Genomic DNA, 72,089 nt, shown 5'->3' on the forward strand with positions numbered 1-72,089 from the left:
GTTTGTGTTTGTACTTGGACTTTTGTTTCCAGCTTTGAATGAATGTGTTGTATTGAATCAGGATTATTTGAAGTTGTTTGTTTTTTTTTTCTTTTCCCCTGATGACTGTTGTACTGATTGGTATGTGGATAGTAATGCAGAAGTTCCTGTGAGGAATTTTCTAAGGGACCTGATAGTTGGATATGAACTAAGTGGCCAGATTTTCTTAGTGAAGAATAGGTATAGGTGCAATTATTTAATCATTAATAATTTGTTATACCATGTGGTGTTTGATTTTGCTGTTGTTTGAAGAGGAGGAGGTGTATATGATCTTTAAAGGTGCCTTCTTACCTAAACAGTTCTATGGTTCTGTGTATCTATGGGGTTATTTTGTTAGGATTAGCCTGTCTAAAACAAGATTTTAAAGAAGTACTTACTGGAAGGGCAGTTGTATTCAGTGCCTCAGAGATCATAGCCCTCTGAAGTACAGTAATGTATTTTTATTGGAAGGATGGAGAAGATGATGAATTACTTCATTAGGCATGAAATAAGTTGATCAGGCTTTCTCATTAGAGGTAAAGGGGTCATTAGCATTATTCTTTATTCCTGGTTAGGAAGCAGATGGGTTGCTTAGAAAAGAGTATCATGTTAGTGTGGGAAGAAATCACAAGATGAGCTAAGAAAGAAAAGATGAGAATAGCTGAATGTGGATAAAATGCAAGGAAATATATGAGAAGCTATTAAAGAGTGAAATGTGCAGTAAAGACCTTGCTGGGGAAAATAATTATTGTATTTGAATCTATAAAGTGGGGAGAGATGAAAAAGCTGTTAGATGAAAGCTTGTCTTACTCCCCTGGATGTGAAGATAGTGGGTTAAAATGAAGTGTAGGTACATATGAGTAAGACTTGAGGGGGCTCATGGCCAACATTTACATTGGTTCTGGAAAAGCTGGGCCAGTGGCTGCTTATTACACAACTTAGTACACAGTCTCGTGATGAAGAGCTTTAAGACAAAGCACAACTTCCAAGTCAGGGTAAAATCACAGAACTAACTGTTTTGTATTATCCAATACATGAACGCTTCAGGAGTTATTTTTCTCCTCATTCTTTCAGGTAATTAACTTTTAGAGTTGGAAATGTTTCAAATGTGAACTCAAAAATTGATCTTTCTGTCTATGACTTAGCAATAGAAGAAAGTTAACAACAAGAATAAAAAAAAAAATTAAAAGTACTGAAACTTCTGTCTCTGTCCTTTACCCTTGCTTTTTCCAAGTGTTGGAAAAGGTAGGTCAAATTTATTGAGAAGGTCACTTTTAGTTCAAGTAGTGAAAAGTAGTAACAACCTTCCAGACAATCCTATTTTATCACTACTGCATTCTTCTGTTTAATATTTTTACTGCTTTTCAGTTGTTTATCAAGTAGTGTACAGAAGTAAAAACATTCTTAGTTTTGCAGTAACTCAGAATAGCATGTTTTCTTATTCTTAAGCTACACTTGACCAGCCTTCATTCTGTCTGGAGTTGACTGTTGTACCAGGATTATTTACAGCAGTAGAGGCTCTTGCCAATTTTTCCTCCTACCCCCCCATGTCAGACTTTCATTATCTGACATTTAAGATAACTTTCTATGTCTACAGGGATTCATTGTTTTCTCCTTTTCTATTAGTCAAGGCTGGTATAACATGATAGTTTTTAAACTAGTCCTGGGATTAGTTTGTACAGAACAGAATGTTTTCTTAAGTGACTTTTTTAAATACTTAGCAGGTGCTAGTGCTGTCCCTGGAGTGCAGTGGCATGTACAAAATTTGGAGGCATTGAAATGGCAATCTTCTGCTGAAGGTGAGTAAAGACTAGTCAAACAGGTCTCCATAGTTGATGTGTGTAAAGAGGAGTGGGGAAAAAACCACCTGAGCTAGCTTGATGAATTTATTAGTTACTTTTGGATTTGTTACTTTCATTAGCCCTTGAGTCAGAAGATTACAAGTGAGTGTTAGACTTACATTTTTCTTAATCCTGTTCTGTGTGGGCATTCTTTGCCCACTTCTGTTGCTTTTTTTACTTGAAATAGCACCCATGGTGCAGGTGGTTAAGCTGAAAACTAATTACTGCTGGGACAAGCACACTGAAAAACAACCTTAAAAACAGGATGAGTGGATGCTGGAGAAAGAATATGGACAAGTTGAGATCATGTTCAAGTTGGATAACTGGCTTTACTTAATTTCAGTGCACATAATTTGGTAGAAGAATAATCACTTGAGTCAAGCATAAGTTAAATTACATCAAATGCAAGTAACTGAAAGGGCAAGACTTCTGATTTGGGGTAATTTTTTTCCCCAAGTTCCTTTAATTTCTCCAGCGTCATCTGTTGGCCCTTGCCACAACAAAACAGCTACTTAGCTCTGGTAAAAATCATTACTAGAGGTTGGAGAAGCGATGTCAAGAGCTGTTAAGCTTAATACATTTTTGAATATATTTGTAAAGATTGATAATTGCATTATAAAAACCCACTTCTCAGCCCTTCACTGGTGATGCTATTTCTGTGTTTTAAACACTTCAATGCACTTTTGACTTCAAAAGGTAAACTTTCTTGAAACAGAAGTAATGTTGTTATGACTTCATTAAGGTACTTTAACATTTAAAGAGACTCTATAGTTCTAAAGAAGTCAACCATGAGAATGTGATGGTTGTGACCATACCATTAATGACTTGGGAAATTTAAATGCATCCTGTTGAAGGTTTCAATGTATTATTGGTAACTGAGGTAGCATAAAATAGTCTACCTCTGGTAACTAGCAAGTGCAATATTCCCATTTATCCAGGATATCCTCTATAGGAAGAAGCATGCTAAGTTCTGTGTAGCTATATTTCATCAGTTTGTGGTATCAGAAGTAGTTCAGGCTTCTGCACGCAGCTTATATGGCAGGACACTGGAACAAGACAAGCTTTAAGGTCCCTTCCAACCCAAACCATTCTGTGATTCTATATGTATAACACAACTGTTAGGTACAGTGGCTGTAATATAGTAAGGCTTTTTACTATAACCAGATTAATTATTACAGGTGATGCATCAGTGCTGTCACATGAACATTTAATAACTTATGTTACCTTTTGACAAATCGGCATGTGCTCTCTTATTGAGAAACAGTTTTGTGTAAGCTTCATTTAATATCGTTGAAAGATTCTGCAGAGTGTTCTGCCTTACAGAAAGAGGCGAGGTCTGTGGGACTCTGTGGAACTGTTAGTGAAAATTCTTTTGGTAATGGATTTCCAGAGCTGCTCTGCAGCTGTGTTATTTGAGACTCAAGAGGCATGGCTTAGGTTTGATAAATTGATGTGGCTACAAACAAGGTGAAAACTGAAGTGAAGGGAGGAAAAGCAGTTATGGTGATGTCTCCACAACTTGAGACTGCTGTGAAAAGAGGTCCTGAATTTATTGCTCTAAGTACCCAGGACAAGACTATGGACAAAGGAAGAACAGTGAGTGTTATTAACCTTAATAAGCTTATAATAAGATTTCCTAAAATGTGCTTGTAGCCGAACTGGTGAGATATGGTTTGGGAAGTGGATTATTAAGTGGGTGAAAAGTTGTGTGTAGTGCTGAACTTGAAAGGTTCTGATCAGCTGAAGTCCACCTGGAGGCTTGTTACTGGTGGCACCAGTGCAGGGGCAGTTTGTCTGCATTCCAGCCACTCTTCCAGGTCACTGATGTACTTAGAGCAAATTTGTGGATGCTGCCAGACTGTGAGGGTCAATTGACTTGCTGGAGGCTAGGGCTAATTGAGTGGGATGTTTGCAGGTTGGAGAAATACCTGTTGGAAAGTTTATGAAGTTCAAAAGCAAATGCCAAGCCAAATCTCTTTGGGGCAGAATGACCCCATGCAGCAGCATAAATGTGGTGCCAACTGGTGAAAAGTACCTTTAACAGTAAAGAACATAAGGGTCCTTGTGGGTCAGTGTGTGTCTTTGTGGTGCAAAAGGTGAAGAGCACACAGGGCATGGTCAGCCAGTTGAAAGAAGCAATTATTCTCCACTATTTGGAGCTTGTGAGACTGCATCAGAAGTACCATGGACAGTTTTGTATTCCCAAATACAAGGAAGATGCTGAGGTGCCTGTGAAAGGCCACTAAGATAAGGAGTCAACAGCACATGATGTATGAAGAGGGCTTGAGGAGTGAGTTTGTTCAGCTTTGAGAAAGATCTGGAGTGGGGGATCCTAACTGCTGGCTCTGACTGTTTAATAGGTAGTGAGGAGGAAAATGAAGACAGACTCTCCTTAGCTATGCTAAGGATAAGAGGGAAAGGATAAGAGGCAGCAGACACAAGCTACAGCAAGGCAGATCTTTATAATGTGTTAGCAGTATGTTTTCCCACACAGAGAATGAAGCACTGAAACAGGTTGTGGGATCTCTCCCTGAAAATATTCAGAACCTGACTATGGTATGACCCTGAGCAACTTGATCTGACTTCAAAGTTGGCCCTGCTTTCAGTTGGGGGTCGGATTGGATAACCTCCAGAAGTCCCTTTCAGTCTAAATGAGCCTCATATTGTGCATGGGTAAGCAGGAGCTAGTATACTATAGTTAGTCCTGGAAGAAAAGTAGTAGTTGGAAATCTATCCAGATTAAAATGTCCAAGTCAAGTCTGAAGCAAGTTTTTCGTATAAAGCAATTTGGTTGCTAAAAGCTTACTTTAAAATTGGATCCCATTGTTAACTCCTAATGGAAGTCATAACTGTTAGAGGATTTGTTAAAGATCTGCCTACATTTCTTCTGTTACTTCAGTAAGGAGCCAGTAAGACCAGTCTCTTACAGCACGAGCTGGCTGACAGTGTGACACATATAGAAAATATAGTTTGGCAGTAAATCCAGCAGCTATTAAAGAGCATTCCCTAAGCTTAGTGTCATGATGCAGTTCCTGGACAAAAAAGGGTTAACTTTCTGAAGTAGCTTGCAGTGGAAGGCGGCCTTAAGAGCTAAAAAAAAGTCAGCAGTGTCAGCAGTGCAGGGGGCAGCAGGCATCCGCATAACTTTGTAATGTAACTGTTAACTCATCAGATCTTCTCATGGACAGCTGAGATTTGCTGGTCCTGACAAAATGCGTTTATTTTATGTCATTTTGTGGCTGCAGTTGTTCAATATTGGCAGACAACATTCAAACTTTACAGGTAGTTGAAAATGTGAAGTTAATGTTTAGCTGTCTTTCCGAACTTATTTGAGACTTTGCTACTTAGTGCAAAGTACAACCTTCCTTCTCCTCCCCCAGACCTCAGTCCTCTGGAGAGTAGGTGGTATGTGGAATGACAGCATATAAAAAGGGAAGGAATGGTCTGCTTAAGGGAGTCGGGACTTTCCTACGGATTAAAGGTCTTGTTGCTTCATCTAGAAGGACATCACACACATCAGTGCTCCTGACCACTTTTTAATGACTTTCTAGTTTCAATGTAGGAGGTAGAGTGCTGGCGGCAGGGAATGCTGAATGCTTACAACTGTTGCTGTACACTTAGCAGAATTTCAGGTCCTTCCTTATTAATTTCACAGAAAAACCAAAGCAAAAATCAAACCCCCCAGAGCCCCCAGAATCCTGATAACTTGGTATTTATGTCAAGCAATTGCTTGTACAGAATTTCTTGGTAGCTTGTCCTTGAGCTTTCTGTAAGGACTGTGTGTGCTCACACCACTAAATGCAGTGGGCAGTCTCTCTCATTATGCTGTGTTCCTTTCTCCACTGAAAGTTGGAGTGATGTCCATTTCCACATTACTTGAATTTTTGCTTTATTGTTCCTGTGTAAAAGTAATATCCTACCAAAGACACAGGTGTTAACACAACAGTATTTTTTTCATTTATGTTGTTCTCCCCAAAATGGCTAAAGTGCACTACATAGTTGGGGTTTTTTAAGTTATTTGTACTTAAAACTTCATTCTTGGTTAAGTTAGGAATTTCATAGCCCTGCTGGAGTGTGGGAAATCTTGAACCAATTTAAGGAAGAAATACTTCTCTCTGAGGGAGCACGTGCCAAAGTGATTGAGGAATAAATACTGTTCTGTGGTGATATTGAAGACTCAGCTGGCTGAGTCTCCAAGCAGTCTTATATAACTGGACCTACTTTAAGCAGGACTAAGTAGCCTCTAGAGATCCCTTGCCTCTTACCTATGTGAAATCATTATTCTCTACATCAATATTAGAGCTTGTTTGTCTTTGCCACTGATAAGTGTGTTATGAAGAGACTTGTACCTAGGACTTCACTTGTGTTTGTGGTAATTACTAGGTGGAAATGATCACTATAGCTTTTATGTTTGTTGGATATGACTTGTTGAGCACTTTAGAGATGTCACAGGCTTTCTGTGAAAGCTACCTTTTTTTGGTGTTTTTTTTTTTTCCCCTCTACAAAGTGGTACTGATGATGAATAGTGATTCCTGGAACTTGAGTCTGAATATTTCAGTCTGACAAATGAAGTCAGTGTGATTAAGTCAAGAATGTCTTGCTGCTCATAACTTAGACTGTGGGATAGACTTGAGCTTTCCGGGTAATTAGCAAGATGCACGTTGTAGTTACCCTCATGGCTGGGATGGAAGTGTATGTATTGACTGCTGTGTATTAGAAAAGGGAGTTGTTACTTTATAATGAAAGAGAACAAACAGCAGTGACAAAAAATCCTATACTGACACTTGGTGTTTGTATTTTTTGATTCTGGTTGCAGTTGCCTTGTTTTATTTCTGTTAGTATGTGTAATGGTAAGTTAATTATATGGTAGTGTTGAAACAACAATGGTATAACTTGGAAGGGAAATTGTTTGTTGGACTTTTGTGACATCTGGAATAGCAACCCACGTTTTTGCAAGTTTGTGGCTAGGTGGAGGAGACTATGCTTCTGTGTCATTGGTAACTTCCAGGTTTTGAAATGAAGCAGAAGTGATGGGCAGTAACTGCTCAGACTTCTGTGATACCTAGTGCCCAGTCCCTCATCCCCAATTTTTGTCTTCCTCTCAAAGAATAAGAAAGTGGATATTGTGATAGCATTCAATAGCATTAAATTGCTTTTCCAAATTCGAGTGGAGAGGTCTGGAGCCTGGAAGGAAGTGGGAGGGTATTTATCTGACCAGATCTTCAGCTAGCAGTCTCTGTGGTCTTCCTAGGACCTTTTTCTGGAGAGAATTCTTATGGTGGAATCTATAGTTAGTTATAGGTGATGCTGGAGGATAGTAGGATCTTGTCTATTCCATTGTCTGGAGTATGAGGTGCCCTAATTATGCATAAATACTAATTGATAATAAGTTGGAGTAAAGGTGAGTTACACAGGGCTTTAGAGGACCTTGTGAAACGGAGTGATTGAAGAGTTAAAGAAGCTGAAGTGTAGGTGGATGTTCAGCGATGCTCCTGAAGTGTCCTTTGTGGAGGAGAGTATTAAACTTCATATGTATTATTTATAATATATTTATAATATTTCTATAATTGGAAACATGACCTTGGGTTTGTGATGGTCTGCTCTGTGAACTTTGCCAAAGGTCTTGCTTGCAGGCAGCTGCCTGTACAAGGTATGAACTATGTAATGCACTGTTTTGAAGCATGTTCTCTGTCATGATGTTATGTTGACATCTACTTTCAACTTAAATTGGAATTTCTAGAGTTAGCTCTGAAGAGTGTACTAGGTTTGAAACCTCTTCAGAATAAATTGGTGTCTAGAAAGCGTTGATTTTTATGTAATTTGTTTAGTTGCCTGTATTAATGAAAGGCAGTTGGTAGTAGGTGATGGAGCTGACTTAAAGGCCAGTGAAGTTCTGTGTACTTGATTAATAGAAGTCAGAAAAGCTGAAGCACTAGCTGACTAAAACTGTATATCTTCTGAATGGAATTTGTCATCACCTTGAACTCCCAGCCCTGCAAATAAATGAAGAAATCGAGCTTTTAAAGTAAATTTTAAGCAAACAAGGCTGAAGTTATGTCTAAACATCAGGTTATAACACAGCTTATTATTGAACGAGTTACTTTGCTCAAAGCTGAAGGCTGTCATTTCTCCCAAGTCTTATTTTTTGCTGAGAATGAGAAGACTGGTCTCTAAGGAATGATTTGAGTATGCCCTGGTGTCTCAGTTGAGGACAGACTGATGCTGATAGAGATTCCATGTGCGTTCATATATACAACTTTGAAGAGCTAAAAGCTTTTTGCAAATCACATGACAAAAGATGAATATCTGCTTATGGATCAGAATATGAAAAATAAGTGATAGAGAAGACTGGTCGCCTGCTGTGAGCTGGCTGTCCCCCTGATGAAGAGGAGAACCTTTAGTGAAAAGAGTAACTGTAAAGAATACAAATAGATGCAAATAAAAGGAGATGAGGAATACATTTGGTAAGGAAGTATCTATTTGAACAGGTTGTAATATTCATGTTAAACCCAAAAGCAGTAGACCTGAGGATGAAAAAAGTAACTGAAAGTGCTCTGTCTTAAGTAAATATGTGTTAGCTGAAAGCACTGGTGTTCTTGAGCACAGAACTCCTGGGCTTTGTTGGTTTTCTTTGTGGGTTTGTTTTTTGCAAGTTTTTTGTGGGTTTTTTGTTTGATTTTTTTGTTTGTTTGTTTGTTTGGTGTTGTTTTTTGCTTTGGTCTATCTTCTTCCTAACCTTCGCAGGCATGCTTAGTATTGCAGTCATTCTCTTTTTGCAGTGTAAGTACTTCAGGACCTTTATTGGGTTACCTTCTTGGAGAATAACAGTCAGTTATTCCATCCTTTCTTGTAGGTCATGTTTTCTAGGCTTTTGAGCACACATTGCTTTCAGACTCTGGATGGCTGATATATAAGATGTTCAAGCTGAACAACTCCAGATGGAGCCTCAGTGCTGCTGGCTGGAGAAGAGAGTTTACTTCTGTATTAGCATACTCTAGAGTGTCACTTCCAAACATAATCACCATATACTTGCTGTAGCTTTCAGGAGAGTCTTTGCTCTCTAACCAGTTATTTGTCATCCTGCCTGTGTTACTTAAACTTGTTTATGTTGACTGCTCTTCTAATTTGGACCCACTACAACTTGAAAGGTTTTTTCCTGCCTGCCTGGGAAAGGTTTGTGTGTCTAACTTCATTTGGTTTTCCGTATACAATGCAGTTACTTGGCAACACCACCAAGACTCAGAAGTACAATGCTTCTTTTGACCTTCTGCCATATCTGTTAGATGTTTTGGTGATGTGCTTGTAGGAGGACTTTAACATTTTGCACCACATCAGTTTGTCAGAACTATTAACTCATCTTTTGTGTTTCAAAAGATTAAGATCATCTGGAACTCTTTAACAAACTTTCCAATCAGAGGTTTCAGTTACATTAAGGACTGCTTGTTTCAGTCTCTTCTTTTAGCATATTTATACCTATTGCTCTGATACTCAGGGATTTGAACTTATTTAAATGTGGATGTGAAGCATTTTGTGTTGGTTAGGAAGAGTATTGTGTTGGTTAGTGGTGTGTATTTTTATGGATAACTTTGGAACTACTTGTTTACTCTTACTACTAGTTTTTTAAGGGAGTGGGACTAAGAATGAGATGTTCTCCTCCAGTCCTGCTTTTGTGCCTGGCCTGTTGGAAAAAGAGTACCTCGTTGTCTTGCATATTTCCTTTTAAAGGAGGTGGGATTGGAAGATTTGGTTGAACAGAGTTGGAAATATTCATTGCGGAAGAACGTCCAGCTGCCTCATAGCATGCCTCACTTATTAGTTCAGCATGTCTTTGTAAACATCTGAAAGCTTAGTATCAGGATAAACATGAATGTCTTAATTCACTGTGTGTTAATATATATCTAAGTTTATAATGTAAGAACATATAAAATGGACATTGATGTTAATATGGTTTAAATTGAAATGCCAAATGAAGTTTTAAAGTTCACAGAACTTTGTAAACATTCTTGGTGAGTAGTTAGATTTAAAACTTTAACCTTATAAAATTGGTTTTCTAAGAGTGTCCCTCCCAACTGAATTTGAAAAATGAGCTTAATATTCCTTTTTAAATTCCTCTAGTGTCTGAGATTGTATTTCATTTCCTGCTGCTTGATACTAAAGGTCTGTGCAGCATGGTAGGAAGCAGAGTATGCAGGGGCACAGTCACTGTCTTCTGTGGAGTTACTGAAACTAGAACAGAGGCATCAGTTAACATGTGAAAATGACATTGTGAAATAAGAATAGTGGGTAACAGCCAGCCTGACTTCAAAGGCAGAGCTGCTTCGAAGCTCCAACTCATGAGTTGGGCCCAAGCTGTGTTAGTGTTAAACCCCGAGTTGTAACTACTTGTTACAACTTTGTGTTGCACTGGAGTAAAATACCTTTTTTACTTCTGTTTTGTTGTTTTACATGGTGAAAATGTGAGTCTTGCTGATAATTGTTCATTGTGGTGCTGTAGAGGTTTGCATACTTTGTCATCTTGACTCATTTGTGTTAGGATGAGAGTTATTTGTCCAGTGTTGCCTTGTGTTGCCTTCTAACAGGCAGTGTGAATCCTCTCTGTGGGCTCTGGATGATGTCTTATGAATGGCAACTGTAGCCTTCCTCACAAATATTACTACTGCTTGGTGTCTCTCTGTAGATTAACATGTTGATTCAACAACTGGAAGATAACTGACCATCCCTTCCATCAGCTGTGGGGAATGAAGGAGCAGAGTAACACAAGCCTCTTGTTAGAATGGTGTGAATGGTCATCATCTGTACCCTTAGGAGCAGCAGGTGGAGGTTCAGAGTACTTAAAAATTGTGCAGAACATCCAGTGACAACACTTAACTGAGAATTTGTCTGTCTTGAGCTTGGGGTTTTGAGTAAAAGCCCTGTTTCAGCAACAGTTAACTTTTGATTGAGAGAAAGCCCGAGGATTTCAATAGTCTCGGCTTCAGACTATTGAATTGCTGCGCCTCATTTCACCAAAACTTTTTGCATTCTGGCAGGCTTTTGCATGCCTGTTATATTACTATGATAAACACTGAATAAGGTTTTAAGAATTGCTCTCTGAGATGGACATAATATACCTCCAGTTTTCTTCTTTAAAAAAATAATGCAAGTATTGTACAAAAAAAAAGTACAAAAAAATGTTTTTTTAGAAGCTCACTTTCCCCCAAAAAATTGATTGATGAACTAGAACTCCAAGTAAGGATTGTGATAAATCAGATCCTTAGGCAGGAGGAATGCTAGGTTATAATACTATCTCTTTGATGTAAGTGCTAAGTGCTTGCTTAACAGTTCTAATTGAAAGCTAGTGTTGAGGCATTTTGTACTACTTAATCTTGAATTTCTTCTATTCCTTGGTTCTGATCTTTTTTTGACACAGGAATTTGACCATGCCCTGGTACTCAAAAGACACACACACTGACTTCTTCCCAGTCATTTAACCATATATTTTTATAAAGCCTCAAGTTCAGGCTTGTTTTCTGCAGTGTCCTTAAGTGCTTTGCTTTTCCAGCTAAATACATCTGAAAATACCACTGGACTGTGTGACTGTGCTCGTTCCTCTGTTGCATTGCTGCTTGTGATCGACAGAGCTCATTCAGAAGGTTAAATGGGGAAGAGAACAAGTGAGTTTTTGTAGGTTGGGGTCTCTTGGGTGCCTGGTGAGTGCTGACACAGGAGGAGGAGGACTGGAAGAATAAGTCTAAGCTTTCTGATGTAATTTGAAATTAGACTGACCTAACAGTAATGTTTAACCTGACCTTAAGGGTTTTTCATGGGAAGTTCTGCTGACGTAGCAACTTGCTGTCACCAAAATGGGATGTTCTTGTTGTTCTGCTCCATTCTTGATTGGAACTCTTCTTAGTTCCCTGCCATTAGTGTGTGCTAAGGCCAGATGTGAACTGAATAACTTGCTGATAGAGGGGAAAACTTCAGTTTTCTGCTCTTCTGCAGTTTGGCTTTATTGTCTTGTGGAAATAGCCTGTGGGAAGTCAGTGGATAGAAAGCATCAGTGTGGTCTCCCTAAAACTCAAAACATTTTGGAGTCTATGTACTGTTATATACACTATATGTAAGTTCAGTTTAAATGATTTGCATAGATAAGTTTGATTTATTTTTTTTTTTGTGTCTTCAGAGTCTGAACATCTGTCAGAAGATAAATGCATAAAATTTGGAGTAGTGATCTATTGGCTTTACTTCCTTTGCTGTTGAAGGTGAATGAAAAAGATGTAACTGATCTACATTCTATAGCTGCAAGTGTGTTTATGTATATAAATGTGTATTTATGTTGCTCGTTTCAATCTGTAAATCTTGAAAGTAGGAGCAGCAACAAAAAAGTTTGACTTCTGAAAATATTCATGCAATTTGTGTGAGAATACAATGTTCTCATAGCACAAACGAGCTGTTAGAAGAATTCCTTGGTGGAAAAATTGTTGAGTATTGACTTTTTAAATGTACCCTGGTCATCTTTTTATGTAGCTAAAGCCTCCAATTACTGTGAGTAGAATTGTCCAAAAAAAAAAAAAAAGGAAACAAAAGAGCTTGTGTGGTCAGCTAACTGGGATGTCTTTCCAGTTTGCTTTGTTACCTTCCCAGAAGTCTGAGCAGTTTTTGTAAATCCACTTGTAGGGCTTTTCTATGCTAAGTTTGTTGGAGTTACATACTCCAACATCGTTGTGCTGAAGTTTAGTACAGGTTCAGATTGACTAGATTTAAATATTGCAAAATGCTGATTTCTGAACGCAAATGTGTTTTTCTTTACATAAATGACATGACAGAATAGATATATCCTGTACATTCTGGAATACATTGCTGAAATGTAACTTGTGAACCTTATAAATAATGTAGAAAACAATAGTCAAATACTTTTAAAGAACCACTTCACCTTATGCTTAACTGTAGCAGTGGCAAGTGGAGACAAAATTTGGGCAGATTTCTGTGCATTTCACTTAGTGTGCAAATAGTTGCCCTCTCTTCAGTGTCTGACACAACAATGTTAGTTAAGAGGCATGAGAAGACTAGACAAAATATGCTTGCATTACTTGTGAATTAGTCATGGCAGATACTCTCTATGTGAAATGCATTCAGATTTTTTTTGGGTTTTCGAGCTAATTTTTGTCCCATCACCAGCCCTTAGTGACTGGCATGTCAACAATCTTGGTCTAAAGTTTTGGCTTAGTTTTTTATTTGTGCAGATTAAGGTGTTCATCCTGTTGATGTTAGTCAGTAGTTTTATACTGAAGGAATTGGTAGCTGACTCTTGAAGTCACTTTTTTGGGTGTCTTCGTGGACTCAGTTATGGTTTGAACAATGAAAAATCAATTGATGGGAAATGGAAATCTTTTAACAATGGACTTGTACATAAAGGCACATAGAGACTTCTGTCCTGAACACATGGCTTGTCTTTTGTGTGAACTTGGTGGATGAAAAGGTGGTTCATATCTCAGGTTGAATGACTCCTTCATGCCTATGAAAATGAGACTACTAAAATTTAGACTTAAATCCTGTTCCATGGGTGAACATCCTCAGTAACAGCCTGAGTACTGATTCGGTAACTGGAGAGAGAATTGGAGCATCTGCAATGGCTCTATTAAAACTTAAGCACAGGAAAAAGAAGTAGTGTGGACCAAGACTTTGGTTCTTTTTCATCATGTTAGTTTGCTTCAGGAGAACTAGGGTGAAGTTTCTGGAGCGTCTGTTTGGCAAAAGAAATTGCGACCCAGTGATTGATTGAACTGTTTTGTCCTGATGGATTTCCCTTTTTGAAAGGAGCGTGGTGTAAAGTGCTGAGCTCAGAACATAGTTGCTTCTGTGGAAGGTATTTTAGGTATTAAGTGGAAATGCATTGAATCTCACGCAAACACTTGACTGTGCCCACTCTTGCGTATTTGCTGTGTGAGGGAAGATCTAGTGTGAAGACACCACACTGCAGGATAGCAGAAAGATTGCATATGTATGGTGGTACATGTCTTTGTTAGGAAGTAGGATAGGGAAGTTAAAATTGAGTTCTTAGACTGGTGATCACGTGGAGTAGTTTGTGGGGGTTTGACAGGGGTTCTCTTGTTCTCTCATTTTTCTTGAATTAATCTTTATTAAGAGTTCTATCTTTTGAAAACAGAAACAAGTGCAGTCATTTAACTTCAGTTTTTACCTGATGCTCTGGATCAGTAAGCAGACTGCTACAGTACCATTGTTTGGTTATTGCTTTTTTCAGTGAATCTGAATACACACAATGCTCATATCTAGTGAAATTTCCACAAGACTCTTACACCAGTTACACAATTGTCAGGTTGTTTTTATAGGAAGTTGTGTACTGGTGATAGTATTCTCTAGTATTCTCTAAAAAATGGTCAGTCTATGCCTAGCTTTGATGTTTTTGCTTGAAGCATGCTTCTGTGGTGTTTCTACACTGCTGTGAATCAGTTATTCAGAAGAAAGTGGGAATTGTCTTTTAAAAAGCCAAGCTAATTACTAAAGGAAGTTTTAATGTGAAGGCTCAGAGACATAATCTTCTTGTGTCCCAACTAACAATTGCTTTGTTTTTAGGTGCCTTAGCTGGACCAGTTGTTGATCCACATGTGACAGCAGTTTGGGGGAAGAAGGTTGCACTGAAATGCATAATTGATGTAAATGAAACAATAACACAAGTTTCTTGGGAGAAGATATATGGTAAAAGTTCACAGACTATTGCTGTTCATCATCCTGAATATGGAATATCTATTCAAGGAGAATACCAAGGAAGAGTGACATTTAAAAACTACTCGCTTACTGATGCAACAATCATTTTAAAAAATGTAAGCTTTTCTGATGAAGGAGAATATATTTGCAAAGCAGTTACATTCCCACTTGGAAATACACAGTCATCAACAACTGTAACAGTACTGGGTAAGTCAACTTCTTTATGAAAGAAGGTGAAGTTGTGCAGACTTACTAATAAGTTGTATTTTACCTTTTAACACAAAGAATATGCAAAATATGTATTTGCTGGTCTTTTATTACAGGTATCTTCTTGTTCTTACTAATGTCATTGAGAAACCTTCTTTTAGGTCTTGCTTGTTTAGAACTTGCTCGTTGATTGTCTAGATATTGAAAATAAAATAACCAGTTCCTATTTAAGTGTTGTACCAATACAAACATTTAATGGCTTTACAACTTTGACTGGGCAGTGCTGATACCATGGGCTTGTGTGTGTGTGCTGAGAAGCTGCTGAATGCTGCTTTAGCTACCACAGTGGGTAAATTCCCTCATAAATTCCCTCAGATAGTACTGTGAGTAGTCACCAGTTTTCAGGAAAAAAAAAGGTATTGTTTATAACCTGCTGATGACCAATTGTCTCAGTGAAATAATCCATCATCTGTAATGAGGTCAGTGTTCTAAGAGAGGTGGCAGATGCTCCATGCCTGGAAACATTCAAGGTCGAGTTGGATGTGACTCTTAGCAACCTGATATAAGTAAAGGGGGATTGGATTAGATGGCCTTTAAAAGGTCCCCTCCAGCTCAAATTATTCTATAAATGTGTTGCTAACATGGTAACTTAATGTAGCTGCTTGGGGCTGGTGATGTAAACTGTTCTTTGCATAGTATAAACGTAAAGCAAAACTGTCTAGTTGACTGCTGGGAGCTGTGGGACGAAAGAGGCAACTTGAGCTCTTGACTGGTTGTGGGTGGTCATAATGCAAAGCTTTCATAAACTTGGGTTTTCACTTAGGCTAATTTAGTCCCTGTTGTTGAGGGTTGAGTATTGCTGTCATAAGGAATTACTACTGAAGCACAGGGAGACTTAGGTGGTAGAGCAGTGCGAGGTAAAATGATTACCCTGAAACTTGAAAACCTACTACTGACTTGCCCTCTCCTTTTAGTAGTATTCCTTCTTGTAGTAGAGAAAGGTACTTCTGTATCTACTGCAAGTAGTCAGTGGTACTTTCTACAGCTGAGGTGGTCCTCAGTGACTGGTTTTGTAAACAGATAGTAGAGTACTCAATGAGATTAATCAGATGGCTGTTGCACAGTATGTAAACTGGTTTTCACCACAAGGTGGGGCAAAATAAACACATCAAAGCAACTGGCTTAACCCAATTTGAAACAAGTAACTTGACCAAAATTCTATGTGATGTACAAAGCATGTAGTTTTATGGCTCTCTTTTCCATGTACTGCAGGTGGCCATGACTGTGGTTATTGTAGCAGTCTTTTGACTTCAGGTTTCAGCTATTGTACTTTACCAATATGCCTGGGAGGTTCTTACTGTTCTGCCTCATCTTTTCTAGTCAGTTCCCAAGATTTTTTTTTTCAGATCACATTACTAGTTGTGTCCATTTTGTCCTTGAAATTTCAGGTTTATGGAGAACCTGAGGACACACTTGGAAAGCAAATGTATGTCCTATGTATTTATTATTCTGCATTTGAAAATGTGGAAGGACCACAATTTGCTTGATTAGATATATATTATAAAAAAATGCAGTTGTAATGGTGTAGGAAAAGTATTTGTCAGGCATACAATGCTTCTGATCATAGGTTGTTTTTCACAGTTGGTGCAGGTGGTTACCATTGCTGTTAAGGCTCTCAGTGACTCGAAATCAACCTCTGAATTGCAAAACCCAGCTATTATTTGCAAACATGCCTTTCCATCCTAGTTAGCAGCAGCTTGGTTTGCACGTACAGCTTGGAAGCCCACCCTTGGTTGGGCTTACACTGGCCACAGAACTTACATATTTTCTGTCCTTCTGGAAACCTTTTACTACACTGAAATGTAGACTTAAAGAGTAAGAATACTGGGGAAGTAATGATTTTTAGAATATACATGTAAATGAATAAATTGTGAGCTTTGCTGGCCTGAACTCTGCAATTCCAAGCTCAGCAGAGTCGTGAGGCATGGAATGGCTGTAATCGGAATTTAAAAGTTGATGTAACTTTAAAATCCAGCTTTAGTCTGACTGCATTTTCCCACTGGTCTAAAAAACTCTCCCTTAAGTGTGGAGAGAAAAGTTCCTTTCCTAGGGCCGAAACTGTTTCCAATCCAAGCAGCACTGCCTTTTTTCCTAGTCCCTAATCTGCTCCTCTTTAGCAAAGAATTAGTTTCCTTCCCATATGTAGTGGACATACTTCATCATGTAGTAGGTGCTTCTACACTGTAAGACAGAGACACTGAAGACAAACAGAAGAAAAAAATAACTACAAGATAAAATGCCCTTTGTTTTGCCACAGTGTACTGATCACCATATTTAGAACTTCTCTTATGCTTCTTAAGTGTAACAAACTTTCCACGTTTGGTGACCTTGCTTGCACCCAGTTTTCTTTGTTTAGTGCCCCATGCTGTCTTAAAGAAAATGCATTTTAAAACAAGAGGTTAAGACAGTAAAAATATGAAAATGCTCTTAGGGTCAAACAGGTATATTGAACTTGTTTACAGTGTTGTTTCTTCAAACTTAACTGCATTAAACTAGAGTAAAAAATCATGAATAGTTTTGTGGCATGCTGTTTTTTAAAAGACACTGACCAAATGGGCCAAACTGGTGTCTTGAGGCAGAAGAGATTGATTGTGACAGGTCAGCTTGCACAGCTGACATAATTTTTATGTTGCCAACTTGAGTGCTGTACATGACTGTTTTAAATACTTGGTTTGGCTTGACTCTGCTGTCTTGCCAAGTTAGATTTCTCAGCATAGATATCGATAAATGAGGTCTTGTTCTTCTGCAGCCTGGCTCTTACCAATGCTGCAAGTGAACAATGAGCTGTGCAGGTGAGTGTCTGTCACCATGAATAGATCCCAGACACTCTCATGTAGAAATTCTTACAATTAGCAATCAGAAGAAGGTGCGTGTCAGACAGGATAGAAACTGGATCCTCTCAGATACTTCTAATAAAGTAATGATGTTTAAAAAGTGCCTGAGATATACACATTAAGTACCACACGATATTCTGGGTGAAGAAAAAGTATCAAGTAGATAACAAAGTTATCTGGTCTGACTGGTCTTAAAATGAACGAACAAAAAAAAACCCAAAACCACAAAAACAAAACAACCTAAAAGTCAATAATTAAGGATTAATTATCCAATAGGATAAGGTACACAGAAATATAAAGCTGCTGGTTTTGAGGGGAGAGAAAATAAAGGCTAGAAATACTGTTTTGGAAAGAAGTTATTCAAGTAAATGTCAGTTGCAATGAAGAAGGAACATTCCCAGTGTCGTGCTGTTGCCAAGGAATTAGTGAATTTAATGGCAAGAGGAAATAATTTTGTTTGTGTTGTAATCATTCCAATTTTGTCCAGACCTCCTGTGCACAGTGGCAGAAGAAAAGTTTTAAAACTAACAGAAACAGGCTGAAAAAGGCTTATGAAATATTTAAAATCAAGAAGAAACTTTGAGGCCTGGAAACTTAATGCAATAGGATTTAAGGCTCTTTCTTGTTTGAATGCTTTATTATCTTGGTTTTCTATGAAGTGGAAGGACTTGAGCAGTGAGAGGTCCATGTTGAACATAAGGTGAAGGTAGAGTAAGTAGAGTTGAATCAGGTAATGGTCATGAGTCAGTATGTGCAATTTAGGTGAGACTTTAAATATCTTTATAGCACAAATGTAATTCATGCCATAATGTTGCTTTAGATTTGTGTGACTATTCTTCTAATTTACATGAATGAAATGATCGGTGGGCAGTGACCTCTGTCCATTCAATCAGTGTATCTACTCAGCTGATGATTTAAAGTCAGGGAGGAAACCACCACTGCCCTTGAACTCTTACACTGTGGAAGCAGGACTGTTCTGATTTTGGATCTCTGTGGGATTGGTGGCTTCCTTTCCCAAACAAAGCATTTCACCATCTTTTTCATTTGACCTCAATAGAGCATAATGTTTCTACTGAATGGGTGAAGCAGCTTCTCTAATGCTCCCCAGCTGCCTTCATGTGTCCACCACCACCACTGTGAGCAATGAAAGTCTGTAGGACATGTTTCAGTATGATTCAGGTGGCACACTGAATGCTCCTGGGATAAAAGGGGACTGCTGCAAGAGTTGGTGCATGTAGAAGTTACACTTTCCAAAAAAAAGGTAAGAAAAAGACTACCACAAAAAACCCTTCCAACCCCCTTCTTTTGGGTAATCCTTTATCCAAATGGAAAGTGGTATAACTGTTTCCCATTGAGAGAGGTGAGGTGCCAATGGCCCCTTGTATGAATCCCTTATATGGATTCATTTGCTGGATACTTCTCTAAATCCATGAGTGAAGCATCTAGAGAGGCTGTAGAATATATATATATATGAGATATGTATACATGTAGAATATATGTAACGTGTGAAATAACTAGCTGGGTTTCTGCTGGTTTTGCTTCAGTTGCTGGGACAAATGATAATTCTGAACAATAAACTATAGAAATAAGGATCCTAGCTGCAGTTGCTTTCTGCTTTTTAGTATGTGGCTATTTAGTTATCTTGTAGTTGGTGTGTAGTCCAAGAATCATAATTTATGGGAAGATGTGACAGTAGAAGCCTAAACATTTGTGAAATATAGAAAAAAAACTAAAGCACTGGAACACATTGGATTGGGAATAAGTATTTTACAGAGTTGAGTAGTTTTGAGTAGGTCAAGTTTGTGTCTTGTTGACAAGTGTAAAACTAAGTATTACACAATGGACACAAACTGGCTTATGTCACAAATTTCTGGTACCACTTGAGAAAATAGTCTTTTTTCCTAATAATGATAATCTTAGCAGAAAGTGGGCTTTTTTAATTAGTGTATCCTGCTCTCTGGCTACTGTCACTTAATACTTGTAGACTTCTTTTTCTAAAAGAAGAGAACTGACTAGTCTGCTTTAAATCTGGAGATCTCTGCTACCTTAGTTAAGAGTTCTTGTTTACTTATATGTCCCTTTACAAAGAGGTGGAAGAAAAATTCTGCAGGTAGGTACTTTTTTTTTTTTAGTCACAAGAATAGAATATATGAAACTTTATTTCCAGCTGAAATTCTTTGACTCTATATTGCTGGCATGAAACGCTACTGATAGTTGCTTATTTAATTGATTTCACTGTACAGAGATCTCAGGCAGGGAGTGATACAGCAAAAATTAAAATCTTTATGCTTATAAAATTCTAAATGTAAATTTGAGTGTTTACATCTGCCTTTATTAATACTACAGAAGCTACTGAAAAAGTTACAGCTAGTGATTTGGGGAGAACAAGCATGGAAACCAAACTGTGGGTGAAATAACAAAGCTGTGTAGTGTCAGGTCCTCCATATTAGGTTTTAAAGGGTTGTTTTTTTTTCCAGATGATAGAATGCTCCAGGCTTATTGCAGAAAGCTCTAGTTATTGCTAGTGTTGGAGAGCAGGGAATCAGATTTGAAAGAAGTTCCATTAGAGATGCTTCAGATATAGGAGAGTGAGTGTAGAACTTGGCATAAAACCCCTGCTGTTGGTTTATTTACAGTAAGGTCACTAACAAATCACAGAGGGTAAGCATTCAGAGAAACAAAGTAGAAAATAATTTGCTCTCAGTGTTGGCCCAAAAAACCTTCAATTTCACGGTGATTTATGTTCTTTAAGTTCTTCCAATCATAGAACAGAAAAGACATTTTTATAAGGTTATCCGTTTAGTAGCTGCCTTTCCCTTTAGTGTAATTGAGCAAATAATAAACTACTTTCTTCAGACATGAGCAGTGTTAGATTGAGCAGAAAACAGTCACAGACTGATCCTGGCACTGAATTCACTCCAGATGAAAGAAAATATTTGATACCCAGTTATCTTTGGAAGGTATAGGTAGTTGGAGAAGTATCTTGCCAGATATGGTGATCTCTGCTCTATTTCATTTCAAGTTGTGTGTGTGGCTCAGCTTCAACTTCTGGGAAAGAAATTCCATGACCTAAATTTTTCCTTCTTGTCCTGAAAGGCATAGAAGTTGCAAGACTTGTCTTTGCTTTGTGATTAGTGAGTGCTGGTCCACTGAGGTGGATTCTGAAGAATTATGGTGTGTAGGAATGACCTGCCCTAGAGGACTCCCAGCAGCCTGATAAGAGCAAGAGACGAGCATTATGTAATAGCCTGCTACTCTACTGCAAAACCTGTATCTTACAATGTTGGTGACACAAATGGGCTATTCTAAAAAAGCACAACCTTGGTTTGTGTCTGAAGGACCAGATAGTATTTCTGCCTTAGACTGCAACTGGTGGATGGCTTGTACAGGGCTGACAAAAAACCCTGTTAAAAGAAAAAGGAAATTTTTCAAAACTTTTCAGTCTGTGGCCCTCGGCAGTAGACTTGTACATAAGGAACTAAACTTCCTGTTATAGTGAAGTGTGTTGCCTAAATCTGCAAAATTTTGGGGTGGGCAGTGGTTTTACAAGGAGGTAACATCCTCCCATGTGTCTTGGGTGTAGTACTGAGTTCAAATTTTTTACTTTTATAGGGATTCATTCACAAAAATATATTCATAGGCAGAATTTTATCAATAATTAAAAACAATTTCTTTGTGTATCAAAACCATATAAATTTTATATAAAATTACATGTATTTGCACATACACATTAGATTCTATATTCAGTGTGTGGTGTGTGTATACAGAATAATGCTTTTTTGGAGGTTGAATGTCCTTTGCAGCATGGAAGTCATTTATATTGTCCTGATGAACAAAAGCTTAAACTCTTAATGTTGGGTGTTAAAACACTGAGGTAGCTTTGAAATGACATAAACTGGCAGTATAGATTAATACTTGAATGCTTGAAAAGGCAGCAGAATCTAAGCTTTTTGAAAAAAAAAAATGCACTGTAGTTTCAACTTAATATTTTAAGCTGTCTGTTGTCAGACACTACAACTGGAGCACTGTAGTTGGCGTTTTGGACCTATCCACACTGGAATTCCCTGTCAGTGCATTAAATGTAGTGAATGAACAGCTCCGAACTTGGATGAGCGGACAAAGGTGAATAGTGTCAGCAGGCAAAATCTTCATGAAGCTGTCACCTCTGAGCTTATTTCTGGGATATCTGATTAGCCTAGGCTTTTGCAAATGGATTAGATTTTGTTTAAATCTTACACAGTGACAGTTTCAAAGATGTGGAGTCTTTCTTGTCTAAATTTACTTTTTCTCCCCTCCCTAGTTGAACCTGTTGTGAGCTTAACGAAAGGACCAAACCCTCTAATAGATGGTGCAAACTTGACAATAGCAGCCACTTGTACAGCAGCCACTGGAAAACCTGCTGCACAGATTGACTGGGAAGGAGACTTTGGTGATAAGAACCCCCCCATCTCTACTCCGTTTCCAAATGAAACAGTGACAGTTGTAAGCCAGTACGTGATTATGCCCACGCGGTTTGCAAGAGGAAGACACATAACTTGTGTTGTGAGGCACCCTGCTTTGGAAAAGGAGATCCGATACCCTTATGTGTTGGACATACAGTGTAAGTATTCTGTAAGGTAGATGCTGCTTGGTATATCTCTTACAACCACCCTCTTAATCGGTGTATACCTTCCACAGGAAGGAGATGAGCACTTTCTGCTTCAGGAAAATGAAGGAAATGAAAACTCTACAGAAATCTAAGCTGTGATTGAGGCAGGTCAGGCAGGAGTAGAAACCTGGGGTCTCTGTTTTGCCAATAAGGTCATGAAGCTAAAACACTGTTATGTTTGTTTGTGTTGTTTGTTTTGGATATTGAATCACGGGTCAACATTATTATTCATGTTTAAAAATAAAATTCAAAAATTACTGACAAAATAACAAACTCAGTTGATCTGTAAGCTCTTTATAGTGTCTTAATTTCAGCAATAGTAAAGAGAATTGTAATAAAGATTCATGTTTGAGATGACAAGTTGAAAGTAGACCTTATGGTCAGTAAGTTATTTTCAGATTAATCACTAAGCTTTGTCCACTCTAATTAACATAAGGAAACAAGAACATAATACATACATTCTTAACATTTGATATTCAGCTTCAAGTTGCTCATATAATTCAAATGTGTACCAGGCTTGTTTAACAAATGTGTGGCTTTAAAACACGTGAAAATATGTGGTGAGATGGCTTACAATGCTGCTTACTTAAAACCAGTTAAGATGAACTTTAGTTATGTGACCCTTTTTTTTTTTTTTTTTTTTTTTTGGTTAGACAATGCATATGTGACCAAACCCAACTATTTTCAAGTTGTTCCTTTATTATCCTGTCTCAGCTGTGTGCTGGTTTAAAGTTCCTAAATCACAGAAGTCTGTCAGTTCAATTAGAAGAAATGTAGTGGCTGGAAAAAGTAGACTTGCTATTTGGGTTTGGCTAGAATCTAATTTGGGTTTGTTTTTATTCTGTTTGGTAAAGAATCACTTATTTTGGCATAAAATAGTGATTAGTGTGGCTTTATTTTACCAGTCTTGAAGTTTTAGATTGAAGGGCCATTGATACAGAAATAGAACTAAAAGGTGGTTTTTTTCCCATCATTGTCTCAAACACTGAAGAAGAGAATAAAGTTTCATATTTAAAGTGAAATGAGGATGCAAATTGATCTTAAATATTTTTATCTGAAATTAGTGTTAAGGCATGTTTAAGACTTTCTAACAAAATTGTATAGTAACACAGCAGCAAGTGAGCAGCAGTGTGTGTTCCTCAGTCTTCCCTGACACAGCTTTTACCACTGCTTCTCCCTCACTGCTGTAGGAGTTTATACTAAATCATACTGTCTGTTCTGTGGCTTCTGAATATTTCAGCTGGGTGTCTCTGGCTTATCTGACATCACCGCCTTGCTTTTTAGAGCCTTAAAAACATAATTTTATGTATTGGTGCCAGTGGATAACTTAATCTTTATAGCTGGCATCTGTGAACTTTTTGGTGATTTCCTAATTACCTGGTTTTTCCAAAGGCTGTTTCTGACCCTTTGCTGTATCTTTTTAGTGAGAAGTAGCTCTAAATTACCGTTCCTCACTTCCCAAAAGAATGAAATAACTTCTTTTCTTCTGAAGTCCTCTCACTTCCCCAAGGTGTTGTACGGTTGCTGAAAACACGGGGAAAGTTGCACTGATTAAAACAACTTGTTCATTGCTACATATTATGCTGTAGCTTGGAACTGCATTGTGTTCTCTGTATTTTGGTGGTGCTGGTGGTCTTTAAATTAAAAACAGACAAACAACAATGAAAGCACACATCCCACTTCCTCCCTCCCCTCCAAAAAAAGAAAAAAAAAACCAAAAAAGCCCCCTTCTGCTCCACTGATCTGACCATTAGACATAATTCACTCTTAACAAAAAAATTGTGATTGATAGATGGAATCTTTTTTTGTCAGATGCCCCAGAAGTTTCAGTAACTGGCTATGATGGAAACTGGTTCATTGGAAGAGGGAACGTTCAACTCAAATGTAATGCTGATGCAAATCCATTACCTATGGAATTTATGTGGACCAGGTAAATATTTATGTAAAGGGACTTGGCACATGATTCAAGTGGTATAATTGCTTAGCTTACAGTAAATGCATGTTTTGAAAACAAAGAGTATATGACTTATATTGGGTTGTAATGATTTTATCCAGCCTTTTAAAAGGAGGATACAAGATATGTGTATGTATGAATATGGGTGGGTGGATATCTTGTAAATTTATATGCCTGAACAGTTTGTCATTACTCTCAGGGTAAAGTCTCTTTAGTTACTCAAAGTAGATTAAACTGTGTATGCTGCAACATGTAGAACAAAGACCAGTAAGTCTAGTAGGGATCCAACTATTTTTTAGTTCAGTTTTATCATCACTGAGAGTAGATTGTAAACACTGGAACAGACTTTTCTGTATCTGCATTTTAAAATCTGAAAATTACGGTTGAGATGGCTTACTGAATTACAGAATTTGTCATGTTTTTCAAAGTGCTCAAGTAGTTGCCAAGTCAGATGAATCCATCGTGATGGAAACTAGGTCTTGAACAGGTGTCTAGTAAAATAAAAAATTGAACATAGCAGCCACACTTCATGAATATGTGAATTAGTTGGGCCCTACTCTGAAGTGTACTGCTTGGCTTTTGCAGCCATGGCTGTACTTTGTGCAAGAGACAAAGGAGGACAATAAAAGCAAGCACAGATAAGTCTTTCCTGTGAAGAAAAAAAAAATAAACTCAGCCCTTTTAGTTTTACTTGCTGCCTGTAGAAAAGGAAATAACTTTCCCAAGGATAGTGTGAATTTTTGTGTAACTGTTATAGTGGCTTCTCTTGGTAAATATTTGGGAATATTTATTTATTTGAAGCTGTAATCAATTTCCCTACCTTCTCAATGGTGGATATAACTTAATGGAGAGGAAGAGTAGTCATGACGTGGATTGAAGATGTTGTATTGATAAGTTTGGAGTTGCTTGATGTCAGTATTGCAGGAAAAGAAAACATTACTGTAACTGACTCGATCTTAAAACCAGCCACTGAAATTTTCAGGGTGGCATGGCTATGCTAAACTAACTATAGTAAAATGTGTACTTTACCTACTGCTACAGTGGGCTGCCATCCCCATCCCAGGCTTAGCTCAAAATCAGTGTGATGAGAAATTTCAACACATAAAAATTCCTATGTTCAGAAAAGCTTGCCAGGATTGCAACTAAACAGCAGTACCACTTGTTTCTTCAGATGCACTGGGTTCTCAGTTCTCTCATTTGATTTTGAGACATATGTAAAAACTAATCAATACTGCCTCTGTCTGAAATTCCAGAAGAAATAAACATATTTAAATACATTTAAAGCACTTCAAACTTCAGAGGTGACTTTTATATCTCCTAAGGTTAAAATGGAACCAACTCTTACAAAAAAGCTGATTTTTCTGGAGCAAAACTAGGGTACCTTTTTGAGCAGAAACAAAACCTATCAAAGAGGCTGCAATATTGGTGCATGAGGAGCTTCAAGTGTGTGTGTGTGTGGGGAATCCATGTAAGAAAAGGGTAGCTTGAGTATTTAAGGAACCAAAAAGTAGCTGTGTTCAATTGTGTGCTGTCTTACTGGTGTCAAATTATAGTAGCTTCTAGAACTACCATACCAAAAAATGGTATCTCTTGGAATCAAAGATGACACTGTACTTGCTGGCATACTGATATTTTCATTGTCAATAATTTTAAAATGTTGAATGTATGAGAATTTTATTAGCATGGACCTGGCAAACAAATTGGCTGTTTTATAATGTTTCTGGAAATAAATACTTCTGGTACTAATGAATTATGGAATATGTGCTTGATCACTTTTATCAGCTTTAATATGGCTGAGGCAGTTCTGGGCAATAATCACAGCAAAGTAGTAGGAATGTTGTCTTCAACCTACATATGTTGGAGATCATTTTTGCTGTTAACTGTGGGGTGTTTAGTTTTTTTTAATTGAGTACTTATTTTAAGGTGTTGGGTGACTTTTTTTCAATGCTGTTTATAAAAGCACACTTTCTAAATGCTTTCAAGGTACTGTGATCTGGTGAGCACATGCTTGCATATTGATTTAGGCCTGGTTAGCTGTTAATAGATACTTAGATAAAACATGGGATGCAACAGCATGAAATTATACACAGGTGTTTAATGGGCAGTTGGCAGCTCTGTTAAAATAGTTTCAGTGCTTTTGCCCTTTCCCCTTTCTCATCGTGTTTACTCAGTTGTTACTGCAATCTCAGGCAGAGTGGTACAGGGAAATGATAGAGTTGGAAAGGCCAGTTGACCAGAAACAATTTTTTTTTTTAACCAGTTGTTTCTCCAAATGTTCTCCACATTCTGTTTCAGTGCTGTAATTTGGATGGAAAAGTGATGGGGGATGAGAAAAAGCAGGTCAAGAGAGGGGGAAACTGCTTGAACTCTTGCTCAGAAATTCTAGTCAAAATGCCCTGTAAATTAAGCATGTATGGACAGAAATATTTATTGTGATAGCTCAACTGGATGCAAAAGAACAGGCAGACAATCCTGACAGCAGTATAAGTGCTTCTTAGTTAGACTGTTAGTTTTTAGAGCTTGAGTTGGCTTGTTCCTTCAAGTTCTTTTGAGATGATGTTTTTTAGCTGTAGTAGTCTTCATTTTTAGACAGCTTGCTAGTGCCAGCAGACTTGACATTTAAAGGATTTGGCACAGAAATTAAAAACTAAATAAATGTTCAGGTGTACACTGAGAAAGTCCAAGAAAAGCCCACTGACAATGTCAGAGCACAGTGAAAAGTTCACTTTACCGACTATTACAAATATTGTTTTAAAGTGTTCTATTTAAACTAGTTGTAAGATTCACATTTGAAATATAACTGTTTTTCTAGGTTGGATGGACAGTGGCCTGAAGGATTGCTGTCTGTCAACAATACTCTGCAGTTCAGCAGCCCATTGACTTATAACTACACTGGGACTTACATCTGTAAGGTGACTAATTCACTTGGTCAGAGGAGCGATCAGAAGACTGTCTACATATTAGGTAAGTCATCTCAGCAAAGACAGTGTGTTAACTGTGTTTTGGTCAGTGATTGAATTAACAAACTGAAGAGCCAGTTGATGCATGAAATATTTACACATTTTGTGTGAAAACCTATTTGAAGTATGGATTTAAGAGCTATAATACAATTTGGGATAATTAATAATTAAAAACATGTAGTAGAAATTCTTAAACTTCAGGTGCTTCTGAAATTATTACTTTCTCTTGGTAGGTGAACTGAGATTTGTTTCTTACAGTGTTAACCTGTGTTTGACAAGATATATTGATGGCAATAAACAGCACCTTGTCTGTAATAAATTGAAAAAACAGATGTTGTTGGGAGGTGATGAACTACATTTAGGAAAGCCAAAGGTGCTCTTCTTTAAGGAAGTTAGGGTTATGTTCTGAATGTGTTTCACATCAGTTACTCATCTCATTTTCTCAGGATGCAGATATCCAGTAATCATGAAGTTAAGTATCTCATGCAGAACTTGCTGATCTACTTAGTGTAATATAGCAGAGGTGTGTGACTGTTTAGCATTACTGCTGTTGGAGCCCACAACCTTGTATCTGTTAACACAGTGTAATTAATGTTTTACTATGGCACCTTCTTTGTGAAAAAACAGCATGACTTATGGTATATGTGAATGGTGCCCTACAAGGGTGAAAAAGCTCTCCAGGTTTCCATAATGGATTAGGAAAATTAGCTAATACGTAGCTTGATCAATAAATGTTAATGTCATTTTTATAAGAAAGATAATACAAACATGAAAATTAAAATCTTTTCAATAAGTTATTGACATTTGCTGTTTCGATAAGGGAATTAAGTGTCAGAGTGCACGCTGGCATGGATACAAACATAGATGACTCCTTAGTAAGAACTTAAAACTCAATATGAACACTTAAGAGTGGAGGTGAGAATGAGAACTTGCAACTAAAACTGAAGGTCCAGGATGTTTGAAGCCACGTCTGTCAGAATTCATTTTTGATAGTTGTCTGCATCTTTAAAACAAATGATGGAGTTGCAGTCACACTGACATACTAGCTTCCACAATGGCCTACATTGTAGTTAAGTTCTAATTAACTGCCTAGTTAATGACCTAGTTTCCCCTTAACTTCTAAGTAGTTTGAGACAGTGGAATTATTTGTAAACAACTTAATAGCTAGAATTTTATACACCTTTTATATATAACTTTTTTATATAAGTTAAAAGATTTCAAGTTGGGAAAGTTACTTTGGTGAGAAGTTACTTTTGGATGCTTGGTTCTAATTCTGCTTCTATGAAGAAGAATTCATTGCTACATAGAAGTCTCAAAACAGTAACAAAGACTGGCATGTTTTAAGAAGTATCAAGTAAAAAAATTCAAATGTCATCATTAAATAGGGTGAAATATTTGCCTGCATTGTAACATTGAAATACACTTACTCAGAAAATAACAGTACAGTTCATAGCTGTTTTCAGCCCTATTCTAATTCTCAGGAATGGGGGAAGTTTTTTCAAGTGCACCACTTTTCAAGTTGTCAGTTCTGTGAATATCATCTGCTATAAGTACAACTCATGCTTTTTACCATGATTGTCATGCATGAGGATATAAGGCCATCATTCAAATTATGTTTGCAATTAACAGACCAAAATAGGCCAACCAGGAAGTCGTGTATGGCGTTTCCTAAAATGAATCAAGTTTTTGAAAAGCAGAAGCATTATACAGGCCAGTTGGGCTGTGGTGGCAGCTTGTGTTCTAGCCCATGGCAAATGTAACAGAGCTTAATAAGCTTGCTGCAGAGATAGTTAAGCTGCAGCAGTTGATCTGTGGTGTGAACTGATGGATACTGTTTACCATGAGTGCTGCTTTTCAGCTTTGTTCAGCAACTTTGTTTTGCTGCAGTGATTTACTTGCAATTAGCAAACCTTAGCTGGTTTTAGGGAGCACCAAAACTGAACCTCAGCTAGCTAGAAATCATAGTCGTGATTCTCCTGGTTAAGTGCAGCAGTAACAACAAATACTTTAGTTGACATTAAATTAATTTCAGTTTTTTGAAACCTCATGTTGATCATGCTACCAAACTGATTAAAACCACTGTGTATTAACCTTGCATATATAGGAGAGTTGATAAAAATGAGAGGTGGGGCAATTGTAAGTGTAACACCTGTGTTGTTTTCAGAAAGTAATATAAAGCACATTTTATTGTAACTCTTAAGAATAACTTTTCATTGTGATTGGCTCTTTAAATAACTGAAATGCCCTTAATGGTGCAGAATGGACAAGTAACTATGAAATAATGTTACCACCTTTAATATTTGACTTAACTGACGAGGTATCTAGTAATGGCAAACATGGCACTGCTGCACTATGAAGCAATCAGCAATAACATGAAATAAACCATTAGCTTATTTTTCTATCTTTGCTTTTATCCAATGTATGAAACTTGGTATAAAACAAAGGGAAAGCTTGAAGCTAGTGGACAAAGCTGTATCATCACACCATCTTTGAAATTTTAATTGTAAAGCTGTCAAAAAGGATTTATGATGTTAATGCTTCTGAACAGTCACAATGCTGGTAGTTAAGTTTTTTTTTTAACTGCTGGCAAAAAAATATCTCGAGTTGAAATGTGTTCTAGGATTATAATGTAAGCTGAGCAAAAAAGTTGCCTTTGGTCCTGATATTCATTGTTAAAAAAATAAAGCTGTATTTTTAATAAGTTTTGTTGTGCTCCTAGACTTTGTTAGTACTCTTAAAGTGGAATAGGGAAATAAAAGAGAAGTTGATACCAACTAAATGGTAAAATCACCAGTTTTTATTTACAGGAGATAATACATCTTTATAGGGATAGAGAAATACTCAAATGTTATTTGAAGACAGACTTTTTTTATATTGCTTTTAAGGCACTGATATCTTTGCTATTTTTTACTCATTCAGTGGTGTAAAGTTAAACTTCTTGTGTGGTTTTCAAGCAAAAGTAAGTCATGCTTCTCATGGGGTTCAGGTGTTGAAGTTCTGGATGTAGTCCTGTAGGTTTTTCAAAGCAAACCGTCAGCTTGATATGTAAAGCACTTCCTCTTGCAATATTGATTTACTCCGTTTTCTTATGCAAGGAATTGTATCTTGTTTTCTTGGCTCTGTGTTCCTTCACCTTCATACTGTTTACTGAGGCCTTTCCTTTCTCCACTTGCAAGGGAGAAGTGACCTGTGAGACTTGCATTCAGATAGGAACGTGCTTACTTCCTCTGTCATGACTGCCTTTGAGAGACACTACTTTTGTTAAAAGTAAAGCCAGCCTTTGTTAGCCAGCAATCCTGGGAAGGTGTGATTTGTAAGTACAGGGTCACCCTCTTGTAGAGTGGGCATTGTCAGGATTAACATAGGAGAGGCTGATCCTCGGTTTTACTTTTGTTTCTTCATAAATAAATCTCTGTTCTGAGAGAGCATTGTGAATTCAGGCACTCGTTTATTTTCTAATGTACAAACTGCTTTTTTTTTTTCTGTTGTGTAGCAAAGGACTTCCCAGGATATTCTGACTGTTAACTTTCTTGCTCCCTGGTATGGCATGCTTTGAAACTTTAATGGTCTTCCTGAACATTCCTTTGTACTCCAGCTTATGTTAATGATAAGTTTCTCCTGTATCCCAAAGAAATACCAAAGTCTTCTATTTGGTGTGTGGAAATCCCAGCTAGAACCTACAAAAGTACTCTGAACTTTGAAAGGGGATGATTGACTCTGATGAAAGAAATTGATGGTACCTGTCTGCATATCATGCTGCCAAAATAGACGTGGGGGCACATACACTGAAAAATAATCTAAAGGGAAATGTTCTACTCCAGTGTGGAGCCTTCATAGACAAGAAACTGTGGGGAGAGGGTTACACAGTGTCCTCATCTATTTCTTGACTTTTAGAGTCAAAGTGGTTGGAGAAGAACTGATGTGGAAACATCATTCTTTCTCAGACATTTCTGAAAGCCTCCTTTGATGGAAAGGCAGCTTTCCCTGCTCTTACAGAGGAGTTGCTATGTAAGCTTTTCAGCAGTTGAGAGAAAGGGTTGTTTTTATAACACCCAGCTACATTGAATTATTATTCAGTTTTTAAGTACTTGCCATGTAAGTGAAATTTAGCAACAACAGCATGTTAAGAAGCAAAGGTAAATATGTCTCTGTGCAAACATACATGTAATACAGGTACAGACAGATACTTATCACTTAGGAAAATTACAAGTTCAAAGAGATCTTGTAATTTGTGCAAAGCCAACTCAGTTTTGGATTATAAGTAATAGATAGGAGGTCCTTGGCAAAGAAAGGGATGTTTGCACCTTGAATCGTGTGGGGTTTGTGTTTTGTTTTGTTTTGTTTTTGTTTTTTTTTTTCAAATAAGGAGAACTACTTTTAACCACTTTATTGTGACTTTTGGATCTAGGCAGACTTTGTCTATATTAATTTACAACAACTATCCAAGAAATCTTTCCTTCCTAAACTACTTCTGTAATGTTTAACTGACATTTTAACCAAAGGAGATGTGTACCAGTATTGAATTATCTTACCTATTATAGAGCTGGTCACCTTACCTCTGAATTATTTCATAGTGGGCTAAATCCAAAATTACTTATAGTTTAAAAATACTGTGTTATCTAGTTGATTTTCTTAAAATGATGTGCTTGTTGATATTGATACCAAGACAGGCCTTAACCTAAGATTTTTAAGCTAATAATCTGGTTCAAAGGATGCTCCATCCATTTCTTTTCACATTCATCTTTCTGACACTTGGCTTGTTGTTGGCTTTGACTTACTACAGAAGCAAAGGTGGGTCCTCATTGTTCAAGTGTCTGGGTACTTCAGGGGGATTGAAGTGGGAAGATGTGGTGTTTGGGCCATGACACATGTCATGTTAATTGGATGTCTTTACTAAAATTAACTGTAGAAACTCACCTTCCCAGGCAAAGTTGTTTGTATTGTAAGAGTTGAGAAAATGATCAAGAATAGTCATTTAAGGAAAGAATAAAATTATCAGACTCATGCTGTTGAAAGTTGGTACTGTCTTTTATTGGAAACATCTGGAAAAATAATTAATAGAGGAAAAACTAAGCAGTATACAAGGACCATGGTGCTTTAGTTTGAGGTGGTATTAGAGTTTCATTTGAAGTGAACAGCAAGTCTTGCTTTACTTGGCAGAAATCTGTGTCAAAGGCTTTGAAGCAAAAACTTCTTTATGTACATGGAGTGAGTCGATTGACTTATTATATTGATACTAGAAAACTGGTTTTTGCTTTCCTCGATTGTGTCTCTTGTTTTAATGGGATGATAGCTATGGAAAAGGAGAAGAAATTTTGTGGGGGTCTTTGCTGGTCCTCATTACTGCAGGGCACATGTAATAAGGATGTGAACAGAGCCCAGAACAATAAGAAACAAAAACTGAAATCAAGATGCATTTAACTTAAGCCCAGATATTTTTCAGAATTTATGCCACTTTTAGCTCCCTGACCTGCATGGACATTTTAGTATGTTGTTGTAGTTTGTCCAGCAGCACAAGCCTGCATCAGTGAAAGCTGTTAAACATTGGGTCCTAAGTAAAATGTGGGAAATTGTTGCTTTTGAATCAAGTGCCATATGAAACAATTAAAATGAAAATTTTGTGCTCAATGTTCTGTAAAAAGCATTCAGAATTCAAACATGTATTGGTGATTATGTGAAGTATTATAATTAAACAGCTTTCTGATATGAAAGAGTATTGTCTTTCATACCAAAGGACAAGAGTGGCATTTTCTTGATTTGGAGATAGCACTTGAGATATGATTTCCAAGCAAGATATTATGGAGTAGACATAAAAACTTTGTCATTGCTGATCTTAGTGTTGTTCTCTGTTTGGGAAACCTGCTTGGTACAGGAAGTGGAAAAAAAAAACGACTTAAGTTTTACATTTAAAAAGCTTTGGGTGACATCAGAAAACTTCACTTGTTCTTAGTTGTAATTGGCCTTTTAAACAAGAAGGGACAACTTTATTTTGTCATTCTTCAAACAGTAACAGGTATGGACACAGGCAGTACAGGTGTCATGGTTATATACATTCTAGGAATGCAAAAAAACAAATGCTTAATTTAGCATACATTTGCAATTAATTTAAGATTAACGTGCTAATTAGTGATTTTAGATAATGCAACTGGACAACCTGAAAACTGGTGGATGAATCAGAAGTTAAGGAAAAGCTTTTGTAAAACACTTTGTTTGTCGCATTTTTTTTAATATATTCAGTGTAATTACCACTGTGCTTACTTCACATATGTGATGATTAAATTTGCCAGGATGCAAGTACTACATACTTGTGCATGTGGAAGATGGGACTTAAAACCTCACTATCAGAGGGAAATAAATGAGCAATTGCAAAGACAATTTAAAAAAAAAAGGCATAAATAGAGCTAAAAAATCTTGTGTCTAAAACAAATACCTTTTCAAGGAAGTGGAGTTTGAGCTTATCTTCTGGATTTATGGATGTGTGGGACATGGAAGCCTGGTAAACTTGGATTCCTTAATCTCTACTTCTTTGTTAAATTATCAATCTTACTTTAAATCAGTTTTTACTAAAATCATAATCTGGATTCCTCTTGTTCATTTTGATAGTGCATCCTTCTTGTTCGGTTTTCTGTCTTCTGTCAAATTAATTTCATTTACGTATAGCTCCCTAACAAATCATCACTTTTACATAGCAAATAATATAATTATGCATTTTGAAAACCTGTATAAAACTTTACTTATTGTGTTAAGCTTAAAATATTGCATTAAGCAGTGAGATGCAGTCTGAAGATGTGTAGTGATCATTGCAAATGTGACGATTCTGTCTGCTATGAGAGAATTGTATGTCTGTCTCTGAGTAGTAAGATGAAAAATCATATTTATGGCTATTTGTGATTTGTCAAATAATTGGAAGCCTGACAGATCTCTAGTTCTATCTGTTTTACTTCTTGTGGTGTTAAATCTAAGGTACCTCTAATATGGTGGTGGTAGTAGTTCCATGAATCTTGCTTATGGGCATTTAAATAAATAACATGGTATAATGAGCTACTTGGCTGTCCATGTAATATTCTCTCTAAAAGGTTCAAGCTATAATAACATGTTTAGTGTTGCTTTATTGATTTTTAAAATAGTTAGCTTGCATTGGGCAAGGCAGAAAGTAGGTTTTTTTCAGTGTGGCACAGAAATAAGAACTGGAGTTGCATAAAACATTGTGATTGACCGGTATAATCTCAGGAGGCTTTCTTGGTGTCATCAGCCCATCACTTGGAACCTTGTCAGCAATACAGATCTGTAAATACAGATGCATACATTTCCAGTAGACCTAAAGAACAAAGGAAAAAGCCATGTGCTGGACAAGTGTGGTAGCTGGCAGTCTCTTGTTTACATACATAACCTGACATGAAATCAATTGGTATTTTATATTGAGGAATGAATATGGAAATTTCTTTGTGTATGAGGCATCAAATTGCTTTCAAAAAGAATGCATGGAAATAATTTTTACTTGAAATGTTCTGGTTTTTTATTGTTATTTTTAAAAACCTCAAGGCTCCTTGCTCAACATAAGTGTTACTTTGAGATTAATACGTGCCATTTTTAACTATGCTTCTTTCACTAATCCCAAGGTGAGGCTGAGTAAGTTGTATTAATGAAATAAATGTTTTTGGAGAGATTAGCTTAAAATCAGTAGTTCATGCGTTGCTGACTGAACACACAACTCATAGTTTTTCATTCTTATACTTAATGCCCTGAACAATTTCTGAAGTGGGAATTTAATGTGGAATAATTGACTCTGTGGCATAATCAGTTGATTTGATCCAGTATTCCTAACTGCTGGATGGAAAGTTAGAGGACTGCTTGGGTTTTTCCTCCATGAAGGAGGTAAATAATGAATGAACAGTCAACATCTGAGCAGAAAACCTGCATCTCCTTACTCTGAGGAGGGCAAAGTGTCTACTTGAAGATGATTTTTATTTTGTTTACTCCCTATACTTTCTATCCTTCTGCAGCATAGCTCAAAACCACATTTAATGAAGCTAGTTCAAAGCCTGTGGAAAATGTTAGACTTTTTGTAGTGCCATGAACTTGAGAATGAAAAACTATTCTTGTAGAACATACCCATCAACTTTGCTTTCTTATAAACCCTTAACTGATTTAGCTTGCATTGACATTCTGTGCCTTTTCTGTGTCTTGTCTACTTCTTTGCTCTTTCCATTAGATCCTCCTACTACTACCACTCGGCTGCCCACGGTTCCCTGGCATCCTTCGACTGATGGCATCACAGGTTTAGCAACACAGCCTAGAATAATAGATTTCCCAACATCAACCTTGCCAACAATGCAGGACGACTCTTGGGGTACCATCATCGGTTCTGTGGTGGGTGGGCTTCTTTTACTCTCACTTCTCAGTATTGTGGGTGGAATTCTCTGCTGTAGGAGAAGAAAGACGTTCCGTGGTGACTACTTTGCTAAGAGCTACATTCCACCGTCAGATATGCAAAAAGAGTCTCAAATAGATGTTCTTCAGTCAGATGATGTGGATTCTTACCCTGACAGTATAAAAAAAGAAATAAATCATCCAATGAACATAATATCTAAAGATTATTTAGAAGACCCTGAAAAACCTGAGTTGAACAATATAGACAATACTAACAGGTACCAGGAACGTTATGAAAGACGAATGGATTACTATGAAGGTGGAACATATGGATTGAATTTTATGGCTGGTGAATTATACGATGATGAGGACTTTGTTTCTCACTTAGATGGCGCGGTAATATCTCGGAGGGAGTGGTATGTGTAGTAACCACTGCAAACTAAACGTGTATCTGCAGTTCATTTCATTGGCTGGTCACTTTCAGATTGTTTATACTTACACAAGAGAGGAGGAATAAACTTTTTGAAACTGAATTTTTTTTTTTTGGAAGGTTTTTATATTGTAACTTGACACAATGAAATACTGAATCTGGGGAAAATGTATTTGAGCTGCTTTTTTTCCCAATGCTGTACTACTGTTTAAAATTGGAGTTTTAATGCAGAGTGCTTATATTGCTCTATGTCAGAGGTAAAAAAAAGGCTAAATTAAAGTTCCCATTCAATATTGTTTAAGAATAAAAAGTAGCTGTCTTGGTTCTCTGATTTAAAAAGAAGTTTACCTAAGTCAATGATCAGATATAATCTTTTGGGGCTTTGAATTATTCCAGTGTAGGTACTATCCATGGTAAACTTAATGTTTCTATATAGCAAATACTTTACCAATTAAAATGAGTTACAGCAGAATTAAAGCTTTATTTTTTAGGTTTTTTTTCTGAATAAAAACGAATACCTCTTAGCATTTCAATGAGCCTTCTTGTAACTATATACTTAAAAGTTAAGTCGTTGCACTGAAACTAACTTATGAACAAAATTTTGAGGAGTAACTGTAAACAGGTCAAAGGCTTGTATTTGAATAAGATGAAAAGTTATTTTTTTATAGTCATTGATTTCTAAAGCTTATTCTAGTGTCTGTATATACATACAGTAAGGTATTTTGTTAGGCCTGTAATTGGCAGGATGTCAAAACTCATTAACGCATACAAGGTGCTCTTTGCAAGTACACAGGGTGCAATTTTTGAGACCTGTTTCGGAGGCTATGTGGGAATCTTACTGTTGAATTTGAAAGCTGGAGAATTGGACACAACTAAGGAGAATAATAGAGATTCCAAAGCTGGAGGCTAATGTGAATTTTCTTATTTTCCCAGGTGCCAAAAAAGTTAAGAGTTTTTATGACCAGAGGTTAAAACAGCGGTTTTACGCTGCTTTCGAATAAGTTACAATGCTTGCTTTGAAGAGGGTAGTTTCAGATTATTAGTAGGGAAGTGGACACTTGCACTGCTACTTCATTTGTTGAAAACACACTCTCCAGTGATGCAACTACAGAATCTATGAAACAGGAATTCTGATGACTTGTGCAGTCTCTGTACTGCAGTGGATTTGTTTTCCCTGCAAATAATCAATACTGATTTAACAACATGTTCTTGTTCTTTCCAATGACATTGTATCCATTATATGTAGGACATCTTGTTTGACATCTGAAATAGTTCTACTTTGTCATGAGCAGATTCACCAGACTAAATCTGCTGATTATTTAGGGAGGAATGAAAAAACTTTAGAGGAATTAGAGAACAATGATAAATTCATACTTAGAATAGTAGATCTTTTGAAGTGCCATTTTTAAGTGTTTAGCTTAAGGAAATTGAAGCTGATAAGGCTATTAGTATTTGGAACCTGAAAAGGGAAAAGTCTCTGCTACCTTTGAGGTGAAATAGGCTGCATTATTACAGCTGCTTCATGAGCATTCATGTTGGAAGTTCTTTTCTAGCCTCACGATGTTTGGTAGCTTTACAGCATTTAGAGCTTCATGAACATAGTTGTATTGAGCGTTGTAGACAATACACTGTGATTGCATATGACTGCATGTCTTCAAAAAAGATTAGGACAACAGCTTTATTTGAAATTCCAATGGAAAAGCATCCCTAAACAACTTCAGTTTGTGTTTGGATTAATGGAGTACTAATACACGATTGACCAAAGTCTCAAGAACAATAGCAAGTGGTTATCTGTAGTTTGAGTGCAAACACAAGGAAAGGAGTTAAATTTCTAGCAGAAGGTTCTGATCCAAATTATTTCTGGAATAAAGAGATTATACCTCTCTTCAAATAAAAATACTTGATATATCATCTTTAAAAGATGGTGTTACTTTGAAATAAACATAACCATAAACCAGTTTTCCACATGGGATATCTTGCTTTTGTCTCTGTGGATTTTTTTTGCTTTGACTTTTAAAATATATATATATGTTTAATTCCTATGGGTTAAGAAGTTGAAATGTTCTGGAATTGAAGTTGATAATACAGGTAGGGCTTACGCGTGTTGCAATGTTTTGTACATTATGTCTGCTGTAAAAAGAATTGATTGTAAGTACAAATGGCTGTTGTGTGAATAAACTTTTTGTTACATTCTGGAACATAGGTAGTGTTCACAAATGTTTCAAAGGTATGTTCTTAAAAATTGAAGACAGAAAAGCACAACAAACCCAGAAGCTGGATAGAATGAACTGAAGTGTTTAAACTGTTTAAGATGGGGTTTTTTTAGCACTTCCCCTTGTAGACCCTAAGCTTATAAAACAAGTGCCTTCAGGAACTATTTTAAGAAGATAAGAGAGTGATAAATGGGGATAGTTGCTGCCAAACAATTTCACTTAAAGCATAGCTGATCCACTATCTAGGAATTGCCTGCTTTAAAAAAAAAAAAAAAAAAAAAAACCAACATTTTTTTCATTCTTTTGTTTTTGGTTGCTGTAGCTCTGCTTTAACTGTATTTCTTGGAGTGAATCAATTCTCATCTATTTCTGACCAACTGGTAGTTAAAATGCTGCACCATGGATCTTAGGTGCTCTCTAGCTTCTTCACCTTGGCATGGTAGTCTGGGTTTCTGATCGTTTTGCTGGTTGGGCTGATGAAGTTTTTGTGCCTCCGTTTTTGCCAAAGCAAAATAAGAAAGTAAATTCAGTGTGCCCTGTGGTAATTACACTTCAGTTCCTGTGTGTTGTTACTCTTGCTGTGGGATATCACTATTTTTACTGGTGTTCAGAAGCAAATGGGTGGTTGTTGTCTCACGCAAAATGAGATTCAATTTCTGGAGTTTGATTGAAAGTATAATGCTCTGTGGTGTTTCAACATTAGAACAGAATTTACCGGAAAAAAAGGCACTGTGAAGTTAGTATGAAACAGTCAAGAAACTCTTCTGCTGTAATCACGAGATCAAAGCCTCTTCGTGAATTCTGGACCTAACAGCGTATATTAGTTACTTGTGATTTTTCTCACTTAAAGAAGTGGGTACCCAGTATAAACTAAACCTAAGCCAATTAAAAGGCAGTGCTTAGGTGGGTCTTCCACTAATTCATATGCCCATTCTTCAGAAGAAACTAGGATTTATGTTTCTGTTGTGGTTTAAACCCAGCTGGCAACTAAGCACCACCCCAGTGCTCACTCACCTCCCCTCTCTCCTGACCACCCTGGTCAAATGGAGAGAAGAATCAAAAGTAGAACTTATATGTTGAGATAAGAACAATTTGCTATTTGAAAACAAGGTAAAATATTAAAATTATAATAGGAAATAATTATGATAATCAAAAAGGGGAAAGAAACCCAAACGAACAAGTCATGTGCAATACTGTTACTCCCCACCTACTGACCAATGCCAGATCCCCTCCCTTCTGGGTAACTTCACTTGTTTACATACTGGGCATGATATTCTGTGGTTTGGAGTATTCCTTTGGCCAGTTTGGGTCACTGGTCCTAGCTATGCTCCCTCCTAGTTTTCTTTTGTGTACCTCCTCTGAAACACACACACACAAAAAAAAAAGTCCAGCACAAACCAAAACATGAGTGCGTTATCAACGTTATTGTCATGCCGAATCCAAAACACAGCACTGTACCAGCTGCTGAGAAGAAATTGAGTCTCTCCCAGCAAAACCAGGATTGTTTCATGGTGTTCAGCCTGGTATCTGACACAAATGGAGCTTATGGCAAGAAAGCCATTATGTAAACTAGAACAATGATCACTGAAGGCGGTATGTTAATTAATCTTGTGGAGTGAATTAGCTTCTGCAAGTTGTTACTCCATGACTTTATTCCGCAACTTTACGGGAGTCACAAAAAAAATCTTAGTTTTATTCAAGCTTAATAAATACTCAAACATACCTTTGTGAGTGTGATCCCAGAGTACTATTCTTATCACATCTTTCATATGCAGTGAGAGGACAGGAATCTCTTTTTTAGATTCCAAGTTAAATGTTTTGGGTTTTGTTTTTTTAATGAGAGATTATTCTGTCCAGCTTTTCAGTGTACAGGCAGAACAACATTAGAATTTTGAGTTATTGATAGAACATATTGAATATTTCAAGGGGTTTTTTTTTACCTGTGAATAGAACATACAGCTGAAGAGGCTCTCAAAATTTCCTCTGGTAAGAGATTAAATAGAGGATGGTCATATCTTGTTTGGAAAATAGCTGAAGTAAATTGCTTTAGAAATATGTTGAGGTATAGAACTGTGTTAATTTTCAAATTCTTTGCTGCTACCCTTTCTGATTCAGTATTCAATGTAGATCAGAGCATTATTTAATGTATGCTACCTATATTTTACAGGTAAGAGTTTTAGTGCATCTAATATGAGCTATTCCAATTGTGCAGCTTTTTGATGAGCCTGTTGATCCAAGTTTGAAATAACTGGGCTTGATGATTTTAAATCCAAGTGCTAGCGGGTTTTTCGGTTTTGAGACTTAAAACATTCAATTCCAAGCACAGTGAAAGGAGTGACCTTTAAAGACTGACAAGTGTGTTAATTCAGTATGAGAGTTGTTAAACGTCGGATTTGACAATGCTAAGGTCAAACAAAAATGCTTTAGAAGGAAAAAGACACTTTTTTTTACCTTCCCTCCTTATTAAAATTTATTTATGAAAATTACTTTCTTGTAGCTTGAAGTGTGAAGTCCTGGAGATGATAGGTGGTCTTAGTGGTTGGTTTTATAAGTACAAACCAAGTAGTTAGTAAGTTTGCATGTTCATTGCTCCTAATAATATACCTTTTTTTTTCTCCTGATTTTATATTTTCCTTTTTGCTTTCTGCAGACTTCAATGTCTTTAAAGAAAGATTCCCAATAAAGCCATAGTTGTCTAGGTTTTTGAATTAAAACCTTGTTAGCTCATGCAAGTGCAAAAGCATGTGTTCTGTAACATCATCTTGCCTTGAAATGGAAAATAAAAGCATGCAGCTACTATTTATTAAAAGTAGTCAATGACACTTTCAAAATCAGGTTATGATTTCATTAACTGTCTTAATTCAACCAGTTTTTTAACTTAGTGAGTGGAGCCAGAACTGCAAGAGTGCTAGTGCAGGGCAAGGCTTTCTGTCTGGTGGTAGAAGGAAGAAACATTTCTCAGAGCAACTGAACAAGCTGAAGTAGCTTATCTGAGTATTGAAAGTGTGTGAACTTCTTAAAGGTGTAATCTGTGCTATCACATTGCAGATGTGCCATTTAAGCAGACATCTTCTGTTGCTGTAGCAGGGGCTGTGATTGGGGCAGTCCTTGCTCTTTTTATCATTACCATCTTTGTGACAGTGCTGCTGACCCCGAGGAAAAAAAGGCCATCCTATCTTGACAAAGTGTGAGTATGTGTTGGAATTTTTTTTTTTTTGTTCAATGGAAAATAATGCATAGAAAGCATTTGTTCTATATAGGAATGTAAATGTCTGAGTTTACTTAAAAGCTATTCAGCTGTCATGATTTCAGGGCTGTATTTTCAGAGTAGAAAATATGAAATCATTTGTATTTTTGTAAAAGAAATGAGATCATAAGAGTGACTTCAGAGGTAATATAATGCTTTATCTCTTCAGAAGGGTTTTTTTTTTTGAAAGAAAATGTATAGATTTAACTGGAGGGCAGGGGAGAGTTCCCTCTTGACTGATGCCACAGACTACTAGTTTGCTGTACCTGTGGGTCTAATTTGAAAGCAGATTGACCATGCTTTGCAGAAGTGAAGGCCTGCTAAGATTTATTCTAATATATGTGTAAAATTAAGCAAGCACCCACAGACATGTACTTAGAAATGAGTGACTTAATGTGCTTTCTAGTTGTTTCTTCAAGTCTCTGGTGCAGACAGGTGATTTACTTTTTTGAGCATCCAAATGGTCAAACAAAAAAGAAGCAAACAAAAAAAAGTCTGAAAAGATTTTATCAGTTAAAGTGGATGATGTTTAGACCCTGTTTGGAACATGCATAAAAAGTGAGGATGGCTTTAAATATCTATCTTTAAATATCTTTAAATATCTTTAAATAGAAGTATTTTTGTACATGCAATATACAGTGAACTCTTAATGAGAAATGAAAATGTCTGTCATGTCTGTATATATACTTAATGGGGAATAGAATTAAATAACTTAGAGCCTTTAGCATAAAATAAGTTTCCTTGTTTGCATTGAGCTAGCAAGATGAGTCAAGTGTTTACTTCTGAGTAATTTCTAACATGGTTAGAAAATCTGTTTTCTTGTTTGTTTGTCTTAGATTCTGTAGCTGAAACATATTTATATGAACAGTCTTAAACATTTAAATTCTTTTAGAATCATTTGCTTTCACTGAGAAGGTTACAATGGAAAAAGTCTTGCATGCAATAATGGATAGTAAGGCTTTCTCAAAGGCTTTTTAAAGAAAGGCTGTAGTTAAAAATGTTGCTCAAGCTGTATCTCATAACCTAGAAAACATGATAGATAACAGTAGTTCCTAACCCTACTTAGTTGGAGTGTATGGGGAGAGGTTCAGTCTACTTAACCTCTTATAGGGTAAAGAGTGAATTATAGGTGCTGCTTTTCTACAGAAAGTGTGTGGCTGAATGATTGCCAGTGGTGGATGTGTTACATTACAATATTTCACGTGTGTCATTGGTGACTGAAAGGTGTGTGTCCCTGAATACTGAGTGTTGGGTGATTTGGCAGTTAAATAATATCTGACCATTCAATTGGACTTCACAAACATGACATGTCATATTTGATTTCTTTACTACAGGATCGATCTTCCACCCACTCACAAACCATCTTCGTGTGAGGAGCGAGCATTCTCAGCCCCACAGAAAGAAGCTATGCTTCAGGTGAGTAAGTGGTTATATACAGCTTAAACCGAGGTAGGGAAAGTGTTAACTTTGTTTTGTTATGTTTAATTTAATCTGAATCTGCTTTCTGGGTAATGTATGGATCCTTTTAGTTGTTTTGCAGCCAAGCTGTTTCTCCACATGTATGATATCTGAATCTCTTATTCTTGGTGTCAAAGTCATCCTTAAAGGTCAGGAAGCAAGTAGACAGATCATTTTTGTATCCCTAACAACATTTGACAGACACATCTCCTTTTGAAGTAGAAAAATCTATAGTTGAAATTCCACCGGGATTAAGAGAATATACATAGAATATAAAACAGTCTTCATGGGGGGGGAATATATTTGGTAAACTTAAAAAGTGACTTCATCATCACCTTCCTTGCTTGTAACAACTGACATTCTTTCAAGCTGTTAATATTTGAGTGGTAGGGTTATATTGGAATTTGGGCTTTGGCATAGCTAATTTACCAAAGTATGGGTTTGATTCTCGGTGAAGATCACTAAGTCACTTTGAAATGCTTGCAATTATGTAAATTCTATTTTTATCCTTTTTTTTTTCTTGCATTTATCAGCAGCAAAAGATCCTGTACAAAATCTGAGACAAGTACTTGAATTTTTAATATGCTTTCAGGGATAATTTCATGTCATCTAAAGTAACGCTGTCCAAGCAAGACAGCAATAGGCAAAATAGTTCCTTACCAATGTCTAGTGTTTGTGTGGGTGTAGTCTGATCAAACAGGATCATAGAGGTGATACACTGGAAAGCTAATTCTAACATATGAGACAGTTAAACCAAGTGGGGGACAAGGAAGGATAGGACTGCCCTTCTTTGTTCCAGCATGGCTTTGAGCTGGACTGGACTGTGAAGCTCCAGGTGAATGTGGAAGGCATTTCTTGCACTAGGCAGCATAGAAGAGATCTGTTCATGGGAGATGGCTTCAGCTAACATCATTGATTATTATATTTCATAAAATAAATCAGTCTGTTCATGAAAACTCGTGAATCCTGACCGCAGCCTTCAAAGTGTCTTTCTCTCTCTCTCTCTCTCTCTCTCTCTCTCTCTCTCTCTCTCTCTCTCTCTCTCTCTCTCTAAATCAGTCAGTCTGATTTTTTAGATTTCTGCTTACACTGAAGAAAACTTCCATCACCTATTAGTACCTCTAAGAAATAAATTGTAACTGTTTTTAGTGCGATTTTTGTTCCATCCTCAGTACATTGTATAAATAACGTAATTCCAACCACTGTTGTGCTGAATTATAAGACTGAGGTAGTTCAGACAATCATTTGTTTATAACAAATACCATTTTTCCAATACTCTGGTGTAGCTTTGCAGTTGTAAGGACCCATAAAACTCTTTTTTGATAGAAGGAAAAAATCATCCCCTACCTTCAAGAAGGATTTTGATGGCATTCTTAATGTTGAAAATATTCCTGCACATTTTCTTTGTGTGATTGATGGTTACTGAAGCTCACAAATATCAGTTGCTGATAAAAGACTTCCTCTTTCTCATGAAAGGAATGCATGAAATCAATACCATGTGTTGCAAATATTACAGTAATACTTGTGTATATTATTGCTGAGTGAAGCAAGAAACTCTTCAAAGGTCCATTGCTACTTTTAGTAGCAGCCCAATGATTATAACATTATGAAGGTAGAAAACATTTTGTTGCCATAAAGTGTAGTAGGTTTTTGTCATCTTGCTTAGGAGGTGGTACAACACCTAAGATGACACAAGAGAACCAGTGCTTTTCTGTGCTCGGGTTGGGCATCTTGTGCTAACTATGTAGTAGCTATTTCTTCTGTCACTACAGTATGCAACAAGTGCAATTTTTGATGAATCATGCCTCTGCTAATACAATCCTATGCTTTAAGTATTTGTAAAAGATTGTCTTATAGAACGAAAAGATATGGACTGTTGTGTTATTTGTGCATCAGTAGTGCTGCTAGGTGGGAAAATGGCAACAAAATGCAATTATTTATCCTTTACAGAGCTACTCATAAAGTGTGTACTTTATTGTTTTCCTCTTTGGAACTCTGCAGCCTTTGAATTCTTTCTTGGTTGTGCTTACTGTAGCTTCTGTAAGTGAATACTTAAAAACTAAGAAATAGTAAAATGTTTTATGTAACTGTATTTTGTAAATAGAGGAAAAAATCCTAAACAGACTGAATTGAATATTCATTTTCCTCAAACTATAAATAAATACAGTTTTAAGTTGTTTTGGAAGAGGAAGAAGAAAGATCTAGTTCTTCAGGCCAGATGTTAACTATACTTTATTTAAAAATAATGGATGTTGGCATAACATTGTTAGTGTACCTTTCTTTCTCTCTCTGTGGAACTCCAAAAGTGAAAAGAACTGGAGCTGAAGGCTGGGTCTTCCCAGCTGATACTACCTATGATCACATGTACTCTGTTAGCTTGAAGCAAAAGCTTCTGCTTTATCTAACAGAAATGAATGTTAAAATACTGGCTTTAGCTAAGAAGTGATTGGTTGCCTTGTTTTGGTGTACCAAGCCAACACTTGGATAGCTGTGAAGAGGTTCAAGAAACAAATTAATTAGCAGCCTGTCTTGTCCTGTGTGATTGAATGTATGTACTAACCACAGAACTCATGTTCCAAATGCTGCTGAAACTGCATTATCTACCATATATGAGAAGCATTCTGGTGAACCTCTCACTGGGGAGTTCAGGTGTAAGCTTCTGGTTACACTGAAAACACCTGTAGGGAGAGTGTCACTGCGTTGTCAGCAGCAATAGATGATGGGTTCAGTCTGAGTGGAAATAATAGGCTGCACAAAGGTGCAAAAGTACTGTGAAACTGAGTACTCATAGTTTCTCTGTACTGGTATTTGCAAGTACCAATTCATATGTTCGTGTGAATCACTTCAGAACTGAGAAGAACTGGTTCACTGAGGCTATAAAAGAGGGAGGCAAAAGTCCAAAACACAGGAATATTAAGTAGAACACAGGAAAAATAGCATTATAGTTTAATTTACTGTGAAGACTGTTGGTTCATCTTTTATCACCTTTTTTAGCAACAAAGCTACTGCTTTTGTCTGGGTGTTCTTTTAATAATCATTGTCATGGAAATGCCACTCTGTTACTCAGAACCATTTATTACATGTAATGTGAAAGAGTAGTGAGCAGCCTGAAGGTTACGTCCTTAGTGAGAGAGGAATCTCTGCTTGGCAACCGAATTTTTGAGGCAAATCAAGAAGTTGAGCAATGGAAGAATTCCAGTGGCTTGAAGAGGATTTTTTTCTGTTGCGTAATATTTAAAAAAGCAGTGGGAGAGGGTGTACTAATTCAGGCAGTCCTTGGAATCATTAGATTCACTGTTTCGAAGGATATATTGCTAAGAAGCAGAACTTCTTTGCTTGCCTTGAAACGTGACTGAGATGGGTAGTCTTTGACAATGGGAAAGAACTGAAGCTATTACTAGCTTGACAGGTGCTTCTGAAGGAAAAAGGAAAAAAACATTGTTTTGCATAATGCAATGCAACATTCAGAGTTCTTGAAGGATTCAGAATTTAACAGGGCTCTTGTGTAGCAACAGAAAATAAGAGTGGATGAAGGGAAGTACAGCCCAGTAGGTAGTTCTGGCCATGAGAAGACTGATTTTAGACTTGCAGCTTGGAAGAATGCCTCACTTATTTAACCACACAAACAAGTCAAATGCTAAAGCTCTTTAACAGTAGTATTTCTGTTCCTATTCAAAACAGGAAAGAAAATGGTGAAATTGTCTTAGCATAGTTAAAAGCATATAACACCATTTACCAAATGACAATATTTCTGAATCAAATTGGAAAACATCATCCATAGTACTCTTAAACCTAGCATAATATTGATTCATTTATAGATTGTGGTTCCCTTTCACTCTTCTAGTTCTTTTCCTAATGCTCTTCATGCAGATGAAAATACCTCTTCCTTGATGAAAACAGGAACAAGATGGAATTGTTGGTGAGATAATTGGTTTAGGGTTTTGAAGGACTGTTTGAGAAGGAGCATGCTTAGAGTAAAACAGTGTTTTTATGAAACTCTGCAAAATGTAAAGGTAAGGCAATGCAAACTACTGTTAAGTATCAGCACAGAACCCCAGATACACTATCTCTCCCTACATAGAAAGAGTGTAGCTCAACACCAGTTTTATTTGACAGAACCTGATGATTTTGGTTTTATCACTTGCTTCATGGCTGTAAAATGTGCAGCTTTATTCTCTAGCAAAGGTGTTGTCTTTTCATGCCATGTGAGATGATTTCCTTTGTCTCTAGTTTTAATTGAATAAATGAACTAACGGGAATTTGCTCTTCTGCTTTCCAGTGTTTGTCTTAATCATGTCTAAGTCCACTGTTGGTAGAATGTCTCAAGCAGGAAGATTTTTTTTCTCACAGAACATTAGCCTTTGGTGAAGATGGGGGGGGTTCTTGTTCCCCATGTGTGTTTTGCCTTCTTGTGTGGTAAATTCATGCTCTTAGCTCAGATGTGAAAGACCAGTAAGAGGATTTACCAATCCTGTTAAGTGGTAAATCACATATTCTCAGAATTGGTCTGCAGATTGCATTTCAAGACTTGAGAAGCAAAAGCAGCGTGACTTTGAAATGGAATTATAAGACAAGAAGTTTGACAAACAAAATTTGGAATAATAAACCTGTGAAGATGGTGAAAAATAACTTTTGGAGAAGTGGAGAAGATAGAAAATATTAGATGATTTTTAAAGTAATTTTACAATGCATTTGGGGAGTCATATTAAAAGTTAAATAACTCAAAGCTGCTTCAAAGCTTGAACTAAACAAATGTGGAAAAGTAAAAGGCTATGGGAAAGGAGGAGAAAAGAAGGAGAAACATTACTGAGATTGGGTTCTTTTCAAAATAATTTTTTCAGATGAGAGCCCCTGCAAATATTACCTACCTGTATGAATACTTGTTGCATAGGGATTCTGCCGTAAGACCAGCAACTTAGCTACTTTGTGTTGTTGCTACTACTGTGGGACTATTGGGAAAACAAGGAATTACAAAACAAAAATTATAAAATTGTGCTAAAGTTGTCACTTGATCCTGTTGTGCCCCTTTACTAAGTGTGACATAAGGGAAAGAACTTAATTAAGAGTGATGATACCGTAGTATAAAATGTATCCTAAATCATAATTCTCAGCTAACATTGCTTGGTGTGATTAAGATTGGCCAATTACTCAGACAGTTGGTGATTATCTGGATATTTGGAAATAAGCCATTTCACTGATAAAGTTGCTCCTTCATAATGGTGAAAAAAAAAATGAAAGAAGGGAGATTTCGAGTCATCTGCATTAAGGAACTTCTCATCCACCAACATCCCCAAGTCCTCCTCAGGGCTGCTCTCAATCCATTCTCCACCCAGCCCGTATTTGTGCTCTGGCTCAGGTGCAGGACCTTGCACTTGGCCTTGTTGAACTTCATGAGGTTCGTGCAGTCCCACCTCTGAAGCCTGCCAAGGTCCCTCTGGATGGCATCTCTTTCCCCCAGCATGTCAACCACACCACACAGCTTGATGCCATCAGCAAACTTGGTGAGGCTGCACTCAATCCCGGTGTCCATGTTGCCAGCAAAGATGTTAAACTGCGCCAGACCTGATGTCAAGCGCTGAGGAATGACACTTATCACTGGTTCCCACTTGGACATTGAGCCCTTGACCACAATTCTTTGAGTGTGACCATCCAGCCAATTTTTTATCCACCACATGGTCCATCCATCACATCCATGACTCTCCAGTTTAGAGACAGGGATGTCATGCAAGACAGCATCAAATGCTTTGCACGTGTCCATGACATCAGTTGCTCTTCCTTCATCCACCAACACTATAACCCTGTCATAGACAGACACCAAATTTGTCAGGCACAGTGTGCCCTTCGTGAAGCCATGTTGGCTGTTGCCAATCACCTCCTTATTTTCCACATGCTTTAGCATAGTTTCCAGGAGAATCTACTCCTTCATCTTACCGGGCACTGAAGTGTGACTGACTGACCCGTAATTCCCCAGATCATCTTTGTTTCCCTTTTTAAAAATTGAAGGTTTATTTCCTCTTTCCAAGTCAATGGAACTTCACTGGACTGCCATGACTTCTCAAATATCATGGATAATGGTTTAGTCACTTCCTGCACCAGTTTCCCCAGAACCTGCAGATGTATCTCATCAGATCCCATGAACTTGTGCACCTCCAGATTCCTTACGTGGTCTTGAACCTCATCTCCTACAGTGGATGGTTTGGCTGGGGAGGAGTTGATTTTCTTTGCAGTAGCTGGTTTGGGACTGTTTTGGATTTGTGCAAATAACGGTGTCGGTGAGTCAGTGATGTTTGTTGTTGCTGAGCAGTGCTCACACACCATCAGGGGCTTTTCTGCTTCTTGTACTGCTCTACCAGCAAGTGGACTGGGGGTGTGCACAGGAGGTTGGGAGGGGGACACAGGTGGAACAGGGGACCCTGACTGACCCTGATCTTCTTTTCCACCAGCCACTGGTTTATAAAAAGGATTCTGAATGGTTGTCGGTTAAGACACTTCCCAAGGCAGAGTGTATTTTGTGATGACTAGTATTTTTGTATAAACCAAACCTCTTCTGCAGTGTTGAATCTTGACTTGTTTCCACTGTAACTTTTCTTCTTTCAGAAAGAACATTTTGCTTTGCAAAGCCAGTACAGAGAGAAAGATGCTGGAAACTTGCAGCACATGGTAAATAATAAAATGGCTTGAATTTCTAAATGAAGCTTTGATTTCATTTTGTTCCTTAAAATAAGCTTATAAAGATGTTTTTCATTAGCAAAAAAATATTTGTCCATCCTGGTCAATAACTGTTCGAGGTGTGGGTTTACTGTTCATGAAGTGAAAAGTGAGGATACCATTTTAATACCCTGTAGTAGTTTCACTGACTAATTTAAATATTTAAACACTACACCTTTGATTTTTTTGTTGAGTAACATAACAAAGCACAGGAGTTGCTAACAGACATTTTCAGAATTGGTGATTTGCTCATTAGATTCATGGAGCTTTAAATTCTAACTTCCCTTGAAACAAAAAGTTCAGCTTAACTCTGAATAGTTACTAATGCTTCTTTCATGTCTGTTAGTGATTAGAATTTTTAAGTTCATGTTTCTTTATTCATAGGACTGTTTTGGAGATCATGCATCTTTTATTTTGCTTAAAGTTTTAACAAGAAAAGGAATTGCAGGTTCTATACATGAAGTATGAAACTCATTGATTCTTATGTGTATTTAGAAAGCTGTGAATGGAAGGCAACTTACTTACGAGGCTGAAGAGCCAGAGGAACAAGAAGGTCTTCAGCCTATGTATCCTGTTTATCAGCAAACTTACTACAAAAACTGGAGCAGCAGATACCCACAAAACTCAGGACCTGGAAGAGTCTACATCAATCCAAGGGAGCATTATGTATGATTCTGTACCCAGACGTCTTTAGCAAGGCTTTTATTACCTGTTGACTTGATGACCCATATGTCTCGTTGGCTTTCATCTCTAAAATAATTGGTGTTTTTTTCCTGTGGGAAGAAATTGCATGGAGAATTTCATATAGGTAAACCACAAGGAGTTTGAGACCTAACCTGCTTCTAGTCTTGGGCATGTATTTGGTTTTGTAGTTATATCAACCTGCCAAAAGAGGAGAGCCTTTTAGCTTTAGTCCTAAGATGCATAAACTAGATTAATTGGTTGACACATGCCAAAATGTAGCTAAGCTTTTCCCCTGGCTATTTCTTGGACCATTCTCTCCCTGGATGGATATTTTTACAATAACTTGACCTATGTAAAAGTGACTAATATGAGCAAGACAGCTGAATCCCTTGTGACGTTAATAGTCCCGGGCTGAGTCATTTTTTCACAGCTTAGAAAACCTGGGAATCATTTTGACTGGCCTTAGCTATTGATTTCTCAACTAGCTCTACCTCTCCCAGTCAAATGAACAACTAGACTACCTCTCAAATACTGACTGGCTGTTTCATAAAGTATGCTGTGTGTCTTCCCATCTTGTTAAAAGTGAAGCAATTGCCTTACATCAAAAACTTTTTATTTTCTATTGATTCTGCCTGTTGATGTGCATGCTGGTTTTGGTTTTACAGTTAGGTCTATATGAAACTTGGTTGGAAGAAGTAGATGACTAGACAAGACAGAACTTTCTGTAAGTGTCTTATGTGAAGCTACATCATACCTATCAGTTGCTATTTAGCCATTTTTCCAAATATGACTCCTATTTTAAAGAGTTTACTTGCTTGGTAATAAATACATTCCTTGCTTTCTTCTCAGTTTGCAGCAAAACTGCCTGGGATGTGTTCTTATGTCTTAGCAAGAAAACAAAGACTTCAGTCAACTTCAAGGACTTTTCAGCACTGCCCTTTAACCTTAACCAGTAGTGTGAAGTAAGTGGAGAATATCCTGATGTTACCAGTGCTAACATTATCCCACATGAAATCTTGTGAGTGTGGGGTAATGGTTAAAAAAATGTGCTCAGGATCTTGCCAGACAAATAAGTTTTCCTGCGGACTAAAACATAAATATTTAGGAAGTAAAAAAAATGTATATAATGTATTAGTGCTGAAATGAGCTCACAGGGCAATCCTGAAATATTTTAAGACAGCGGAAAATAGGTTGGGGTCTAAAATTTGCTGGAGAAAATTAAATGGCTCGTTTATTCTCTAAGTACATGTACACGTAAGTACAGAATAATGATTTTCATTAGATGACCTGAAGACAAAATGTTGAGAAGAATGGGTATGTCATACTGAACATGACTTCCGTGGTGTTAGTGTGCTCCTCTGCAGATGTTTGGATTTTTTAGAGGCAAGAGTCAAAGCTGTAGAAGCAGCAGAATTGAAACCTAGCATAGTGAAGTGTGCTGCAGGCAGGAGGTCGTTGTTAAACCTGTATTCAACCTGCATTTGTCTCCATCGTAGTAAAAGTTAATGAGATACCTCTCCACAATAGGGTGAGGTAAATTAGATGTTTCTAGCTTGTTACAGGTAGCAGCTAGAAGATTATGGCTTAGGTGCCTGTGTTCTGGGTGCTGTAGAAGCAGATATTAGCTGTTCTCTTGCTAAGCAGCTTTCTGTTATATGATGTGGTTGAAGTTGACAACTGAAGGAATGGCAGGGAAAACGGTTGGAGAGAACCTGTTTCTTGGGAGCTATCTTTGCACCACTGTCACCTTGCTTTTCTTTTAGGAACTGAGCACATTCATGTAAACCGAGCATCTGTTTTAAACTTTAAAGCTACCTGCTGTATTTGAGACCTAAAGTAGGGCTTATGTCCCCCAAAAATATGTGTTCCCACAATGTCAGTTTAATCAGCTACCTCTTTCCGTGAGCCTTGCCTCACCTTATACTTACGTTACTGCAGCTCCAAAAAACCTCATCTCTCAAAACATGGAAAGAAAAGTGTCTTGGCCAAACATTAAAACACGTGGAATGACAGACGATTCCATAAATGAATTGTACCTCTTGAGATAATTTGATCAATATTACTGAAGAAAATTTCATACCAAAAATATGAGGATATACATTATAGAGTGGTTCAAAACTATTGTGACAATGCTTCCTCTGCATTCATTAGTACAAGGTGGTGTTGAGGAGGTGGTCATTTCAGTCCTTGTTATTTTGGCAGATGATGTAAAAAACAATTGTTTTGGGTTCAGACCTTTTCTATGGCTTTTTATTCTTATTTGCAGATACATTTTTGTGTGAAGAGTTAAAACTTTGGGGGAAGGAGGGAGGAAGGAAGAATGCTATCAACAAAGCTATAATTGTTTTTTTGAATTTGTAAAAATAACTTAAAAATGTAGTCCAACTCTGTTACCCAAGTTATATATCAACAAAGAAAGTTTGAATTGCAAACTACCCATCAGGATGTAATTTGCCCTAAAGTCATTAGCAAAATATATTATCACCTACAGGTTTATTACCTGTGAGAAATGGTTTTTCTGTAATCTGTTCAGGGACATTAACAATGTGTTAGCTTTTTGAATTGTTGCTTGTAGTCTTCAATGTGGCTGAATTTTGGGAGAGGGGATTTGGCATAGAATGCTCAGAAGAGAACAGAAAAAAGTCTGCTGATTAGGACTTCCCACTGAAAGAATTGTACATATAGAAGTAGGTTTGATCTGCTTTTTCAAGATGTAGAAAATGTCCTTTTTTATTTTTGTACATTTTCAAATGCTTGTATTTGTATTTTGATTGGAATAAAAACATTCAAAATATAAAATTTTTGTATATTGTTTAGATTTCAGATTGCTTAAGGTATGGAAAAATGGATCCACTTTTTTGGTGATAAGTTTCCTCCTCTGTGGTTGCATATGCAGAGCATGTGTTTTTTCCTTACAGTGCCACTTTTGAATGTCTGTGGTGTTGCCTGCTGAAATCCTTTCAATATTTATTTTACATAACAGGAAGCACATAGTACTTTGTGAAAATCTAGCACTTAGGTAAACTGAACACCCAAAATCACTGGTGAGGGAGGTAGGAAAGGAGGGGAAGATTAGTAATTCACATCTCTAACTTTGATAAATGTAAGCTGTCCTCTGCTCAAGTATCTTTAAATTCTACAGGTTAGTCCAATTATGGAAAGTTATAAGATTTAATGTTTGGAGTATCCAAAATGTTTGTGGATACAATATATATGAAAACTAAGAAAATGTACTACTAAAAGAAGATAAACACTAAGCAAGATAAAGGACTACTGCTGTTCAGTCACAGAATTATCTAATGTATTGGGTATCCAGCTCAAGGAAAGCCCAATAAAAAGGCATTATAATTCATGAAGAGTGGAGGCAAGGTTTTTACCTTCAGAGTTCTTAAGTTTAGCTTCTTTCTGGCAGTGTCGCTGCTGTTTCCATCTCTGAGTGACACAAATTCAGGTGCAGGAAACTATACTGTTGTATAGATAAGTGATTAAGATGTATCACAGTAACTTTTTGGGTGCCACAGACCTGAAATTGTTCTCTCTGAACCACTGTGTTGTTTGAAGGCTCTGCGTGTGAGTGCTGTAGTAACAGGTAGCAGCAGAGCAGTCAAAATTGTTTTGACAGCTCAGGTCACTTCACTGTGGGAGGTAGCCTGGGGTTTTCTGTCCGCCTATGGTACATGCCCAGAGTATTGGAAGACTAGGTTTGACTTTTGGAAATGCATTTATTCCCAACAGCAAAGCTGATGCTTCATTGCAGTTTACACACATAACGTATCTTACCAGTGTCATTAAAATATTAGGCTTGAAATCAATCAAGGTGGCCTGAGTTTTCAGTGGTGTTCCAAAGCTGGTTTGGATGGGTTTGTGCAATTGGTGGCATAGATCTCTGCAATACTGTGGAAACTTAAAAGCACTTGACCCATTTTTCTGAAGGTGTTTGAAGATAGTTATGTTCTAACAATGTGCTAAAAAGATATGTCAAAGTTACAGTAAACTGTGACAACTAGTAAAAAGCAAAGGCAGAATAATGGTTGAATATCTCAGCAGAGTAACACATAATAAAATTTTTGGTGTATTTGGTAGATTGCTTAGAAAATTCAATGGCATTAAAACCTACCAGTGTTCATTTATTTTTTGTTGTCTGTGTGTGTCATGACGTGTAACTGAGATGATATACTTTGAAAATATTTGTAAGCAATGAAGAACTGCTAGGTGGGAGTGTCTTTGCTAATAAACCAGTGTGTGAAAGGACCTGATTGTGGGGAGAGCTTTCTGAAAGAACTTTGACTTTTGAAGTTTAGGCAGCTTCTAGATATTACTGTTCAGCACTCTGCTTCTGATATCACTGCTTTGAGAAGTAGAGGCCTATGATTTCATCCTTAGTCAAAAACTGTACTTGTAAAAGAGCCTACCTGGCAAAAGTAATGGTTCAAAGTTCTAACAACCTCAGAGTTCCTTTCTGACAGAAAGTAAAGATTTGATGTTCCTGCCTTTAGTCAAAGGTGTGGCATTGTTCTTGGTCATTAGCTTAGTACCTTTAGCTGAATTATACTGAATGAAAATGTACAAAAAATAGGTTGCAAGTAATAATTATTCAAACAATGTGAAACCCAAGTAGAGATGTGTTAAGCATTTTAATCGGCACTGACAACCCCTCAGGGAAACTTTTTCTAGTCTTGTTTTGTGATCTTACTTGACTTAATTTTATGCTGTATCGAAATCTAGATCCTTCAGTTGCCAGTAGAAAATGAATTCTATTTGGGAGCCTACAAGGCAAGCTGTGACTCTTTTACCCTTTGTATGACTAGTAATCAAGACTGTAAATTGGAATTTACCTCACAGTTTTGGGACCAAGTTGGAAACCAAGTAGACTCCAGCTTCCTCAACAGCTGAGAAGAATTTGAATTTCCGTGCAGGGCTACACACAGAATGCACAGAGTATGTGAAATATATTAAAAAGTCATTTCTATTTGACTGAGGCTAGACACAGGTTTATTATATTCCAACTTGAAATGTACTCTTCCACTAGGTTAAATTAGAATTATAATCCAACAGAGATTTACAGGAAATAACTTTTTTGATACTGATTGCCAGAGGAAGAAGTTTGAATATTTGCTATTGCACCACACTTGAATTTGTTCCTGTTCTGGTAAAACTTTAGTGGGTTCTGAGTTTTTATGATGCCTGGGACCATATATCAGGTACTGTTCTTAGTGTAACTTGGTAAATTAGATGTCTTTGACTAAATCCTTGTCTACCACTTTTGCCTCTGGTTCCATTCCAGTGCCATGTGACTTCAGTCTAAATACTGGAAAGTAACTTCATTTTTACATCTGTGTGAAAATAGTGGTCTGGCTGTATTGGTTAAGGATTGCAAGTGAAGTATTTAAGACATGTTAAGACTGCGTGTTTTTTTCCCTTTGTCCTTTTCCCAATGTTCAATTTTGCTTGTTTATTATTGTCTTGGATCTCTGAATTCTTGCTCCTGGTGGTCTTGCTGCATTAGATCCTGTCCCTAGGGACATGTGCCTGCAGTTTCAGTCTCCCTAATACTTCATCTTGCCTGTCCCATTAAGAAGTGTGTTATAGTCCTCTGTATGACTTCAGATATTCTGTGTTTGAACAGTGCCTTTTCTTGACAGCAAAATACTTTGGGCCAGTATTTGTTTACACAATTCAGCTTGTAGCAAACTCCAGAAAATTAAGTTTTTCCTGCTGATTTATGGCTGTATGCAGTATTAGGTCATGTGCAGTGCAGCAGTGGACCTGCTAAAGATGCTTCAGCCCTTCAGACCTACATGCTGGCTGGTCAGGGGAGAGACAGACACCTGTCTGAGCATGGTCTCTGCTGCCACCATAGTGTATTGTACTTGCAAGAAAAAGAGCCCACAGATCTCTAACTTTTCTGAATTGCTCTAGTAATTTGAGAATAATTACTTTCAAGCACTATTTGTGGCAAAAGCTGAATTCCTTGTCAAGTATGGTAGGTAAAACATAGAGCAGTTGTATTTCTGTCTTTTGACTAAACTGGCTCTTAAAAGACCAGACTTCATCTACAGATGTGACTACTCTTTTCAAGTATAAAACCTGAAGCAGCCTGACTTTAATCCCACAACTAACAAAGTCCTTTCCTTCTTTGACATGAATTGAGAGGAAAGAGAGAAATGGCTATGGGCAAATAAAATGCCTTTGTATTAGGTTTAAAATCCAGAGTGATGGATAGCATCAGTTGGAGATTGGTTTACCCAGGTAGGCTAAGCAAATGAACAAAAGGCTTAAGGTGGCTGGAGGAAGACACACACTGTTTCAGAGTACACTACTTTCTTACTAATGCTTGTGATGACTCGATGTGATGCCTACTGTCAGCTGGATCTGTTTCCCATCACCAGGAATATTGCTAGAAACCCTGGATTAGTAGCAAAACACCAACTATGGGTTAAGGCAAAAAGTCTCACCTGTTCAGTTGTGTTTTGTGTTGGCTCATCAAGCAGTTTTAAAACTGGCTACGAAAAAATTGGTTTAGCAGTCTCTTCCCTAGGATTTCCATTCTTTTTATGTTCTTGGCTAATTTATTTCTCACTAATAAGTCCTTATTAGGGCTTTATTGACGAGAAAATACCTAATGCACTTGTAAGATGGAGAATAGATTCTATTTTGTTCCGTATTTGTCTCTCTCTGCTCTGGCTTCTCGGGGCAGTGTTAGTTAATTTTCGACTCAATATGGAAATGCTTGAGATTCGGTGTTGCATAATTTTTTTCCCTCCGCTTTCATGTTGTGTAAAGGCATGAGGGCTGTGGAGTGTGCATGTATGTTTAACTGAGACATTTTCCAAGTGGAAAATGGGTAACTTATCAACATCAGCTATCCTTCTTATAGCTGGAAAAATTACAATGATGCAGCATTGCAAATGGTTAAATCACCTTACTTTCAAGTGATACATGACACAGGGTAAGCAAGAAAAAAGGCAAACGCGGAATTGTGCTTGGAGGAAATGGTCCTGCTTATATTTAGACTACTGCAATATTTAGACTACTTGCCTATTGCCTTCAGATATGTCCTAATAGCAGGAAGAATCCGGTTAATTTGGATGTCGACGCTACTTAGCTGGTTGTCGTAAATTGGAGTAGGTTATCCCAAAGCCGGTTTCCAGGCGAAGTGAGAGATTTAGACTTGTCACTTTCAAATGTGTTACTATGAAATCACATCCAAGTTTCACCATCTGCTTAACATTGGATCTAAATAGCTTTATTAAATTAAATAGCTGCATAGCTGCACCCTAGTCCATCAAAAGATTCATCTAGAAAGCCAAATATAATTGAATTTCTAGTGTCACTGATCAGGCTCGAGTGCATGATTTGCACAGCAAGTGTAATTGACCCCATGGATATCTATGTGAAATAAAATGCCCAGTGGATACTTGTGTCTAAAAGCATTGATTATATAGTAAGTACTTTGAGTTACTGTATTGGGAAATAATTCAGTCATTTTGAATTAACTAAGAGAATCTGTTCTTTTTAAGAGAACTGAGGGAGGGGGGTGGAAGAAGCTGCTGTCAAGACACAAATTGGCAGCTTAAAGTAGAAAACAACTTCGACTACAATTGAATAGCCACAGCAAGTAGTGACTTTGTCTTCTTTTGTAATGGAAGCTTCAGCTTTCAGCTAAGTCTTTCTCTTGTAAGAATGTAAACGAGCTTACCTGAAGACGATTCGGAACTTTTCAAGCCTTTGCTTGAAACAGCTATCAGCCTTTTGTGTCGAAGGACAAAGCCGGGGAGATGCGCGATGGGGATGACTGAATGCTGCAGATGCTCACTGCACCTTTGACTTTGTGCCCTTACCGAGCTGTCCCTCTCTGCTAGGCTGCCTCAGCAGGAGGGCTTCTGCTGCAATTCGGCTTGTCTCGACGTCGGCAGTTTGAGCCGGTACCAAATTTAACTCTGGATTTCTTTCTGCCTGTCCCCTCGCCCCTTTCCCCACCCCATTCCCTCTGCCGAGATTTTAGCAGTATTTTGGGAAATTTTTTTAGTTGGTAATGTTCTGGAGTTAAAGGACCCGATGTCAGTGCACTTCTGAAATGTTGATTTAAAGAACCTGTGGCAGATCACAGGATGCTTATCTACCAGCAGGGTAATGGATGCCCTGAAAGTGTTTGGAACTGCTTTGGACCTACTCCAGCACCATTTGACAAGTGCTGTCTGAAACAGTCCTGACGTACATTAAAAGGAAGAGCTTCCTTATGAAACCACAGAGAGTCATAGAGGTGGTAGTGCTTTCTTTCTGCTGTTGATGTTTTATTACAGCTCACAGCATAATGTTAATGGGCAGATAGCATCTTCATTTGAGTACATATAATTCATGTCTTCTGGTTCCTGAGAAGACATTCGGTAAAAAGGGAGAAAAAAACGGAAAACACTTAGGTGATATGCAAGTAAATTTGAATCTGAAATGACCACATAAAGGGCTATGCTTAATGCAGTTTATGTGGGAGCTGACTCTATTCCACTTGGGATATTTTAGACAAAATCAGGGAAACTGGGTACTTACCATTATGTGCCCAGGTATAGAGATGCCAAAGTTTGCAAAAAAGTGGGAGGACACTTTATTAAATTACATACCTTGAAGTTGCTTTAACTCTAGTTGGCCAAGTTACTGCTAATTCAAATAAAAATATTTCTTTTAAGCTTCCTACACAGAATATGCATATGACAAGATGCATGTTGGTTGATGTAGTTCAGGAAACCGTCTGTTCCCTGTCACAAATTCCATCTTGGCATTTCTCATAAGTTTAATTGTATCAATTAAACAACACTCTAACGGCAAATGTTTGCTGGCTTTTATAACTGGAATTTTGGAATCCTCTTGGAAATCTAAATATTTTTCATATTTCTTCTGAAGCCTGTTTACTTCTTCCTCTTACAAAGATAGGCTTGCTGCTCCTCTGGATTTAACTAAGCATTGTTTTCTTTCCTTGGAGATGGAAATTTCACTTTGAAAGATCAGATCATTGTTGTCCATGCTTGACTGACGGTAATTAACAGGTTCTAAACAAGAGCCCTTTATTGAGGGCTTTTTAATAACCCTTCCCCTTCCCTCGTGACTCGGAGTCTGAAATATTTTTACTGAGTTTTGTATTTTCTGTATGTCTGTGCATTTAACAAGTGTATTTGTTTTGAATTACAGTTGATTTAGACTTAGCAGCATGCCTGATAGTTTCAAAGATGAAACTGAAAAGAAGGGGGGTGTGGGAAAACCCACACCAAAAAAAAAGTCACCAAATTGGATGCTGGTATGTGCTTCCACCCCAGTGTCAGAAGTCCATTTTAAGGACTGCCTCTGAAGTCCCACTTGTTTACTGGAGCACTAAACAAATGAGGCTAAAGGGAATAGTGAATGTTGAGGACTACTGTGCAGCTGGATAGCACTCGCCCTATCTCAGGATAGCTTCCGTTTTATTAAAGAATGTGTATCTCACACTGATTAGTACTAGGAAGTAATTAAAATATAATCTGGCTCTCTTCATTAGGAATGTTCTTGAATCCTTTGAAAACTGTCAAATAAGTGTCTTCAGTACTGAATGTTCCTATAAAGTAACAGAATAATATGGTCTCTCAGATACTTTTTTTTCATGCATGTTTGACTCTAATGCCAGCACGAGCACACCCTGGTTTTGTAAATGAAGAAGACTGAAAACTCTGAGATATTTATACAGACTAATAGGCCAGCAAGGCCTTCTATAGGGCTGTAATTCCAGAAAGTCACCAACTGAAGTCAGCTGGTGAAAGGATAAATATGAAATTCAACCTAAGTGTAAATTTGTTTAGCTCTGAGCAATTGATAAATTAATACAGATGAGCCGTTTGCTCTGCTGTTTGGATTTCCCCTGCCTCGAGTTAGTCCCCAAACTCAGGTCTTTTATTTAGGCAAAAAGTATCAAAGGTACCTTTTTGTGTGTTTCCCTCAGTGAATTGCTTTGCTGTTATCAAAATGCTTCTTTTATTCAAAAAATAGATTGAGTGACCACATGGGGCTAATTGCTGTGACTACCTGTAATGAGTTTTATTTCGCTTCAATTAAAACAATAGATATGAGGACAAAGTGATGGTGTCTTTCCCCACAGACCTGTACAGACAGTAAAAGAAAGCTGATGGTTACTGCCAGGTATGTGGTCTGTGATTGCCTGGCATAACTAATGCTCAGTTTGACATTTGCACAGTCAGTTATAAGATATAGAGGAATATAAAATGATCTGACCCTCATGATGCAACACTGCCGTGCCCCTTCAAGTGAATTTTCTTTCTTGAACTGTTGCTTTTCCCTCCTTTGCCTATTTGAGAGAACACTGTATGTTCAGTGAAGTTGCTTGCACCAAACTGAAACACTCTTTTGTTTCCCAAATGGCAAACCTTGGAAAAAACACAGATGGAATTCTAATTTGAGATAATGTTAAAATTTTTCAAGAGAACCTAGGCTTCCTTTAGCCTTTATGAAATCTGAAGTTACATAGTGTTATTGTGACATAAAACCTAGTTGCACTTCGGGGTCTGCATATGAGATTGAAAGGAAAAAAATGCCCTGCAAGAGGAATAAGTTGCATTTTATTTCTGTACTGCATCGGTTTGCATTCTTCATCAGTATCTTCTGTCGCTCATGTCTGTGCCCTTAGTAGCTGTGTCTTAGAAATTTTTTCAGCTGTGGTATTTCCTAATAATTCAGAATTTTCTTTTTCTGAAATTTCCCATGGATTTTTTTTCTGGCAAATGAAAGTTATAGTCTAGCCAGAGTATAGATCTCCCTTTAATTATATGTTTGTCGGTAATGCCTTTTCTCTCCACTTGTGTGAGTGCACCTTAGGACAAAAGAGTGAGCTGAAGAAAGAAAATCCTTTAACATCAGGATGGCACACCTTCAGCAGCTGAAAATGGTATTGCCATGGTCTCTGTGCATTAAACATGCTCATGCGTGGGGTGTGGTCTGTCACAGGTCTAGCAGCTGTGAGACAGCGCACTAAGTGTCTCTGTATAGAGCTGATAGCTTAGCAGGTGATTTTGGTTAGTGTGCCACCAGTGTGAGCTGCACTGAATGCAGACTGTGCATCCCACAAGTCCCTGCTGAACACCGAGATGGGCTGTCAGTCCTGTCAGGCTGCTCCTGTGCCTTTAAAGCTAACCATATGGAGTGTGAGTGCAATTAAAGGAATACTTCTTTTGCAGTTGCTTCCAGTTCCAAGTGACTAAAAATGCCCTGAAGTACTTAAGGAATTGCTTAAAATATAATGAAGATCATCTTAGTGAACACAGGAAAAACTGGTGGGATGCTTTTCTCAGAGAGAATTATATATGGTGCCAGAATAGCCTCTGGAGACTGAACTGATGGTCTGAATTTACAAATGAGGAGAAAGTTCTCTGAAAAAAAGTGTCCTACTTTGATTTCAACTGTACACTTGCACTTCATTTTGGAATTCCGGAATTTTTTGTCACCCTTAGTCACTGCAAGAGACTTGGCAACTGCTATCCTGTATTGGAAGGACCGAGATAATCAGAGAGGTCCACATGGGGTTTCACAAACACAGAGAGGATCTGACTGATTCCCTTGGTCTCCTGGCCATGCTCTTACCAGTACAACCCAGCAGGCAGCTGGCCCTCATGGCTGTGAGGGCATGCTGCAGCAAGCTGGTATCCACCAGGGCACCCAGATACTTTTCTGCAGAGCCCAACACTTGCTCTCTGCTTCCTCAGTTCTTGCATTTTTTTAACATATGGCTCAAGTTGAGCTTCTATGACTGAGGAATTGAATCCTGCTGTTATATACTCGTTTTGATACGTACATGTGCTGTGATATAGTTATGATGGGTAGTGGTCACTAAACTTTGACCTTGATAAATATGTTGGCTGTGTATTTCTAAAGTGAAAATCTGCTTTGTGTGTTTGGCCACACTTGTGGATTTGTGCTTTACTTGTTGTCACACTGCAGGGGCATTTTTCACTCTTTGCTGCCATGGTTATATGTCAAAGGTTATCAGCAAACCAAACAGTTGTGGGAGGTGCAGCTGCACTACAAGCTCAGTCTCTTAATAGTGCCTTTAATACTACTTAATCATCTCCAGAGACCTGCTCCAGCTAAAATATTGTATTTAAAAAAAAAAATTATTTGTGGGTAGAAAAAGGAGCAGTGATGCTGCCATTTGTTGCCCGTTTCTTCATAAATTCTGTCCTATGGACAAAATCACTTTAGCAAGTGATCACATAACTTGGCATATTGTAAGAGGTAGTTTCCTGACAGAATAACTTGTGGTAAATATATCTATTGAAGAATAGCTAATTTTTTACCTTTCTCATGTTTTGGGTAATTAATTTTTAATGAAGACTTTTTACAGAACTTTTCCCAGTTTTTGGGAAACTGTCTGTAGCTTGGCAGGTGTTTTAAATTGCTTGTTCAACACTGTTATCCTTGAATCTGCTTGATTATCATTTTCAGATCTGGAAGGTGGAAGTCCTTGAAAGGCAAAGCAGCCTGACACAATGAACTCTGCTGTCCTGCAGGTGTCCTTCCCTGTTGGCAGAACTTGAATGTAATCTGGTTTAGGTTAAGTCACAGGTGGATTTTGCTCTCAGAGTTACTGGAGCACCCAGATTCAGAGTTTATGGAAAAGGAAGTCCTATTGAGGGTCAAGGATTATGAGTGAAAAAGGACATGTCTTGCTATTTGTCAGAATAAAGACTGATGTACCTCTGTGTGTGTGTCAAGTCTAGTTAAAAAAAAAAACAAAACCACCAAAAATAGCAGCAACGTGCTGTGTACACACCCCAACCCAACTCCCAGAAAACAACCCCAGAACAGCATAGTGGGGTTTGGGAACAAATTGTTTATTATTTGGCTTCATAAGTTATTAAGTCAAGGTGTTGGGGGGGAGAGGAATATGATCCATTACAGAACTGTGTAATTTTATACTCTGCTTTTTTATTCTTTTCTTAACTGTTGATGCACTCTGCACTTTCTGAAAACATGAGATTTGACCAGCAAGGAAAGAGTAAAAAGTACAATTTGCTACTTGGGGTTAGTGGCTCAGTCTAAGAAGAGGTTTTCCTCCATCGGTAATACTAGCAGTGTAAAGATGACTGTTCCCAGACTTTACTAAGGCTGCCTGAAATGGACAGTGCAAACAAGCTGTGAATGATGTGATGAATAGTGAAAGAGGGACAAGGATTAGTTTTGGATTGCAAGTTAAACATCCTAATGTCCAAGCAGACTTCTGTTTGAAACTCACTTAGGTAACATTTATGGATCTGGGGACAAATGCTGTCTGAATTGCCAGCAGCAAATGAAATCCTGGCTGCTGAATTACCCAAGCTGTAAAAGAAATCAGAGAAAACATGGGCCACTTGTTGCTTTAAGTGTAACAGATCTTGCACTATGTACCTCTCCAATCTTTCTAAGTACTTACTGTAAGTTTGAAATTTTTTGTGTCGTTCCAGATGTTTTATCTGTAGAAAAGCTAAGTAAGTAGTGGTCATGCTTCCCAGAGAGCTGAAATACTTTCATCTCCCTGTTTTAGATGATGGGTAGATCAAAAGCCTAGAGGGTGAACTGTTCCCCTGTTGTTAAACACTTGAGCTCTGATACAGTGGTGTCTGGGGGAGGTGAGTGTGTGAAAAATGTCCCAATAAATCTGCTGGGACACATGGAGTACTTAAGATCTTAAATGTAAGACTAGAAGGATATCTCAGGCTGTGAAAGTAAGCTTACCCACCGTCACTTGTACTTGCTCCTATGTTCACTTTCCCTGACTGTCATTACTTCATCTGTAAAGCTGTTGTTTTGTGGAAGGTCAAACGGGTAATGTCTCTGCTGGCTAGGGACATCCTGATTTCCAGCTTACAGGTGTATTTGGTAAATCCATTCTACTTACTCTTACAGTGAGTTGCATTCAGTTTGTGTTTTTCCTTTCTGGTGTTGTGGCCTCTTAGTGCCTACGTACCCAACGTCTGTATTTTCCCCTTGCCCTTCCCCTGGCTGGGTTAAGAATTTGAGCTCTGTGTTGGTAATGCCAGACTGTTGGATGTAACCCCCTAAGAGACAGATAATTCCTGAACCTTCAGATGACCTGCTTTGTTGTGAGCACTTTCAATTCTCATACCCAATACACCATCTAATTTCACACATCTGTATTTTAGTTAATAGTATTATTTATTGAAATGCAGAAGAGTGTGGGGGTTTTTTACTATCCAGACACATGGGAAACAGCATGAGGTTCTTTAGCTGCATGTGGTTCCTTTGCCACATGTGGTGGCATTGTAAGTGTTCCCAGTGGCTGGCAGAGTAATTAACCTGGCTTTAATTATTTGAAATGCTATATTTGGAGGAGGAGGATACATAATACAAACAATGAGGCATTAGGATGAAATTAATTCCATTAGAGTGGCCAGGAAGTCCTGTAGAGCAGACCTTTAGTGCACTTGAAAATCCTACCAATTAGTACCCTGAGCTCTTTGGGCATTGCTCATGTCACTGGCTGGCTAAGCTGCTGGTTCAATAGAGCACCTTAGATAAGTCAGGCATAGCTGGAACTGTAATTGCCTGTTTGCTCCCACCCGGCATTCTTCTGTGGCCTGCAAGGGACCTGCCGTCGGGGGCTCAGTCAATGATTTGTGCTGCTTTTAAAGCCTGATTTTTGCTGTATTTGAAATAGATCACAGATCTATACAGATACTTTGTTCACCAACAACGGGGGCGGGAAGGTGGTGGTTCTAACAGCAATGATGTCCCTGGAGGAGACTTTACTTCAGCAGCGTGCAGCAGAAACTGAAACCATGTTGGTTTAATGTAGCTCATTCAGACAGCTCTGGTGTTAACAGTGCACAGGAGGTCTAAATGACCCACCCCAACCCCCCAGCATTTTGCACAGTGGAGCTACATCCAGTAGAGAGCCAGGAGTCAACCTGCACTTTGAGGGACTGTGGGGTTCCTGTGGCTCCCCCTGGGAGGGACAGGAGAGGAACCACAAGGACCGCTGAAATGGGAAGGTTTCTTCTGGTGGGAATGTGTTATTTGGTACAAATAATGAGGTGTTTGCTATACAGGCAAGAGAATCTAACCACCCTCATTAATCTGCATGGTGGGCAGAAACTGCTCCAGCTAGTTTTTCAAAACAGCAAATCTTCAGTAGGGGATATTCAGAGCCAGACTAGAACAGACTGAGTAGCCATTACTTAATCCTCATGTGTAGCAACCCTATACAATGGAGGCTAAAGTTGCTTGAAGATGAAAATTTGGGGTTGGCTTTTTTGACTCCATAGTAAGTATTCTCATATTACTTATTCGTTCTTGTGAGGTTTTGTGTCTTCTTAGAAAATAGCAATAGGTCCCCAATTCCTTGAAGAATGAGCAAATACTGGCTACTTAAAGCTTTTTCAACATCATTAACTGTTTACTGCTCAGGTAGAGTCATGGTAATTCTGTCTGATTTTGCTATGTGAGTTTAATGCTTTGTGGCAGCTTTGATGTCAGCTAAGCATGTATTGTTCTGCAACTCAGAGGATTTAACTGCTGGGCAAGTTATTAGATGTCTTGTGTGTGCTTCACCAAATGTACAGACTGTCTTGGGATTTTCCAACATAGAAAAGAGTCTAAAGCCTAGTTGCTGTTTCTTATTATTACAGCAAAATAGTAGGTATCAGAGGCATGGTAAAGCCAGGCAAGGGGAAAATTTTGAGACAAGTTGGTCTGTAACATGGCAAGAAATAAATGGCACCTCCCCAGTAGCCCAGCTCTGTTTAGATGAGGATGGAACCTGAAGTGTTATAACCCTCGGTTTTGGCTGGTTTTCTAGCATATCTGAAATAATGAGTCAACACATGACTAGTCAGCTGCAAGCCCCACAGCAGAGGGCCAGGGAGGCACTGGGCAGTGCTCAGCCTGCCAGTTGCTGAAGCACAGCACAAGTTGGATAAACAGCTCCTGTCTCGTAGGATTTGCAGCCTGAGCGATCCCTGCTCGTGGTGTAGCCAGCTATGCTGAAATCTGCGGGTTTGTGGCTTTCTCCTCCTTCTGAAACTAAACTTCACAAATCAATGTTGCCATGGAGAAGCGCCACCTAATCATCAAGGGCAGACGATGAACTAATTAAGTGTAGAAATCTGACTGCAATAGTGATAATACCCCTGGGATATAAAACAGTTACCATTAAATTCAAATAGCCATTTTCAGGGAAGCAGTACTTCCTTCGATATAATGTAGTGCTGGTTAATCAACTACAGTGTGAAAATATAGACACCGATGGGTGCGTAAGCAAGGATGTGGATGCTCAGCTACTTAGGAGTGAACAGACACATCTGATTTCTGCCTTCTTTTGCATAAATGTAGGTATAGGAAAATGAAGAAAAGGCCGTTTTATGCCCAGAAACGTGCAAATGCTTGGATCAAAAACTGAAGATACGTAAAGATTTTTTTTTTCTTCATCATTTTATTATTAATCTAAACATGATACTGTGATGAAAGGAACTTGCTGATTGCCATGGGATTTTTATGTGACTGTTCTCCCTCTTTCTTTTCTTGTTTACCCTTTTTGGTTTTGGCTGGGAAAGTCCTTAGTCCTGTCTTCCTGTCCTAAGATGCTTGCTAAAGAGCATTATTAAGGAGTAGAATGTTACATGTTTAAGTAGAAGTGTTACTTTACTAGAAGTGTTGAAAAATAGTTGATGAAATCCATAACGACATTAGTTTGTGAGACTGGACATAAAGGGTGAATTCTAAGGATTTTGAATCTTGGTAAAAGTCACATCAAAAATGTCAGAAGGCTGAAGAAAGAGGTAAAAGATCAAGTTGCTTGTATCTTGAAAAGGAATTTTTAATTGTTAAGGAAAGCAGTTAGGCATGGGAGAGACAACCTGCCTTATTCTGCAGTGACTGAGGGAAGAGGAAAAGGGGAGACACCACAAACAGCATAAAGGCTAGTGTGTCAGAAGGGAGCTGGGATGCCCTTTCACTGTATTCTTCAGCTCAGACCAGTTTCAGTCACTGCAGAAAAGGGCAGAGAGCATTCCTTTATCTAATGTTCAGAAATGCTTTTGAAGTGAAGATCTGGGCTTTTTAGAAGGATGCAGGGATAGTCCTCTCTGGATAGAGATCTAAAGTGGCACATGTTGTTCTTGTCCAGGTCTGGCTAGACCCCCTGCATGTCTACTCCTGCACCTCAGTAAGCAATGTCAGTCTGTAGTTACAGTGGAGCCCAAATCAGCAGTATGGAAGAATCTGGAAAGCAAGCATCTAGATCTGTTACTGAATGATAACGAAAATTTCAACTAATCAGAAGACTTGTGAGAAATCCTTCACAGTGCCATGGCATGTTGAGCAGGATGCTTGTAAGGCCCTTTCAAGTGCTGGGTAAATTGAGAATTTGCCCAGACTGGCTGAAGATGCATTTCTGCAGCTGCTTTAGTGTTTGAGCTTCACTTTGGGTTCTAAAGGCGGATTTGTCAAAGCCTAATGAGGTCTGTCTGATCTCCAGCTGTGTGTGCTGTTACAAACAGTGCTGGCCTGTCTCAGTTCTCTGATGGCTGTAAGGAGGAAAGCAGCGCACTAATGAGGGGGCTTGGCTGTGTTTCCTGCCCCCCTCCTTCCATAATTAGTGGACTGACCAGGCAAGGAGGGGTGCTGGGTGCTGTGGACTGATGTTTGCTAAAGGCACGTGGAGAAGGTGCTGTGGGAAGACCTTGAATTGTAGAGCATAGGATGTTCTCTGCTGACTAACATCTCTAGCAGGTGCCTTGATGAGACTATTAATTTTGGGGAAGTATATTCAGCAGGGAGGGCAATTCCACGATGTGCAGCTGTGAGCCCAGGACTGAGTGCATATGGACTGGCTGACATCAGGTGGCAAACCTGTTCTGCTTCTGCATGTATCTTGCAGTGGGAAGACCTGGCTGCCATTACAGTGAAATTACTGGGCTGGGTTAACCAATAGTTTGAACTAGTGAGGCAAATGCTGCTTTCTCAAGACTTATTGTCATACCAGTGCTTGAAAAACTAGTCAATTCGAAGTGAAGTAGGGCTAAGAGGACACGTGAAGAGAGCAGGCATTTGCAATGCAGCAGACCTTCCTATTTGTAGGTCATCTGATTTATAATAAATTGCTTTTAGATTGAAAAAAAGAGCAACCAGATGCTTCTTTCTCATAGTTTTCTGCTCTTTTTGCCCAGTTATTGCTGTGGTGCTCAGTGGTACAATGCAGATGGAAGTGCATTTACATAGTATTCCTGTTTCTTATCTTCTGTAGCAATGAGCTCAGATATTAGAATATCCGGATGTTTCTTGGTACACTCTGAGAAGGGTGGTGCTTGGAAATGAGTGGAAAAACTAGTAGAGTCATTGAAACACTTTGAGGATGTTTTGGTCACAAGGCAACACTTGAATGCAGATGAGTAAATAACAGAACAAGAGATTTGTGAGAGGCTGCTGCTTGTGGTTAAGGAACAGTGAAAAGTCAAATTAGCATAGAAATAGAAACTCATGGATACAGCAAATGAGGAAACTAGTTGCACCTGTACTGAACTGAATTGGTAGGATACAGTGTTTCTATGGACTGAAATAAAAAGGAGTTCCAGCTGAGGTTGTGTTGGAAAGCACTTACCTAGAGGCTAATACAGCCTTTGTGCTGCCAGAATAGCTCTGTTGGATTAAAAGCCAGGAATTAGCTGCCCAAGGTGAGCTCCTTATAGAGAACAGCAATAGAAATGCTGAATTCAAAAGTCATACGGTGTCACATGGTAATACAGTAACAAGAGGAGGTAACAGTCACTGCTGTTGTCTTGCCTGAGAAGACGGAGAGGTTTGCATCACACTGACTTCTGGAGGCTAAAACAAGTTCATCACTGCCTTGCTACACACCAGAGGGATCTCCTGGAGACCTTCCCTCTCCTTACCCATGTCAAACCATGTCTCAAAACAGTCAAGACAGGTAGCAGGCTCATAAAAATCTGAAAGATAAAAAAATTGAAAGGCCTCCAACATGCTTTAGATCTGGCCTTGCATCATTTATGTTTTTCAAAGACTGTTCTCTGCACAGAGTAGATTTGTACCAGCAGGCAAAAAAAACCTGAAGAGGCTCCTGGGCTACTTTGTGTTGGCAGAAAGAAATTCTTCACAGGAACAGCTGGAATCAAAAAGATGTTAGGGTACAGATGTGTGGGGGGGGATCCCTGTTAACAGATGATTTCTTTTGGTTCTTGGCATATTTTTGTAGTCAAGTATCTTCTTTAGTTCAGTTAAAATCAACCTCTCCTCGCTCCTTCTCATGAAAAGCAAAAAAAAAATGCTTTCTCTATAGAGAGGAAAGAGATGTGTGAATAAACTTGAATCTGAAACATTGTGCTATTTGTCTCTGTGATTAAGTGGTGGTTTCTGAGTTCTGATGTTCACCTATTAATATATCTATCCTGTTTCCAAATTCTGGGTATTTATGACAAGATACCCTCATCTCATTTGACTGTGCAATACAGAAGTTTCTTTTTTTTTTCATTTTAAAAACACTGCAGTTTTTGTTTGTTGGTTGGGTTTTTTTTTTTCTAATTCAGAATTTCTGACATGGGAAGTGCAATTGTGATCAACTCCATGGGAATAGTCAGGACACAGGCGTTTTCTCTGATGTTTTTATTTCATATTTCATAAATTACTTAGACCAAAGAAACAATGGAGTAAAGGTAGCTGAGCAGGAATGACTTTGCCCATGGAGCTTTCTTGTTGCTCCGTTTACTTGCTTTACTGCACCTTCAGCAAAGACCAATCTCTGAAACAGGTTTTTACAAAGCAAGCCAACAAGTTCATTTCTCCTTGTAGGTAACCATCTTACCATGAATTCTTTCACATTCCTGCTCTAGCTACTCCCTACCACTGCCTCTCTATTTAGTGACTTACCACCGTAAGAAATTATAGTTTTAACTCAGTTTTATAGTGACTGATTTTTCAAAGAGGCTGTACCAGTCTCCCAGTTGCTTGCTTTCACCATGCATCAAATCCAACTGTTCATCTTGTCTGGCTGTTTGGGAACTGACAGATGAGTCAGCTCCAATCTAACCATGGTTAGTTTAGGGATGTGAGTTTTTTGGCTGGATCAAAGGTTTGCACTGTAGCCACCTGACTGCTCAATTCAGTCAATGGGAAATACTGCAAGTATTCAGGTAGCAACAGGATATTTAGGGACACTAACCCACCCCTTTGGCAGTAGGCTCCTGTTTGGATGGATTAGGCATGTTCAGTCTGGAAGGTCTAGCCACTGAAACTTAACGCCTGAAAATGAAAAGATGAGTAAGTAAAATCATTTCAGTAGTGTAATCCAGAGACTTCATTGCTGCTTCTTGATAAAGACCAGACTTAAACTAATCAACCTCATTGGAAGGACTGGCCCTCAAAATCTTTCTTACAGGGAGACTAGTAATTACTGAAAAAAAGAGATAGAGTATAGGCTTGAGCAATAACTCTACAGACTTAATCTAGTTAAACTTGAATCTAGTTAAACTTTCAGGTCCTAATCTATTTCTGCTAGAATCTGAAAATACTCAGTAATTCTTTAGAGGGCTAAAAGTGGAACTGCTTCTCAAAGTAAATATTCATTGATATAGTGGTTTGTTTGGGTTTGTGTTGCTGTACCCAAGATGAGAATCTGGCCAAGATATGCCTTGTACCGAGTGCAGTCGGAAGAGACTACACAGTGCACAGACAGGTGGAAATAAGACTATGAAATGGGAAGAAAGTGGAATTTTCCATGGGCAGTGCTGAACTCTGTCAGAAATTCTGGTTCATTTGCTCACGGGGATCAGTGGTGGAAAATTTAAGCATGTGTTGGTGGCTGAGATTTATTCTCCATGAAGACATTAAAGCTCAGTGGAAATTACAGAAAAGCTCTTTAAAGGACAATAGTGTCATGAGGTGATGTGTTCTGCTGCATAGATGTTTGAACATAAGCTTGCTACCTGTAAAAGTTGGATTTGAAATCTCCTTCCCCCCTACTAAGGAAACAAATCTATTAACTTCATTTGTTTAGGCTTGAATCTGTAACTGCTATTATCTCTCCCAAAGCTTAACAGAATGATCTCTGAGCTCAAGGCAACCTAGTGTGTGATTGATGCTGTACAGGACATGGTGGACTCCATGAGTGGTGCTCATGGCAGCAGTGCAGCATTTTAGAAATGTGAACATGCACATTAAAGAGCCACTTCTTATCAACAGCTCTAAAATACAAGTCAACCAATGCAGTCCTTGCACAAACCATTAGTTGGTAGAAAACCTGTCCTCCAAAAGGTTTTCCCACAATCTCCAGTGAACATTTTTCTTTCATAATAAAATTAATCTTACTGAATGGCACACTCACCATCTCTCCTACTGAATTATTTATTCACTTCCAGCACTTAGTTGCTCATTTGAAATCCTGTGCTGTCATGTATACATCAAGGAAACTGTTCAGCCTCAGGAACTGCTCAGGCAGCCCATGTTCAAACAGCTTACTCTCCCCTGGAAAAAGGATATTTTGGAAGAGGTGGTCTTCCTCCTCCCCACTTCCTTTGGAACTTATGAGTAAAGCAAGAGGAAAATATCGTGTGGGAAAATGATGGACTTGGGTTCAGAATGGAAATAACTATTGTACAAGTGTTGGATCCTGCAAAAGGCTGAGGAACTGGTAAATCCATGTGTGTCCATGTTCTCATAATGTGATTGCATAGAAATGTCAAGAGAGAAACATCTATGAAAGATAAAGTCTG

At 37.9% G+C, this 72,089-nt stretch overlaps 1 protein-coding gene across 1 annotated transcript; it reads left to right on the forward strand.

The window, feature by feature from the left end:
• Window positions 1–1,660: 1,660 nt before the first annotated feature.
• On the forward strand, window positions 1,661–53,136 carry NECTIN3 (nectin cell adhesion molecule 3). Its single transcript, XM_029961426.1, has 9 exons — window positions 1,661–1,817; window positions 14,433–14,771; window positions 21,966–22,265; window positions 24,126–24,243; window positions 27,080–27,231; window positions 41,289–41,427; window positions 42,822–42,903; window positions 49,543–49,605; window positions 50,149–53,136. The coding sequence occupies exons 1-9, from the start codon at window positions 1,661–1,663 to the stop codon at window positions 50,323–50,325; spliced, it is 1,527 nt and encodes a 508-aa protein (XP_029817286.1). The 3' UTR covers window positions 50,326–53,136.
• The last annotated feature ends 18,953 nt before the right edge of the window (window positions 53,137–72,089 follow it).

Source organism: Manacus vitellinus, unplaced genomic scaffold (assembly GCF_001715985.3).
Source record: "Manacus vitellinus isolate BGI_N305 unplaced genomic scaffold, ASM171598v3 scaffold_34_pilon, whole genome shotgun sequence".
In the NCBI taxonomy this organism is placed as follows: Eukaryota; Metazoa; Chordata; class Aves; order Passeriformes; family Pipridae; genus Manacus; species Manacus vitellinus.

What these genes read in the sequence shown, in the direction of transcription:
- NECTIN3 (XM_029961426.1), top strand. Translation starts at nt 1,661, where the DNA reads ATGATAGTTTTTAAACTAGTCCTGGGATTAGTTTGTACAGAACAGAAT. An exon ending in ATGGCAATCTTCTGCTGAAG is followed by an intron (nt 1,818 to 14,432) that starts GTGAGTAAAGAC and finishes CTTTGTTTTTAG; the next exon opens with GTGCCTTAGCTGGACCAGTT. An exon ending in AACAACTGTAACAGTACTGG is followed by an intron (nt 14,772 to 21,965) that starts GTAAGTCAACTT and finishes TCCCCTCCCTAG; the next exon opens with TTGAACCTGTTGTGAGCTTA.